At 57.7% G+C, this 68263-nt stretch overlaps 2 protein-coding genes across 3 annotated transcripts; one reads left to right on the forward strand and one right to left on the reverse strand.

The window, feature by feature from the left end:
• Positions 1 to 340: 340 nt before the first annotated feature.
• On the reverse strand, positions 341 to 25750 carry UAP1L1 (UDP-N-acetylglucosamine pyrophosphorylase 1 like 1). Of its 2 annotated transcripts, XM_068164179.1 has the most exons (9): positions 24637 to 25749; positions 14454 to 14658; positions 12890 to 13065; positions 10256 to 10428; positions 8997 to 9190; positions 7785 to 7925; positions 5702 to 5887; positions 4914 to 4980; positions 341 to 2408 (listed from the first exon to the last, which is right to left on the reverse strand). In XM_068164179.1, the coding sequence occupies exons 1-9, from the start codon at positions 24929 to 24931 to the stop codon at positions 2322 to 2324; spliced, it is 1524 nt and encodes a 507-aa protein (XP_068020280.1). In that variant the 5' UTR covers positions 24932 to 25749; the 3' UTR covers positions 341 to 2321. The 2 variants fall into 2 exon arrangements, with proteins under 2 accessions (XP_068020280.1, XP_068020281.1); XM_068164180.1 differs by lacking the exon at positions 4914 to 4980 and having other exon boundaries at positions 24637 to 25750.
• Positions 25751 to 31415: 5665 nt separating this feature from the next.
• SAPCD2 (suppressor APC domain containing 2) lies at positions 31416 to 45375 on the forward strand. Its single transcript, XM_068164124.1, has 6 exons — positions 31416 to 32113; positions 39240 to 39373; positions 42319 to 42465; positions 42597 to 42698; positions 43228 to 43341; positions 43694 to 45375. Exons 1-6 carry the CDS (start codon positions 31708 to 31710, stop codon positions 43820 to 43822), a joined length of 1032 nt encoding a protein of 343 aa, XP_068020225.1. The 5' UTR covers positions 31416 to 31707; the 3' UTR covers positions 43823 to 45375.
• Positions 45376 to 68263: the final 22888 nt, after the last annotated feature.

Genomic DNA, 68263 nt, shown 5'->3' on the forward strand with positions numbered 1-68263 from the left:
TCACAGCAGCTACCAAAGCCTGACTCAGATTGCTTCAATTAAAGCAAACCACCACAGTCACACACCACCCCCCCCCCCAGGAAGCTGAGCTGGAAAGTCCGGGAAGCAGCCAAGGAACAGGGCTGCAGGCAAGCAGCCTTCTGTCTGCTGCTGAGCAAATACATCTCATAGTGTCAAGCCCTACAGGGACCTGCCCTCTGCCGCGTTCTGCAGCCCCTGTTGACCTGAAGCAGGGGGGCTGCAGCCTCTGGCCCTGCCCCCAGTGGCACTGCCTGTGTCCTGCAGCTGTGGGGACCACACCTGTGATGCATGGGGACAGCACAAGGAACAGAGACAAAGACAGAGCTCACAGAAACCTTTATTATGAAAATGCTGAGGCCTCCCTGGGGCCTCCTTTTGCTCCTCCCCTGCTTCACACCAGAACTGCTTTGTTACACAGAGAAGAGGTTTGGGGTTTTCAGTTCCAGTTTAAAATGTGAGGAGCCTCAGAAGAAAGCCCCAGGCGGCCCCAGAGGGCAGCACTCAGCTTGCTGCTGCAGCTCCTCCTTGAGGGCAGCCTCTGGGGAGCACAGCAGCAGCTCAGGGTGCACAGGAGCAGAGCACACAGGGACTGAAGCTTCGAAGGAGAAAGCCCTTCAGGAACGATCTCCTTTGTTATAGCAGAGTGCAGCTGAACAGGAGGGTGGGCCTGGAGCAACACAATGCAGCACAGCTTGCTTGCAGACACAGAAGGTGACTGACAGGAACAGAATGACCCAGAACACTGCACACAACATGAAACTCCAGGACACAAACGATGAAACTTTAGTTTATACTAAAAATGGGAATGGAGGGAAGCTCCTCAGCATAGGCTGGGGAGACTCTGGCTGCATCCTGCCTGGAGGTGCTCGAGGCCAGGCTGGCTGAGGCCTTGAGCAGCTGAGCCTAGTTGAGAGCTGTCCCTGCCTGTGGCAGGAGGTTGCAGTAGATCATCTTCAAGGTCTCTTCAACCTGAGCCATTCTGTGATATACAAACTGAGGTAAGCAGAAGTGTCCTCAGCTGGTCTGGATGTGCAAAGGGGCTGACTCCTTCTGGATGTGCAGACAGACTTCACACCTGAGAACTCTGCACTGACCTTTGGACACTTTCTTTGGGAAACCTTCCTTAGAAGCTGTATTTACCCTCAAAGCCACTTTTGTACTTCCCCAACATTCTGAACACAGCTTCAGGCCAGGAGTTACAGAAAGCCACCTCAGTTAGTTCACAGATTTGTGCTTCACAAAGCATCATCAGAAAGGCCTCAGCAGAAGCAGATCAATGGAATGACAACACTGCAGGTGGGGCATCTTCCTGAACACCTGCCTCAGGGCAACAGCAGAGGAGTGCTCATCCAGCAGAGGCCAACCAGCAGTGCACCTGCAGAGTCCTCATGAAGGGTGACACAACCTTGGTGTGCTCAAGTGCAGGTTCTGCAGGAGGCAAGTGATCACCTGGTACAAGCTTGCCATGGCAGCCTCCAAAGGCTGAACAGGGACCACAGCCACCCTGGGATCCCTCAGCCAGGGCCTGGCCTCATGTGCTACATGGAGTGTGGCAAGGAGCTGACACTCTGCATTGTGGTTACTTACAGATTTAAAAGGCAGGCACCTAAAGAATTACCTTGTAAGTGAAAGAGACCTGGAAAACCACCTGGCCAGAAACTGTGGGAGCAGAGGCTGCTGCCTCCCTGTGCAGCTGGCCATGCTGGCATGAAAGCTTTTTGTCCTTTGGGTCAAGCATTAACTTCTGCCATCACAAACTCTTCCTCTCAGTATGCTCAGGTCCTTTACAATACTCCCTTGGGGGGCACTGTATAGATTGAGCAGGGAGATGGAAAGTGAAGAAGTGTTTGTTACAGCCAGAGAGAGCAGAGGGTTTTTGGGGGGGGAAATCTTTTTTGTTTAAACTAGAAACTCAGCCTGCTGGAGCTCAAATCCAAACCACCCCCAGCCTGACCCCTCCAGCACAAGCAAGGCACCTGCAAGGCACTGAGCAGATTCCACCCTCTGCAGTGCAAAGCTGATTCTTTAGGCCCTGACTTTTACACAGCAAGTAAGAAATACAAAACCTGTTTGGTCCTCTGCAGTATTTGTCTCTGTTCACAGCCAAGAGTCCAAACCAGAGTGAGGTAAAAGGCACAATCTGCACAGGGAGTGCTCAAAGCTGGAGAGCAGGGCTGGGAGTAAACACAGCTGCTGCAGGGCCCTGGCACTGCAGAGCTTCCTCAGGCACTTCAGAGCAGGCACATCAGCAGTGCCAGGCCTCACAGAGAGCTGAGCTGAGGGGCAGCCCTCCTTCCTCTTCACCGGTTTCCTACCACTTCCATTTTGCTTTCATCCAGAACAAAGGGAGAAGGGAAATCTTTGTCCTTCATGTACGGCTCCAGGCCCTGAGAAGGTGTGGAAAGAGCACTGTCAGGGTGGGAATGCATGAGCCTGAGTACCTGCTCTGGCTTCACCTCTACACCATGTGCCCAAACACAGCTGACTGCCTGAAGTTAAAAGGTCATGGCAAGGACAGGCAACAGCAACAGTTCCCTCAGAGACAAAGGTGAAAAGCAGTTCAGTGACAAGCCTGGGGCCCTGCAGGAGAGGCTCCAATAGACAGGAAAACAATGGACCACAAATGGTGGGGGTTGCAAGGGACCTCCAGAGATCATCCAGTCCAACCCCCCTGACAGAGCAGAGTCACCCAGGGCAGCTCACACAGAACACATCCAGGTGGCTTTGATAAGTGTCCAGAGACGGAGACTCCACAACCCCTCCGGGCAGCCTGCCCCAGGGCTCCAGCACCCTCACCTCATGTTGAGGTGGAATCACCTGTGTCCCATCTTGTACCTGTTGCTCCTTGTCCTGTCACTGGGCACCACCAAACCTGACACCCACCCCTCAGGTATTGATAGACATTGATCAGGTCCCATCTCAGCCTTCTCTTCTCCAGACTAAACAGCCCCAGGGCTCAGTCTCTCTTCATAGCAGAGATGCTTCAGCATCCTGGTAGCCTCTGTTGGACTCTCTCCAGCATGTACCTGTTTCTCTTGAACTGGGGAGCCCAAACATGGACACAGTATTGCAGGTGTGGTCTCAGCAGGGCAGAGCAGAGAGGCAGGAGGGCCTCCCCAGATCTGCTGGCCACACTTTTCTTGATGCACCCCAGGATGCCTTTGGCCCTCTTGGCCACAAGGGCACACTGCTGTCCCATGCAGAACTTGCTTTCCACCAGCACACCAAGGTCTTTCTCCATGGGGCTGATTTCCAGCTGGTCACCACCTAGTCTGTGCTGGTGCCTGGTGTTGTGCCTACCCAGATTCAGGACCCTACAGTTCCCCTTTGCCCTGCTCTCAGCCTGTCCAGATCTCCTGGCAGCATAGCCTGTGGGGTGTCAGCCACCCACCCCCAGTTTGGTATCATCAGTGAACTTGCTGAGGGTCCACTGTGCCCTCATCCAGGTCATTGATGAAGATACTGGACAAAACTGGACCCAGTACTGACCCCTGGGACACACCACTGGCCACAGGCTTCCAGCTGGACTCTGGGCTGCTGATCACAGCTCCCCAGAGGAGCAGGCACAGCAAGGGGTGTCCTTAACTCAGAGGGACCCTAGCAAACAGAAAGCAGCTTCAGTGGCCTTGCTTTGACTCTGTTCTCAGTGCATTGGCTGCAGCAAGCTCTCCCCCTCAATGCAGAAACCCAGGTGGGAAGTTTTATGAATGCCCTCCCCCACAGTGCCCACCTGCAGGCCACTGTTCCTCACCCTGTCTGTCCCACACAGGGAAGCTTCTTTTCTCCTTGCTAACTGGAAGCAGCTTTCCCAGGACCAAGAAGGCCTTCATCAGAAACAGGCAGGCACTGGCCTCCTGTACTGCACTGGGGATGCCACACCTCCAATCTTGGGTTCAGTTCTGGGCCCCTCACTCCAAAAAGGACACTGAGAGGCTGGGGCAGGTCCAGGGAAGGGCAACAAAGCTGGGGAAGGGTCTGGAGAACAGGGCTGGGGAGGAGCAGCTGGGGGTGTTGAGCCTGGAGGAGGCCTCAATGAGAGAAGACCTCATTGCTCTCCACAGCTCCCCGAGAGGGCAAGAGGAAACAGCCTCAGGCTGTGCAAGGAGAGGTTTAGGTTGTAGATTAGGAAACTATTCTTTGCTGCAAGGGTGGTCAGGCACTGGCACAGGCTGCCCAGGGAGGTGGTGGAGTCCTCCTCCCCAGAGGCGTTCAAGAAATGAGCAGATGAGGCACTTCAGGACATGGTTCAGTGACTGTGGTGGCCTTGGGTAGAAAGTTGGACTTGATGATCTTAGAGGTCTTTTCCAACCTTAATGAGCCTGTGATTCCATTTTCAGAGGGACAAACCTGAGAAATCTCAGATCTGCTTTCTCTAAAGCCATTGCACAGGTCCCCCCTCTCAGTCAGGACTCTCACCGTGGCTGCCTGGACTCTGTCACTAGAATACTCTGCACTGTTCATTCAGAACACCTCAAAGTACTTCTGACCTCTGCTGAGCTTGTGCAGCCTCCTTGCAGACCTCATTTTACAGATGACTAAACCAGAGTGAACAACCCTCAATGCAGTTACCAATGGGACACAAAGTCCTAGTCCCTTCCCCTCTCATCTCCCAGCAAGCTCAGACTAGAGAAACAGTACAGGGTGGAGAGACTCTGGAAGAGACTGCCCAGGCAGGTTGTGGCTGCCTCCTCCCTGGGGGTGTTCACAGGCAGGTTGGATGAGACCTTGGCCAACCAAGTCTAGTTGAGAGGTGTCCTGGCCCATGGCAGGAGGCTGGAATAGGTGAGCTCTGAAGTCCCTCCCAACCTGAGCCATTCTGGGATTCCATGAAACCCCCTGAGTTTGGAGGGCAATCAGATGCAGAGCTGCCTGCTGCAAACAGGTCTCCTCACCTCTCCAAAGTAAGACACTAATGGAGAAATCTCACAAACAGCTGGAGGATCTTCAGCTCCTGAGAGACTGGAGAAGAGAACACAGGATGAGCTTCTTGCTGTGCTGCAAGAACAGTGCCTCTGCCTTGACAGCTCATGGAGAAGAGAAGGCACAGAAGACATTTGTTTACATGCACATGCAGCAGGCATCATAGGAAAACAAAGTGTGAACAGCCACAGGCAATCAGCTGGCCCCAAAGGTCTCCCATCACATCTCCCTGTCAGAGAGATGCTGCTCAAACAGAATCCACAGCCTGGGAGTTGTTAAAGGAGAAGCTGAGGAAGTAACAGCCCCATGGAGTAAAAGCAGCTTCCCACTCAGCGTCTGCAGGGAGGATCTGAATTGCTAATTGCTCCAATGATTGATCCTGAAGCCCTCCTGAGGGTCTTGCTGGGCTTTAAGCACAGAGGCCACACTCAGAAGAGCTGGTGAGGACTACAGATTACAATTCCTTGGGCTGCCTAAATCCAGAAGGATGGAAAAGGCTGCCCCTTGCCTAACAAGCTGCTATACATGACCCCAAGGGCAGGAATCTCTGCCAGAGAGAAAGCCCACAGCACTGCACTCCCAGTCAGGAAGGCAGCAGGAGCTGGACCAGAAGAGATCAACTGAAGGAAATTCCTGCCCAGTACCCCTGTAAGCAAACCAATGCCTGGTTTGGTAGAGCTCAGCACATGCTGGCAGCTAGCTGGCAGGGCTGGGCAACCACAGGCAGAGAGGCTGTGGGGATGGTCACAGAGGCCCATACCTGAGTTTCTCTGGTATCCTGCAGCCCTTCTCATCCAGAAACCTGGCCCCAGCCTTGAGAGCCCAGCGGTAGTGCTGGGCCAGCAGCGCCTGCCGGGCAGTGGCAGCAGTGTCCTTGTCAGCTGTCTCTGCATTCTTCAGTGGTGAGAATTCCTCTTCTCTCACAACTTCAAATGCCACAAAATTCCTAGGCAGCAAAGGGGAGAAGATAATGACAGCCAACAACCATCAGCCCCTCCTGATGTAGCAACAGCTTCTGCGAGGCAAGGCTCAGGGGAACAGCGACGTGCGGTCTCTTTGGGAACAAAAGGAAGCCTCAAGGCCCTGCAGGGCTGTGCCAAACTGGGAGCAAAGTCAGCAGCTCTGCAGAGATCCCACAGAAACCTCTGCAGGCACTGGGAGGCTCATGGACAAAAGCCTCAGCCAAGAGCAGGGCAGGATAGAGAGAGCAGCAATGCCTGAAGTATGGAGTCTCCAGAGCACCACAGCTCCCAGGAACGGCCACTTCCCCTGGCGGTCTGCAGGGACCTAGGTTCCCCAGGATCAATAAGCAATCTGGGGGTGCTGAAGGATAGGTGCAGCTGTTCACCACAAATGGGAATGCAAGTTAACAAAACCCCACAGCAGCCTCTGTGCCCTTCTGCATTTCCCAGGTGAGGAGCAGCTGCCAGGCTGCTTTCAGAGGACTACTGGAAGCAGGAGGTGTCCCGGTGTGACCGATTGAGGCTGTGCCTGTAAGAAAGGGACAGTGCTGGGACACTCTGGCTGAATGTTCTGAGAACATTCAGATATTCTACACGAATTTCATTGGTAGAAATGCAACTTCAAGTTTTAGTTCTGGTTGAGTCTCAGTCAGTCTCACTCTGTCTGTCTTTCCAGCCTGTCTGCTTCTGTCTTTCTCAGAGCAACAGCTGCAGGACGGAGTTAACCTTGAGCTAACAGATAAGAAACAAATCCTTGCACATGCTTTGAACTAACAGAATTTCCTCCTTAATGATGACCTTTCCTCTCTCTAACCCTTTTTGGGACAAAAGGCAGGTAGGGGGAGAGGGGAGGGCAGGCAGTGGGGGAGGACCCTCCTGGCTGGAGGAGGGAGTTCTGTGCTGTATTACTTTCTTTGCTGTGTATTTCTGTATGTACCATAAATACTGTACAGTGTGTGCATATTCACTGCATTTCATCCTGCTTGTACATATAGCTTCCATTCATCTTTGCTTCTCCAACTGAGTTAGCTGTGGTTTCTTTGTGTGTGGGGGGGGGAAACTTTCTCTCACCACCACACCCTACCTGCAGGGGAGGCCACTCAGAGCATGGCACTGCTCCCACCACACCGTTTTTTGCCTTTGGTACCATGTTTCTGTACTGAGCTTATGGCAGGAAACAGAGATCCATTCAAACTTTGCACTCACTGTCCTAAAGGAACTCTTCTGAGGAAGAAAAATCCCCAAGCAAAGGTAAATGTTTGCCTGAGGTCTGTTTTTGCCCTGTCTAAGCAGAATCTCTACTGCTGAATTTGAGACTATGGAGAACAGTTTTCTAAGGACACTTCTGCTAAAGTCCCACATTCCCTAAAGGCAAAGCACCCTTGCATGCACTGACATAGTGCTCTCAGCTCAGCTTTAGAGCTTGGCAAGTGCACAGACAGTTCCCACAGCAGCAGTAACTTGGCCATGTTCCTTGAGTGCCCAGGGTGTGAGCTGAGCCCAGGTGTGGCACATAAAACACAACTAGAGCTGCAGCTGCCATGGCAGCCACCATCCTGAGGGGCATGATAAGTCATAGGCTGGTATTAAACATGGGCTTTGTGCTCCATTTCTTCGTGTTTCTTCTCCCCTCTTTCTCAGGGCTGGCAGAAGCTGAGCCAGGTAGCACATCCTCTGGGAGCCCAGTGAGAGCAAGTCCAGCTGCTGCTGAGTGCCCAGCAAGCGTCCCTCGCAGAGCCCGAGGCGCTGCTGCTGTGTGGGGTCTTGGTGCAGACCCAGCAGCCTCTCTGCCAAGCCCCCTGGCAAGGCCTGGAAACACCTGCAGTCATTCAACAAACATGGAGAAGGGGTGGGGGGAACAGAATCATATCTGCCACTAACTTAGAGAACTGGAACACATCAAAGACAAACTTCTCCAGCTTTATCCCATTGGGCTTCAGCGGCTTCACCAGGTTGCCCTCCTGGTCAATGTATGGCACCTTCTTGATGGCCACGTGGGGCCTCAGCTGGGGCTCATACTCACTGCAACAGGAGAAGAAACAACTTCAGTTACTTCAGGCCTGCCTAGGATAGAGCAGTACACTCCTGGGAAGCAGGTGGCTTATTACTAGCCTGGGTCATCCCTCAACTGGTCTGGGTGCTGCTCTCCCTGAACTGGCCCAACCCACAGGGCCAGGAAACACTTCAGTGAGAGAGCAGCCTGTCCAGCAGCACTCCCTGCACCAGTGAGGCATGACAGGGGAAGGATGGAGATAGACTGTTTGCAAAGGCCTGTAGTGACAGGACCAGGGGCAAGGGCTTCAAACCAGAGCAGAGCACATTTAGATTGGAAGTGAGAAACAAGTTCTGCACCAGGAGGCTGCTGGAACACTGCAGCAGGTTGCCCAGGGAGGTGGTTGAGGCTCCATCCCTGAAGGTATTCAAGGTGAGGCTGGAAAGGGCTGTGGGCAGCCTGATCCAGTGGAGGATGTCCCTGCTGCCTGCAGGGGTTTGGACAAGATGTCCTTTAGAGGTCCCTTCCAACCCAAACCATTCTATGGCTCTCTAATAAGGCAAGAGGAGAAGCAGGACCAAGTGCCCAGCTGAAACTGCAGAGAGGAAAACACAAACCCCAAATTGTTGTCTGCCAGGATGTCGATGGAGCAGAGCAGATCCCTCACACAAGGCTGGGCCAAGCTCTTCAGGAAGGTCACAGGGCTGCTCACCAAATGCCCAGCATCACATCCCTACCTCCCAACACCAAGGTGCAAAGGCCACCCCAACCTCTGTTGTCCTGAGGACATAGGTGACATTCCCTCTGAAAATCCTCAGTGTGGGGTCGCATCTCTGACCACACTGCAAGCTCAGGAAGGTCATACATTGGTGTATCTTTGTTGCCTGAGCTACAGCAAAGCATGCAACATCTTCATTGGGTAAGGCCAGAGGAGATGCTGGGGCTGCCAGAAAGGGCTAACAGCTGTTTGGAGGAAGGAGCAGATGAAGAGCAGAGCGAGGGGCACCCGTAACTGAAGTTAAAGAGTGAGAAATAGGAACATCCACTCTTGGAAGCATTTCTGGGCTGTGGTGCTGCCTAGCTGGTCTGCTGGAACTTACTGGGCCACCATCTCCAGGAACTCAACTGTGAAGAAGTGGTTGCAGATGTTGCCAGTGCTGTACATCAGAGCCCCATCAGGGCCCCGCTGCTGCGCTGTCTCAGGGCTGATCTCGCTGTACTCCACCACCTGGTAGACCCCATCCACACTGCAGACTACCCCCACAGGCTCTGTGGGGTAGGCCTTCTGCACCACCTGCAGTCACAGGACAGAGGGTTATGACAAGGAGGAAGAAAATCCCAGCACTGTTCCAACTCCCAGGTACAAACAATCCTCCAGGAGCTCAGGAACACGAGCAGGGCAGAGCTGGCTCTGCAGGGCAGCCCAGGAGCAGGTTGTGACCAATACGATCCAGTACTGGAGGGCTTCTGCTCAGGAGACACACCACTTCAGCTGGCCTAGTGTGGGACACCTCTCATCAAGGACTGGGACCCAGCATGAACTGTTTGCAGCTACTGGCCTTCTGCTCCCTGTGTGTGTGAACAGTGCTCCTGATCAAGCAAGAGAAACCTCTCCTCGAGCATCTGCAGCTGTGGGGACAGCAGGGAGCTGGGGCTGCTTAGTTTAAGGAAGAGGAGGCTGAGGGGAGACCTCATCACTCTGTAAAACTACCTGAAAGGAAGTTGTGGAGAGGTTGGTGCTGGTCTCTTCTCACAGATCATTAGTGACAGAACAAGAGGGAATGGCCTTAAGCTGCAGGGCAGGTTTAGGCTGGACACGAGGAGTGGTCAGGCACTGGCACAGGCTGCCCAGAGAGGTGGGGGAGGTGCTTAAAGGTCGTTTAGATGTGGTGCCTGGGGATATGGTTGGTGAACCTTGCAGAGCAGGGTCAGGGGCTGGACCTGATGATCCCAGGGTTCTTCTCCAACATGAATGATCCTGTGAAAAACAGGCTGGTTTTGCTTTCCCCATCTTCCACCCTGAGGCATCAGGAATGGCTGCATCAGGCTTCACAGTGAGGTCATCACACACAGCCCAGTGCAAGAGCGTTTCCAGACAGCCCCAGTGCCTTTCTAGACAGGCCATGAAGAGGAAGCAATTCCACTTGGGCAGTTACAGGCCTTGCTCTAACTGAAGTCCATTGTCTGGGACAAGCAGAGGAGAACACCCACAGCAGGGTTCTGAGCAAGCAGCTCCTCTAAAGCTGGGCAGAGGCCTGAGCACCCTGCTTCATCTGAGCTCACTCTGACCAGCAGCTTCCAAGCATAACCAGACCTTAACTCCCCATGGGAAAACGGCCCAGCCTCAGCACCACCTCACCTTGGCACCACAATCTGCCCCTTTGGAGACACAGAAGCCTATGAAGACTGGGTCTGCCATCTTCACAAGGATATTGTCCACACAGTACACATGGACATACTGGATCCCACGCTGCTTCATGTCCTCCAAGATCTTATTCTCCACCAAGGCACGGTACAGGCCCCCATTGCCATCTACAGTGCAAGAGAAGGACAGGAATGGTTCCTCGGTGGCTTGGGAGGGGGTTTGCAGGTAAGAGAGCAGCAGCTGCAAATGCTAAGCAAACTGCCCTGAGGAGCAGTGGAAGTGCCTCCCAGCCCACAGCAAGTGCTACCAGATTTCTGCCCCAGCTCTGCCACACCATTCACAGACCTGGCCCTCCCCACACCCCAGCTCCATCCCCTGCAGAGTGGGGCTGTGGGGACCAGTCTCATGGAGAAGCCTCCCAAGGCTTTATGAAGCTTTGTAAGATCCTGAGAGGGAAAACACCAAAAGGCAAAGCTCTGTCAGAGGGTGGGGAAAGCCTGCAACGTTTCTTCTCTCCCAGGGCAAAAGCAGACTTAGGAACAAGTCCTGCAGCAGGAGGCTGCTGGAGCACTGCAGCAGTTTGCCCAGGGAGCTGGTTAAGGCCCCATCCCTGGAGACATCCAAGGACAGGCTCGACAGAGCTTTGAGCAACCTGATCTGGCTGCAGATGTCCCTGCTGCCTGCAGGGGGTTGGACTGGATGAGCTTTGGAGCTCCCTTCCAACCCAAACCATTCTAGGATTTAAAGCTCAGCTTGGAGAAAAAGACTGAAACAAATCTTACTCTCTTCATCCTGCTCCCACAGCTCCCCACTGCCTTTTCAAGGCTTGCACTGCAGCTGCCCAAAAGGCCCTGCCTGTCTGCTTCCCACAGATCACTCTCTCACTGCTTCACTGCTCCTCCTCTGACACCCCTGCAAGCTCAGAACCACCACTGCAGCATGGCCCTGACCTGGCTGCCTTCAGAGTCCCTCACCACATCCAGATCAGAAGAGGTAACTTTGCCAGGTGAGACACTGCAAGCACTTTGGAATTCTCTTCTTGGTGCCTCATTTCCAGCTATCAGCCTCAAAGAGGAGCTCAGCTCCCAGCAGCTTCATCCATGGGGGCAGCACTGCAGGGACCTCAGGCACAGCACTGCTGATGCACAGCTGCACCCCTCCTGATCCTGCTGCCTGGGGAGGGCCCAGCTGAGTGGAAGTTAGGAAATGTGACAGCCACCTACAGGAAGGGACAAAAGGAGGATCTGGGAAACTACAGGCTTGTCAGCCTGACCACTGTGCTGGGGAAGTCTATGGAGATGATCATCCTGAGTGCCACCACACAGCATGGGCAGGACAACCAGGGGGTAAGGTATAGACAGCATGGCTTCATGAAGGGCAGGTCCTGCCTGGTTAACCTGATCCCCTCCTACAACAGGCTGACCCACCTCATGGAGGAGGGAAAGGCTGTGGACTTCAGTAAAGCCTTGAGCACCATGTCCCACACCATCCTCCTGCAGAAACTGGCTGCTCCTGGCTTGGACAGGACTCCTCCCTGGGTGACAAACTGGCTGGACAGACGAGCCCAAAGAGTGGTGGGGAACAGAGACCACTCCAGCTGGCAACTGGCTGTGAGTGGTGCTTCCCAGGGCTCAGTGCTGGGCCAGTTCTATTTAACATCTTCATCAATGATCTGGACAAGGGCATTGAGGGACCCTCAGTAAGTCTGCAGATGACATCAAGTTGAGTGGAAGCACTGATCTGCCTGAGGGCAGGGAGGCTCTACAGAGGGACCTGGCCAGGCTGGATTGATAGGTGGAGGCCATTGGGATGAGCTTCAACAAGGCTGAATGCTGGGTCCTGCACTTGGGTCACAACAACCTCAGGAAGGCTCCAGGCTTGGGGCAGCAGGGAAAGCCCTGGGGGTGTTGGTTGACAGCAGCTGAAGATGAGCCAGGGGGTACCCAGGTGGCCAAGAAGGCCACCAGCAGCCTGGCCTGAGTCAGCAATGGTGTGGCCAGCAGGAGTAGAGCTGGGCTCCTCACTCCAGGAAGGACACTGAGAGCTGGAGCAGGTCCAGAGAAGGTCAAGGAAGCTGGGGAAGGGTCTGGAGAACAGGGCTGGGGAGGAGCAGCTGAGGGAGCTGGGGGTGTTCATCCTGGAGAGGGGGAGGCTCAAGGAAGACCTCATCTCTCTCTACAGCTACCTGAAAGGATGTTGGAGCAAGGTGAGGGTTGGTCTCTTCTCACAGGTAACAGGCAACAGGATGAGAGGAATTGGCCTCAAGCTGTGCCAGGGGAGGTTTAGGTTGGACATAAGGGAAAAAGGTCCTCAGTGAATGAACAGACTGCCCAGGGGAGTGGTGGAACCATTGCTACAGGTGCTCAACAATGGGCAGATGTGACACTTAGGGACATGGTTCAGGGATGGACTTGACAGGGTTAAGTTAACGGTTGGAACTGATGGTCTTGGAGATGGGGACACATCTCAAGCATGAACTACAGAGAGGTTGCTACAGCCCTGATTGCAGCACCCAGCTGAACCCTCCCATGCTCCTCAGCAGCAGGAACACTGCCCTCCAGAGACTGCTCCCTGGCTGATGGCCAGGAGCAATCACCACCACCACTGCAAGAGGGGCCAGCAGGGTACCTGGGGCCATGGCAAGTTTCCCCTTCTCCTCCAAGATGGCCTTCCCATCAAAGGAGACAGCAGGCAGCATCCTCTGCTCAAACATGACCACGTTGGCCCTCTCCAGGTGGAAGTAGTCGTGCTCTGCAAAGAACTCTTCCGTGGGCCCCAAGGTGAACTCGCTGGTCATGATGTACCTAGGCAGGAAAGGGAGCAATGAGCAGGGGCAGCACAACAGACAAACCCTCCAGAGGGACCACAAAGGGAAGAACTCCAGGGGCTCTGAGCCAGGGCAAAAGGACACAAATAGGAGCAAAACAAAACATGCTGCACACTGACTGGGTGTTCAAGTGGAAATTCCACTCACAAATCTATACAAAAGGCATTCAGGTGAGAGGGTTCACAACGAGGCTCAGCCCCTCCCCTGGGCCCTTGTGGTGGGCTACACCCATCCTGGGAGGGCTCAGGAGAGGGGGCTTTGTCCTCCCTGGAGGGTGTTTCCTCCCCTGGGAAACTGCCTTGTTCCACTTCCCCCCTCCTGGTCCAGCAGGGGTACAAGAGGGAGGACACTGCAGCCACTGCTCTCTTCCTACTGCTTCCACACTTTGCAGAGGACTGGTTCTGGATCTCAGTTTTTCTTCCTTTTCCTTCTATCATCCATCCTTGTTCCTTACCCTGGTGAACCCTGCCTGTCACTGACACAAATATAGATATATACACTCTTTAAAGGAAAATTCTTTTGCCTCTCTACTCCCAAACTGAACCCAGATTATTTCTTGGTGGATTTGCTCCCCTCCCTTTTTTTTTCTCTCTCCATTGGGGAAGAGGAGGAGGGAAACAGGGGAAGAATTCTCAGCCCTGCCCCCATCTGAGCTTTTAAGCCCCAGTCAAGGCTCAAACCACCATAGCCCACCAGGCCAAAACCTTCCAGCACCTTCTCTCCACCCCCCTCAGCCTTAGCAGGCCCAAGAGCAGGCCAAAGCTGCCCCAGCTCCTAGGGCAGGCCTGCTGCAGGCTTCTGCAGCCCCTGTGGTGCAGCTGGCAATGGCCTGGCAGCCAAGGCCAGCAGAGAGCCTCTGCCCCACAGGCCACGAGGCAGGGAAGACTCTGAGTGCAAACAGCAATACCTGGCTGTGCACTTCCTCAAAGAGAGGAACAGAAGGAAATGGAATAACAGATTGCAACACCCTGGGACAAACTGCCTGCCCCCTTGGGGCTTGAGCTTTTGGGGGACTTTTCTTTGTGGTTATACCAATTACCCTTCCCTTGACCTACCACAGGCCCAAGGAGGTGGAACCTCCAGCAGAGCATCTGAACCATGCACTGGAAGTGCTGTGGATGGAGTCCTCAGGGCCTGTGCCTGCAGAGCCAGCAGGGAGCAGCTGTGACAGCAGCAGGCAGCGCTCAGTGCCCCAGGCCTGCAGACACAGCCCTGCCGCCTACCGCCCCTGAGCAGCCTCCTCCGGCTGCTGGCATCACTACAGACACACCCAGGTGTGTCTGCACAGCACCTTCTAGGAGCCAGCACAGGCAAGAGTGCAATGCAGAGAGGCCTGCAGAGCAGGGCTGAGGCTCTGGCACCTACCAGGGGACGGCACAGCGGCAGCGGTGCCTCTGGCCGGCCAGCTGCTCCACCCTGCGGATCCGCTCCGCCTGGAGCTGGTACAAGGTCTTGCCGCTGGGCAGCCCCACGTCGTACATGCCCTTGGGGTAGCTCACTCCCAGGCGAGTTCCTTGTCCTCCAGCCAGGAGCAGCACTGCCACCTTGTTCTGTGAGATCTGATGCAAACCTGAACAGGAGAGAGAGCCCCAAGGGAGCGTGAGAGCCACAACAGCAAACAGCAAGCCCTGCTCTTCCTTTGAGCCCTTCTGCCAGAGCTCAGGCAACAGCCACAAGCTGCCTGCTCAAGGCCCACTGCTGCCAGCTCAGAGAGATCAGCCACACACAGCATGGGCAAACCCCTCTGGCTTCTTTGAGGAGCAGTTTTCTCACCCCAAGCAGCAGATGCTGTGACAAGAGGAGGCAGCCATGAACTGCAGCTCAGGAGGTTCAAAGCGGGAGTAAGGATAAAAAACTCTTTACTAAGAAGGAGCTGCAGCAGTGGCAAAGATCCAGAGATGGGGGTGCCCTCCCCTTGAAGTTTTCAGCCATAGCTGAGCTGACCTAGGGCTGGGTATGGTCCTGTTCCAAACAGGAGTTGGACTAGAGACCTCCAGAGGTCCCTTACACCTACACCTATTTTCTACACCCCAAAGAAGTGAAATCATCTTCAGTGTCAGCATGGGCACTTCGGAGTGACCACTAATGGTGGGGCCCCTCAGCTCAAGAACCTCAGGGAACTGCTTGAGAGAGTCCAGGCCAGAGGCACAGAGCTGCTGCAGGCAGTGGAACATCTCCCTGTGAGCACAGCCTGAGGCAGTTGGGGCTTGGGGCTGGGAGCAGAGCAGCCTGAGGGCTGCCCTCAGTGCTGGGGATAAAGCTGTGCAGGGCTGGAGCCAGGCTCTGCTCAGGGCTGGCCAAGCACAGCACAAGGGGCACTGGGGGCAGCTGGAGCAGAGCAACTGCCAGGGGAACAGGAGGGGAAACTTTGTCCCTGTGAGGGTGCTGGAGCCTGGAGCAGGCTGCCCAGAGAGGTTGTGGAGTCTGCTCTGGAGACACTCAGAGCCTGCCTGGCTGTGTGCCTGGGTGCCCTGCCCTGGGTGCCCTGCTCTGGCAGGGGCTGGGAGTGGATGATCTCAGAGGCCCCTTCCAGCCCCTGCCCTGCTGTGCCTTTGTGTGCCTCTGCCTTACTCAACCAGTCACACTGCTGCTCCAGCTGCAGCCAGAACCAACAGCACAGCTAAGCCTGCAGAAGATGCAATTCCCACAGCCCAGTTAAATACAGCTCAACTAAAACACATACTGTAAGGAGATGTAAGATACCCAAGAGTGAGTCAGGGACTCCAATTCAAAATACTCTGATTTCTCCTAATAAACCAGGACAGTCCAGAACCTGGGACAGACCCAGACCATGGAATGAACACCCACTTCACCCACCCCCTGCCTTCTCTCAAGCCAGCATGACACTGAGGCTTGACAACCCTGACAAAGACATTCCCTTAGGGAACACTCTGTGCTCCTCCAAGAACGCAGTGAGCTCTGGGAACAGCCAGGTCCCAAGTCCCAGCTCTGCTGCTGCACAGTAGCTACCTGAGCCTTTTGCAGCCTAATGCAGGATATCTACCACAGGTCACCCTGCTCCTTGTGGCCCAAGCCAGCCCATGCTTCACCCCAACCTTCAAGAAGACAAAGCAAAGATACTGAATGAGAAGGAAAGCAGATTGCTTTTGTGCCCATTGGAACACCTGGCAGTTTAAATGAGCCACAACAGGAACACACCAGGTGCTTGGGTTTAATTCTGTTCAGAAGTTCAGATTTCAGCAGTAAACCCAGACACAACTTCCTCATGGCACTGTGGGGACCCTCCTGGCCTCCCCAATGCTCCAGCCCCAGCACAGCAGTGTCATGGTTTCTGCCTCCATGGATCCTTTCTGACAAGGCTGCTAACACCTGCTGAGGCACCCCAGGGAACCTGGGCATGCAGCACTGCCACTGCCCCGCTGCAGAGCAAGCCCTGGAGCTCACAAGGCCACACAAGTGTTAGTTGGAAGCCACCTCTGGAGGTCTACAGTCCACCATTCCATTCCAAATAGCACAAGGAGAGCTCTCTAGAGAGAAACCTGTGCTGAAGGTGCAAGTCTTGGCATTTCCAAGTTTCAGGAGGTCCTTGGCTAGAGGGGGAAGCTTGAATGGGCTTAAACCTAAAATGTAAAGGCAGAGCTGGCAGCACTGGGTGAGCTGGCAGCACTGGGTGAGCTGGCAGCACTGGGTGAGCTGCAGGGCCATGCACAGAGTTCTGTGTACCAAACCACAAGCAATTCACAGCTCCTTTTGGTCTCCACTGCACTTCCCACCACAGAAGTCTTGGAGCAGGGACTGAAGGTACCAAGGCCACCACCATTACACCATCACCTGCTCCAGTCCTTGGCACATGGGTTGCCACCATGGGCTCAGCAGGCTGCTTGCCAGCACATGGCAGCATCACAGGAGAAGGACCAGGCCACTCCTGGCCTCCCAGTGGCAGCTGTCCCCTTAGAGGGACCTGGCACAGAGGCACCAGGCAAGACCTACACTTTGCACACCAGCCTGGCTTGTGGCCACCACACAGCCCTGGGGAACACCTTTCTTGTGAGCCCCTCTCCCTTCCTCTCTCCTCCTCACACAATCAGCAACCTGAAGCCAGCTAAGTACCAGCCTGGCCAGGAGTGCTGAGCCTCCAGCTGGCCCTTGAGTCCACACTGCCACCAAGATCAGCCCCACCACTGCAGCTGCCTGCAGCCATGCCATGGGGCAACAGGCCAGTGGAGGGGTCAGGGCCAGCAAGCCCAGTGAGGACACCCTACTGAGCTAAGACAGTGACACAGAGACACACATAGACAGATGCACAGACATCATCCAGCTGGCTCCAGCTCCTCAAGATGCAAGCAAATACTTTGCCTGTTCACAGCTGCACCAATTGTGCCACCCCAGTGCCCTATGGCACCACTCAGGAGGGTCAGGAGAGCAGCAGCATGAAAAGAAACATAGAACCTTCTTCCAGCATCCAAACCACCAGCAGCGCCCCACAACAGCAGCCCTGAAGCTCTCTGAAGATGTGAACAGCTTCAGACTGAAGTTGAGGGTTAAGGCATGTGGGGAGTGAAATCAAAGTGCCAACATCCCACTTACCAGGCAGAGTGAGGCTCTGAGTCCTGCTGCAGCTGCAGCACAGCCATCAGCCAGCTCTGGTTTGAGCCCTGCTGCAGCTGCAGCACAGCCATCAGCCAGCTCTGGTTTGAGTCCTGCTGCAGCTGCAGCACAGCCATCAGCCAGCTCTGGTTTGAGTCCTGCTGCAGCTGCAGCACAGCCATCAGCCAGCTCTGGTTTGAGTCCTGCTGCAGCTGCAGCACAGCCATCAGCCAGCTCTGGTTTGAGTCCTGCTGCAGCTGCAGCACAGCCATCAGCCAGCTCTGGTTTGAGTCCTGCTGCAGCTGCAGCACAGCCATCAGCCAGCTCTGGTTTGAGTCCTGCTGCAGCTGCAGCACAGCCATCAGCCAGCTCACCGCAGCACCTCCTGTGCCATGCAGCCAAGCACTCAGCGGTGCTCACCCTTGCCCCAGCCTGGCCTCGCTGCAGGGCTGTGGTGAAGGCACATTATGCCCAGATACCAAATCTTGTCCCAGCATGTGGCCAAGTTCCCCCTCCTTCAGGAGGAAGACAAAAGCCAAGGCATTAGCCAGGCCAGCACGCACCCAGCGCATGCAGTGCTCATGCACCAAGTATGGCATAATCCTAGCTTCACTCTCTCGACAGGCTGGAGCCAGTTGTTTATGAGAGTGCCCATGGGTCAAGCCCAGCCTCGAGGAATCTATAAGTATCACCCCAGTAGGTAAGCAAGTGCCCCCTCTTTCACTTTGTCTCTGTGCTTGCTCGAGAGAACAACTCTCGAGCTGCAGCCTTTGCCATCGAGCTGACTGTCGTTAGCTTCTGTCATACCTGCACCATACTGAAAGCCTCTGCACCGTGAGAAGCAGTTGTGAGGATCATCTCCAGAGGGAGGACCTTCGCTGCGCTCGAGGAGCCCAGCGTCGCTACAGCCAGTCGTACCGACCGGGAGAGCCCACCGTGCCACCGGAGGACTGGACCGACCCCCGAGGGTAAGATCTGCCCAGTTGTCGGGGACAAAGGACTTGATCGATACCGAGTCCACGTAGCCTAGCCTAGCCTAGCCTAGCCCCGCCGTAGCGGGAGAGGAGCCTCCACGTGTGCCGCTCTGAGCCCTGTGAACCTCAGGGAAGACTAAGGCATTGTTCGTGCCGATACTGCACCGAACCCAGGACCACTCCGAGTCCCGCTGCTCCTTTAAGCTCAGTAAACAAGAATCCGCCGCCTAACGCCGCCGCATTCTCTCCCCGAGGCTGTTTGCATCAGCCCCGAGAATCGCCGTAGCCAGGCCGACCCCGCAGCCCTGCCTGCTGTCGACCCCGACCAGGACCGATCCCTGTTGTCTGGAGGGAATCGGCCGAGTCCTGAAGGGAACCTGCTTCCGCGCTAAGCCCAGGTTCCCTTATTCCCTCTCCACTGCTGTGGAGAGAGGAGACAGTAACCCAATGCCGCCGTCCAGCTCACCTAGGAGCCAGTCCAGCGACAGCAGCCTGCCGGAGCTCCACCTCACCACAAACAACAGCTACAGAGCGTCTCCCACGTGCTCTCCATTCACTCAGTTCCAAGTACCCGCGTCCAGCAGAGCAACCGCTGACACATAGAGATTATAACATTGCTGGATAGCGCCAGAAGCAGCCCGCGTGGCGCCGAGTCGCCATCTAGTGGCCAGGCGGCGGAACTGCACCCTGCGTTACATACATAGGGAATGGTCTGTAGATAGTTCAAGTAAGTTCTAATCCTAACACTAAGCCACTTGTGGAATGTATTTCAGGAACGTGCACTAGAACGTGCATGTAAGTTAGTGACTCATGGGTTATTAATAATTTTGGTAATTAATAAAAATACTATTTTCATAATTCATACTGCATATTCATAAATGTGAGGGGGGCTGAGGCAGGGAGAGCCTCCCTGCATCAGTGAGCAGGGCAGCATCCTGCCAGGCTCCTTCCACCCAACCTGACTCACAATGTCCCCATGGAAAAAGTAAAATTCAGAGACAGAATAATTTCTGGAGGGATAAAACCAACCAACCAACCAAGCAGATCCACAGTGAGCGTCCTGTGAGACTCTGCCTCCCAAAAGGTTTTGTTTCTAAGGGGCAATGAAAACATATTCAAAATCATAAATAACCCAGACTGGAAACTGCTTGAGCTGAATGGTTTCAGACTGATGGAAAGCAAAGCTGGATGAGATGTGAACTCAGCATTTGCAGGTTGCAGTTGCTGCAGCATGAGGAGTGCTGCTTTGAGGTGCAACTAAGATCTTTTTCACCAGTGGACCCAGTCAGACTCTCACCAGGAGAGGGATCTTCCCCTGCACCACTCCATCCCTGCCACAGCACCACCAGACCTGCACCCACAGACACTTGGTCCTGATGCATCAGACCACATCTGACTGACCTCACGTGAGAGGTCTGTGCACAGCAACAGGCTGTGACTAAGAAGTGTCACTCTCACAGAGCACTGGGGCAAACACTCTGGAGGGAAGGCCTGGAGGCCCCACTTGGTCACACAGCATCCAGCACAGGCAGCTGTGATCCCTGGCCACAACTCCAAGGGTTCCAGGGCTGGCATCACTCCACTGAGACAAAGATGTCCCAGAGGACAGGACAGTTCTTGCAAGTTTTCTGTGCAGTGATGAGAGCTGATTTGGTATCTCACATCCACCTCCCAGTAGGGCCTCTCTCACTGCAGGGACCTAACCTAAGCAGGAGGAGCAAAAGCCCAAAGCACCACCCACAATGTCATCCCCTCCTCCTCTTTCCAAACCAGCAGCCAGGCCATACTCCCAGGAGAGCAGTGAGCACAGAGCATCACTTACAGCACTCCCAGTATTGACAGTGCAGCCCTACAACTACTGCAAAGGTTTCCCAAGTTTCTGCTCTTGGGTCACCAGGAAAACAAACATGGTCAACAAGCAAGCAGCCCTGCTCTGACTTCCCAACTGTAAACCACTAATGTCCACAAGTAAAGATCAGACCTGACTCATCACTGCTGCAAAAAGTGGAAATGTTTGTAAGTCACAGAATGACAGAAAACACCCAGCTGGAAGAGGCCTCCAGGCTCATCCAATCCAATCCCCCACCCAGCACTGCAGGCTCAGCACCAAACCACGGCCCTAAGCACCAATTCCCCAGGTGCTGGGAAACTCCCAGGGATGGGCACTGCAGCACTGCCCTGGGCAGCCTCTGCCAATGGCTGAGATCCCTTCTAGGGCAGAAAGATTTCCTGAGCTCCAGCCTGAGCCTCCCCTGGGGCAGCTTGGAACCACTGCCTCTGCTCCTGGCCCTTGGCACCAAGGAGCAGAGGCTGCCCCCTCCTCACTCCAACCTCCCTGCAGGGAGCTGTAGAGAGCAGTGAGGTCTCCCTCAGCCTCCTCTTCTCCAGCCTGAACACCTCCAGCTCCCTCAGCCCTCCTCTAGCCCAGGGCCTCCAGGCCCTTCTCCAGCCTGGCTGCCCTGCTCTGGACAGGCTCCAGCCCCTCAGTGTCCTTCCTGCAGGGAGGGCCCAGAGCTGAGCACAGCACTCCAGCTGTGGCCTCAAATCCCAGTGCTGAGCACAGGGGGATGGTCACCTCCTGCTCCTGCTGCCCACCCTGTTGCTGACCCAAGCCAGGAGGCCTTTGGCTTTCTTGGCCCCCTGGGCACTGCTGGCTCCTGCTCAGTGACTGCCAACCAACACCCCCAGGGCCCTCTCTGAGCCACAGCTTTCCAACCACACATCCCCAGGTCTGTAGCTCCCCATGGGGTTGTTGTGACCCAGGGGCAGGCCCTGGCCCTTGGCCTTGTTGAACTTCACCCAGTGAGCCTTGGCCCATGGCTCTCCCCTGCCCAGACCCTGCTGTGAAGCTTCACTACCCTCTAGCAGATGGACACAGCCACCCAGCCTGGTGCCGCTTGCAAACTGACTGAGGGAGCCTCAATGCCCTCAGTCAGATCATTGATAAAGACATTAAAGAGGACAGTGCTGAGCCCTGGGGAACACCACTGGTGTCTACTCCACCTTCTTTTCTGCAGCATTTGGAATACAAACAGCTCGAGCAAGCACAGAAAGGGAAGATGCTGGCTGTTAGAAACCACCAAGGTTATGTCTTGCTCTGCACAGAAAGAAAGAACCAAAAATAGATGTTGCAGGAAGAGGAGATTGCACTGCAAGAACAGACTGAATTCTTCTGCTGAACAGGCACATCAGCCTGATTACAACAGCAGTCAGCTGATAATAAGAGAATAAGGACAAAAACCCAAATCCTGAACTCTGCAGAGCAGTCAGAAAACTACAACAGTTCACTGAAGCCTGGGACAGGCAGAGAGCTGCACTGTGGTCCAGGCCCAAGACTCAGATCTTATTCATAACATATTTCAAGGCTGTAAAAGTTCTGACCTTGATTTAGATCATTGATCTATTGATTTATTGGTTTATTTCATTGGTATAATTGATATATTGATCAATACCATCCCTAGGGCTGCCTGAAAAATGTGATCACGACATGCCTGAGTTTAAGATCTGACAGGAAGTTCGAGCAGCTCAGTTCTGCTACCCCAGGCACGACAGCAGCCAAATAGATTTCAGGTTTTTGACTATTCAAAATCTATTGGATGTTCCCAAAGCTAAGCACAAAAAAGGGGGAAGGGGAAAAGAGGAGGTGACAGGTGACACTTCAGCTGTTCAGACTGCACAGAGGGCACTGCAGGAGGCAGCTGCTGGGAACTCAGACAGCCGCAGAGAGAGCACAGACAGCGCAGCTCAGGGGTGACCCTGACCCCACAGCCAGGGCTGCTGGCAGCTGTGCAGCCTCAGGGCTATTGAGCAGCAGGTGGGGACTGCTCCTTCTGCTTTTGTCCAGCCCAACACCACAAGCAGCTCACTGGAGGCTTTCAAAGTCTGCATCCCCTCAGAGACCCATAACCTCTGCAAAGCTTGTGCCAACCATGCCAGCCTCCCAGGGAAACCTTCCTGGGCACAAGCCCATGGCCACGTCTGCACTGCCCAGGTCCAGCAGCACAAAGTCTCACTCCCGATTGCCCTCCTCCCAGGAATAACACCAAGGGCTGACTCCCATCTCCAGCATTAAACAGGATTATAAACTCCAATCAAAGGGAAGCAGGAGAACTGCATGCCTCTCTCCTGGCAGAGATTCAGAAACACTTCCAGGGCTGCCTTAGCTTGGGGCCTCCTGGACGTCAGGGCCAAGTGACCTGTGCCAGTGGTCCCACACACACCAGGCCTTTGACTCCTGCCAGCAGTGAGGCCAGCACCGGGCAGGCTGTCTCCCCTTCCCTGCAGCAGACAGTGGCACAGGGCAGACACCAGCTCCTCCCTAGCCTGTCAGGGCAGAAGACAAAATACCTGGTTTGGTAAAATGGTTAATTTAACTGCACTACCCTGACCTAGACCCACCTGCCTCTAGGATTCATTCACCCTTCCCACTCACCATGACACCTTCAGACAAGACACAGTGACCAACATCTGAGCAGGTCCCCTACCAAACCCCACCAGTTACATCTGGGTGGTCATCGTGGTACCAGCTGGGCGTTGGTGTCCTCCCCTGCTGAGCTTGCAATGTGAGCAGGGCTGGTGGAAATCCTGGCGGGACCAAGTACACATGCCTGGGTCGCCAGTTTCCTCACGCTCCCTCCACCACCCCATGAGCAGTCTGACACAGCAGAAAAGCTGCCCTGTGACCCTGCCACTTCTATTTTTGCTTTTGCTTGGAAATTGTTAGCCCTCTGTCCACAGATCCCACCCGTCTGCTGGCAAGTTTAGGTCAGGGCTGTGCGGCCGCTTGACATAATTTAGGTAACTGTGTAAATGTCTCTCTGACCACAGCTGCTTTTCCATGATGCATGCTTTGAACAGTGCTGCTCTGTTTTGTAAGCAGCACCAGAGTCCCTCTGTAAACAGAGTGTGCAGATAGGCAAGAGCACAGGACACCCAAGACATACACACCTGGCGGGGGGCCTGCACAGCACCCCACACCCAGCCACCACCTCCCGCACCACCCCCATCTTTCACGTGTCTGTGGGGTGACCTGGGAAAGCCACCAGCATCTACCAGGCTCCAAACAACAAGGGTGCTGGGCTTCCCTGAGCTTCTTCCACACTGCCCATCCACTCCCAGATCTCATCTCCCTCCACACTAGAACGAGACTTGCCTTCGCATCCGTAAGTGGCCTGGGGGACCACTCACGTGGCCCAGTGCAGCCGCCCATGTCGGCAGAAGTGCAGACCCTCTGCTCCCACCCTCTCCAGGGACTTCACCTGCAGTCTGCAAGGCTGAGCGGCGTCCCATGGCCTGCTGCCCACACGGTCTCCAGTCTCAGCCATTCTGTTTAACAGCTAAGCCCAGGCGGTGCAGAGAGGTGGGAGATGCCCCATGCCTGGAACCATTCCAGGTCAGCTTGTTTGGGTCTCTGAGCAACCTGCTCTAGTGGCAGATACCGCTGCTGACTGGGACGGGGGGTGGACTCGATGAGCTTTAAAGGTCCCTTCCAACCCAAAGCGTTCTGTGACTGTGAGGCCCCAAAGCGCTTCCGCAGTCCCTGCTGTGCCCCGGACTACCCGCGGGGCCCGGCGGGGCAGCCGCAGCTCCACAGCTCTGCCCACCCAGCCAGCCCCCTGGGCCCCCGCTCGTCTCCCCCGGCCGGCACCCCAACGGCTGCCGCTGAACGACGCCCTAGAGGCGCCACGGCTGGGCACGGCGCCGCCCCAGGGCCGGCCAGGCACAGCGCTGCTCCTGCCAGCGGCCGAGGCTCAGCGGGACGCCGCGGGGACGAGCCAGCCCGCACCCCGCACCGGAGCCAGCCCGGCCCGGCCGGCGACAGGCCGCGCTCCGCCGGGCTCAAGGCAGCCCCGGCGGGTTCGTAGGACAAGCCCCAGCATTTCTGGGGCCGGCCGGGGAGAGGCCGGCAGACCTGGGACAGACGTGCCCGCCCCACGCCCCCCGGCCCAGCTCTCGTCCCGCCGGGAGGAAGGGCGATGGCCGCAGCGGGCACCGACGGCCGGAGCCCGGCCCCGCGCCCCGCTCACCTTCCGCCTCCCAGTGCTCCAGCGCGGCGGGGCCGCTGCGGCGGGCGCTGCCCAGCACCCGCGCGGGGAGCGGCTCCATCCGCCCATCCAGGCGCTCCGGCGGGCCCCCCTGGCAGGCCCGGGCGCCGGCCGCCGCCGCCAGCCGGCAGTGCTCGCCCAGGCCCGGCGGCACCGCGGCCAGCAGCGCCCCGCGCTGCGCCGGGCTCAGCTCAGCCCAGAAGCGCAGCAGGTGGCTCTGCCCGCACCGCGCCAGCCGCGCCCGCACCTCCTCCTCCTCCTCCTCAGGCGACCCCATGGCGCTGCCGCCCCCGGCCTCTGCCCGCCGCGGGGAACGGGCTGGGCAGGGCCCCGGCGCAGCTCCCCCGCCCCTCGCGGGTGTGGCGGGGGCGGAGCTGCAGGGAGGTCCCGTCCGGCGCTGCTCGGTGCCGTCCGGCGCTGCTCGGTCCCGTCCGGCGCTGCTCGGTGCCGTCCGCCCCTGCTCGGTCCCGTCCGGCGCTGTTCGGTGCCGTCCGGCGCTGCTCGGTCCCGTCAGCCCCTGCTCGGTCCCGTCCGCCCCTGCTCGGTCCCGTCAGCCCCTGCTCCGTCCCGTCCGCCCCTGCTCGGTCCCGTCCGCCCCTGCTCGGTCTCGTCCGGCGCTGCTCGGTCCCGTCCGGCGCTACTCGGTCCCGTCCGCCCCTGCTCGGTCCCGTCCGCCCCTGCTCGGTCCCGTCAGCCCCTGCTCCGTCCCGTCCGCCCCTGCTCGGTCCCGTCAGCCCCTGCTCGGTCTCGTCCGGCGCTGCTCGGTCCCGTCCGGCGCTGCTCGGTCTCGTCCGGTCCTGCTCGGTCCCGTCCGGTCCTGCTCGGTCCCGTCCGCCCCTGCTCGGTCCCGTCCGCCCCTGCTCGGTCCCGCTCGGCCGCGCTCGCCGTCCTGGAGCTGCCCGGCCAGCACGGGCTGCCCGAGATCGGCTGCTTCCCGGGGCCTGTGCAGCTCTACCGTCCTCTGCCGCTGCTGCGTCCCAGCTCGGTGCCCGCCCGGTTCCCTGGCCAGAGGCAGGCTGCCTCCGGCCAGCGCAGCGTTTCCCCTATGGTCTAATTCACAGCCCGCAGCCTCGTCTGAGTGCAGCAAGCTGGCACCGGGCTGGGCACCTTCAGTCCCACCCGAGGGTGTTGGTGCTGGGACCTTTGTACCTGGGAAAGCCTCGTCCCCTTGCCGCACCTGCACCTGCAGATGTATCCAGAAGCTCAAAGGCCGAGCCTGGGCTGCTCATCAGGTGTCACTAGGAGCATTTTTATTTACAGAAAGAGCGGCCAGACACTGGCACAGACTGCCCAACGCCAGATGTGTTTACAAGTCCTTTGGTGCAGTGCTTGGGGATATGGTTTAGGAGTGAACCTTGCAGAGCAGGACTGTCGGTTGGACCTGGTGATCCTGAGGGTCTTTTCCAAATGGAATGTTTCTGTGATTCTGTGTGTCAGAAGTCACACAGCAAGACAGGTTCCTCTGCAGCCCACGCTGGGGTCACAGGCTGACAGGAGAGGGGACAGTGCAATGTCCTGCACTCCCACCCTTGTGCCCCCAGTATCATCAGTCCACTGCTGCCACTGGGCAGCCTGGCAGGCACAGCTCTCCATCCCAGCCACCGGTCTGTCTCTGTGGCATCCTGCCTGCAGTCAGAGCCCAGCTGGGCAAAAGAAAACATGAAGACAGACAGACAAACAGATGCACACAGACACAGCCACCTCTCCACAGGTGACTGGAGCCAGGGTAGCTGGGCCCCATCTGCATGTGGCAATCAGGTCAAGAAGAATTCCTAATAACTGTCAAAGTTTCTGGTTTGTGCTGTGTCTCCTGACACGTCATACAGCTCCTGCTTAGGTGGAGGCTTGGGAGTTCACAGCCTTGTTCTGCCCCCATTTACACAAAAGCTGCTGCTGTGGTTGCGTTCTTGGCCTGCCTGCAGGTCCTTCCACACGAGGTGCCTGCATGACCATCTACCCTTACCCATCAGGAAAAGTTGTGTCAGATTCAACTTGAAAATCCAGCCCTGCCTTTTCCTGCAGAGCTTGTACAGCCCTCCCCTCACCCAGCACTGGCTGTGGCTCTCCAAGAACCACAGCAAACCGTGCTGCTGCTGCAGATGTTCCCACCACCCACATCCAGCCACCCGCCACGACAGGCTTGTCCTGCTGCTCAGAGTGCCCTGGGCAGGTCCCACAATCCATTGCACCCCTGTGGGTAGAATTTCTCTTCAGTAAAGCAATGCAAACAGCGGCAGGTTGGATCAGATATACTGGGCAGGGCAGCCTGAGACAGCAGGAAGAGGAGGAATATTTGAGCCAAAGGAGGCACAAAGGGGCAAGTGGAACAGGAAATTCCACATTCAAAAAGCTGCTGAAAGCAGACAGACAGCAAACACTGATCTATGAGGGTGAGATATGCTACCAGGAGAGAATTAGAGCTTCTTGTCTTTAGGGCCTTGCTTCAGGCCTCAAGTATCCACCAAAATGTTGCCTAAAGAAATGCAGTTTTAGGGTGGTTGCAGTGGTTTCTGGCTGTGGGGTGACCGTTACACCGTTACAGCATCTCTTACCCTTCAACTCCAGACAATTTCCTATGTTTAGACTTATGCTGAGATCTCTTTAGCTGGAGAGGTAGGGAGGGGTGAGACCAGACACAGTGACTGACATTTCTCACCAACACAAATCCTTGCTCTGCAGCCCCAGGCACATCACAGAGCAAGCAAACAAAACCACCACGGTGCTGACAGCTGCTAAAATCTTCCACTGGAGCCCTTCTCCAAGCCCTTGTGATTACCAGGCAGCTGCCACACTTCCTGCTCACAGCCCTGTGAGGGAAAAAACAGTCTGGAGGAAAGAAAAGCAACCTTGTGAGACATGCCTGATCCCCTCCAAAGCAATCAGAGCATGTCCTCAGGAGGCCCCACGGATGACATGATGGCATTTCAGAGCCAGAAAGCTCGTCCAGATAGTCCTCCCCCAGGAGAAAATCTGCTGTGTGTCCTTGACCACACTCCCCACACCACATTCAACCTCTGCCCAGAGGTTTCCTGGGGACAGATGCATTTCTGAGTTGACACTTTGGTAGCCCACTGGAAGCAATTCCCTGCAGCTCCTCATCTTTGGGGCTATGAGAAAGAATTAACCCCAATTGCACTTAATGAACGAGACAGTGATGGAGAGTGCCAGAACCTGCCATCTGGATGTTTTCACTCAATAACCTTAAAGGTCTTTTCCAGCCTAAACAATTCTATGATTCTGATTTTAACCAAGCTCAGACCAACAATTCCTGGGCATGGCCTGGTAACCTGAGCTAGCTGGAGACCAAGTCACTTGGATGTGGCTCTGTTTAGCTGACAGTTCAATATGTAGAGGTGGGCTGTGCCGTGCCACACGGCATCATGCACACTCTGAGCACAAAGACATGCAGTTAGTGTCCCACCAGACCTTGCTTTTTCCCCAGAGAGTGCAGGAGCAGAGGCTCATGGCATCTATGGTCATCAGCAGACACCCTCAGGGCTGCAGTCATCATGTGTCCCCTGCAGAGCTGGGGGACATCCTGCATGCTGCTAGAGTCAGCATGGGGCTACATCTACTGCCACAGTCAACCAGCATCATGGGCAGTGCCCCAGTCTCCACCACCTATTTTCCCAGCAGCCTGCTGGGCTTTGATGAAGCTGCTGCAGCTGCTGGTTGGTGAGACATGCTGCCAGCCTTTTAGAGGGAGGCATCAGGTGCTCATGCCCTCCCCAAAGAGGGCCAGGGTGGGTTGAGTGCCAACCGCAGCAGAACTGTGAGCATTGCTTCTAGTGCCTGTGGGCCAGCAGGGAGGGAGGGCCGGGACAGGTCTGAATGGCAGCTGGGTAGTAGTTTGGAGGAAGGAGAACTGAATAGCTGCATTGTCTATATGGAAACCCCAGAGACTGTTGGTCAGAGGAGCCTGGGGTGGTGCCTGTTCAGTTGGGGGGGGGGGAGGGAGAAGTGCCTTTTCCAAGAATTTTCAAAATCTCCCTAACCTCATTCATGTGACCAGGCCAAGAGTCCTGCATCACAGCAGCCTCCTGAGGGCACTTGGGCATGGAAAACTCAGCAAGACCACAGCTATAGTGGGCAGTTGTGTCCCAGCTCTCTGTTGCCAGAGCAGAAAGTTCCACGAGGCGGAGCAAGAGGATTTCAGTTGAACCACCAGCCCTAACGTGCCAGGAATTGTTTCTGGTATCTCCAGATCCTTTCCTGGTGGGATAGACCTGCCAGGCAGGGAAACTGGGCAAGAGACATTAAGGTAATTTTTAATTTCCCCTAATGCTTCTGGCTGCTCCAGAGATGTGGGAGGAACCTAGAGAAAAACTAATGCTCCTGCAGATTTAGCCTTTGCTAAGCAAAACAACCCACGTGCTGCTGCTGCCACAGCTGAGCAGTTCACTGCCTTGCTTCTGGAGCAGAAAGGGGAGGGATTCTGCACCCGTTCCTCCTCCCTGTATTCTGCACAAGTGTGAACCTGTTCTGTCAGACGTGGCTGAGCCAAGCAGAGATCTCAACACAGGTAAGACAAGTCTGAGAAATTTACCCAAAGCAAAGGCTTGAAGGAAAGCAGACTGGGAACAGGTTGGCCAGAGCACAGAGAAGATCAGCCAGAGTAGGCCCTTGACAGAGACCCTGTGGGGTTCTCCAAAAGCTGCTATGATTTACCTGGCAGTCTGGCTCTGGCAGGGCTGAGAATCTCCATGGAGGAGTGCCAAGAGCAAGCTTAGAAGCCAGGAGTAGGACCAAGGTACTTAAGATACCTGAGATGGAGTCCAGCCCAGACACAGAAGCTGATGGCAAGATGAACACAGCAAGGGCCACGCTGATGGGAGAGTTTGAGGGCCACGCTGATGGGAGAGTTTGAGGGCCACGCATCTTCCACACTCCACCTTTGAAGCCAGCTCAGAGTTAAAGGAAATTGGACCTGGGGCAAGTCACAGGGAGATGTCCATGGTGTAGGGAGGTGCCTGGGGCACAAATAACCTCACAACCTGGACAGTGGCTAATTGTCCTTACTGCCCATCAGTCTTCTCCAGCAAACTTCCTCTCTGATGCTTCTCTCAGCACCATGAGCATCAAACCAGGATGGGGGCTTTGGAGTTGCTGGCACCTGGCTGCCCAGGGTCCTTCAAGTGAGTCATGGTTCCTCTGACATGGAGTCTGCTTTTGTTACCACACACCCTCTGGCAGAGGAGGCTGCAGAGAAGGCTGCACCTTTCACTGATGTGCTGCTGGCTCTCACAGGCACAGCAAATGTTGGTTATAGAGAATCCCTTCCCTTAGCAACGCCAGTTTGCACCAGGTTTATAAGAGGTGTGAGCCAAATCCTGTTTCTCTCACATTTGCCAACACCTGAGTATTTTTTCATCCCTTCTCCCTCTTGGTGATTCCTTTGGGCCCCAAGCCCAGCTATTGCTGGCTGATGGCTACTATTGCTGCACCAGCCACAGCACTGGGATGCCTGGACTCTGATCCTGCTAGAAGTCTCCCATGGCACCAGGCAGGCCAAGCACACAGGACTCTCCATGCTGATGCAAGAGACTTCCCACTTCTGCTGGGGAGGTGCTGCCAAGCTGAGAGCTGAACTGATGCTTGGACCTGAGAGTGACCTTCTGGTACCTGAAGGGGGAATGGAGAGAGACTGTTTGCAAAGGTCTGCAGTGCCAGGCCCAGGGGCAATGGCTTCAAATTAGAGCAGAGCAGATTGAAATTGCAAGATTGGATGTGAGGAACAAGCTCTGCACCAGGAGGCTGCTGCAACACTGCAACAGGTTGCCCAGGGAGGTGGTTGAAGCCCCATTCCTGGAGATATTCAAGGTGAAGCTGGACAGGGCTCTGGGCAACCTGATCTGGTGGAGAATGTCCCTGCTGACTGCAGGGGGTTGGACTGGATGACCTTTGGAGATTCATTCCAACTGAAACCATTCTGTGATTCTATGATGCTTCTTGGCTGTGTTTGCCAAGGTGGCAGTGGGAACAAACAGCAAGTTTGGATTTTTTCCCTTCCTGTTCACTAATCATGTTTGCTCTAAAGACTCCAGACAGAGGTAAGGTTTTCAGGTATCTCTGTTTAAAAAGAGATATGTTCCTTTCTGCAAGGTTATGGTGTCTTTGAGGTGCAAAAATCCAACTCTCCAGAGCTATTTACTGTCACAGGCAGCAGAGGCACCCATGGCTTTTGAGTGCAGGCAGCAGTGCCCTAAGTTCTGCAAATAAATAAGGAGCTGTAGGAGCAGCAGGTACAGGTCTGCACAGTGAGAAAGGAGGATTTGTTTAAGGCATGGACCTGTTGGAGCAGGTCCAGAGGAGGTCACAGCAATGCTGAGAAGGCTGGAAGCTCTCTGCTCTGAGGCCAGGCTGGGAGAGTCGGGGGTGTTCAGCCCGGAGAAGAGAAGGCTTCAGGGAGACCTTCTGGTGGTCTTTCAGTGCTTAAAGGACCCCATAAGGATAGGGACAGACTTTAGCAGAGCCTGTTCTAACAGGACAAGGGCTGATGGTTTAATCTAAATGAGGGAGGTTCAGACTGCAGAGAAAAGAAAAATGTTTGACACAGGGTGGTGAGAGCCTGGCCCAGGCTCCCCAGAGAGGTGGGAGGTGCCCCGTGGCTGGAACCATTGCGGCTGAGGTTGTTCAGGGCTCTGAGCAACCTGCTCAGGGAGAGGAATTGGACTGGATGAGCTTTAAAGGTCCCTTCCAACGCAAACCGCTCGGTACCTCGGTGACTGTAACTGTGTCTGTGCCTGACGTACGGACACCAGCCCGCGCGGGTGCTCCCGGGAGGGTCCGCGAACCGTCGCCGAGGGTCTCGAGCAGCGGTAGGATGCAGGGGATGAGACACCCCCACTAAGCCCTACCCCGGCCGGGGAGGTGGTACCCGGGGGTCCCGGCCCAGCGTGGGGCGGGCGCCGCGTGGAACTCAAACCGCCGTCCTGCCCCTCAGCCAATAGCCAGCGCGACCGCCCGCCACCAACCAATGACAGCACGGGGCTTCCCGACAGCAACCAATAGGAGCGCGGGGGCCGCTAACGCTCGGGAGCGGCGGCGGCGGCGATGGCCCCGGAGCGCGGCGGTCGGTCGCTCCCAGCCGGTACCGAGGGTCTCCCTCGGGCATTCCTGCAGAGCCTGCGGACTCTCTTCGATATCCTCGATGATCGGCGGCGGGGCTACGTGCACTTGCGGGAGATCGAATCCCGATGGCGGGGTACGGAAGCCCGGGAGCTGCCCCCCGGGGTGATGGAGGGGTTGCGGCGGGCGGCACCGGCCAGCGGGTACCTCACCTTCGAGCGGTTCGTCCTGGGGCTGCGGGCTGCCCTGCCCAGTGCCGAGTCCCCGGTGGAGAGCGGCAGCGGCGGGCGGCGGAACGGGGAGAAGCCGCCGAGCCCGCGCGGCGCTGAGGAGCGGCGCGGGAAGAGCAGCGGGCAGCGGGCAGCGGGGCACGGCCAGCCCCACGGCCGAGGTGAGTCAGCGCGGCCGGGCCCGGAGCGGCGGCGGGGGAGCAGCGTGCCCGGCGGGCAGCGGCAGGACGGCTCGCTTCCGTCGGCGGGCAGCGCAGACCCCTTCCCTTCTCCGGCCTGTAGCGGACCTGCCCTGAGACCTCGCCGGAGTCACCGCGTTTGTCGCCTTTGGCTCTGCCGGGCTTTGTCCCAGCCGCGGGCGAAGCGGGACGCAGGCGCGGCTGCCCCGGGGCTGCGCGGCCCTTCGCAGCCCCTTCGCCTGGGGATGAGTCTGTTTATAGCGGTGACAAGCAGCATTAAGGGTTTTACCGCGACGTGGCCCCGGCTGTCCCCTGCCGCAGTCTGTCGGTGACCTCCCCGGGGGGGCTGCTGCCGCCCGGCGTCTCGGGGAGTCGCTGGGCTCGGGAGCCCCGAGAGCCGAACAGCATCGCAGGGCGAAGGCTGTGAGCACAGAGCAGCCGTGTGTGCGGGTAGGATCAGGAGGACTTGGTTCTCGACTTCGTGCACATTTTGGATCAAACACAACAGCAAAGTAGGATCCCTGTCTTATGTTCGATGGTTCCATAGCGCCCTTTACAATAGTTAAATGGGAAAGTGGCATCGGGGCCATGTGCTTTGCAGCCCGCGAGTGCTGTTCTTGCGGCCGGCTCTGCCTTCAGAGCTCACTGGCAGGTCCCTCTGAACCCAGCCATTCCTTCGGGACCTGGGGTTGCTGTGCTGGGTCTGCCAGGGCCCCCAAGCCTGGGTGGTACTCTGAGCTTCACGACAGGGAGACTGTTTCACACAGAATCACAGAATGGTAGGGGCTGGAAGTGACCTCTGGAGATCATCGAGTCTAATCCCCCTTCCAAGGCAGGTTCACCCAGAGGAGGTCACGCAGGAACATGTGCAGGTGGGTTCTCATTGTCTCCAGAGATGGAGACACCACCACCTCTCTGGGCAGCCTGCTCTAGGGCTCCATCACCTTTAAATTAAATAAGTTTCTCCTCATATTTAGATGGAACTTCTGTGTTCCAGTTTGTGCCCATTACCCTTTGTCCTGTCACTGGGCACCGCTGACAAAAAACTGGTCCCATCCTCTTGACACCCACCCTTGAAGTACTGATCAGCATTGGTGAGATTCCCCTCTCAGTCTGCTCTTTTCCAGACTAAAAAGCCCCAATGCTCTCAGTCTGTCCTCATGGGATGTTCTTCATTCTGGTCCTCTCAGCAGCATCTTGCTTCATGTCACTGATTTTGCTGGCAGTCAGTAGGAGCTGTAACAAGGAAACCAGAGCTCTGGGCTCAGCTGGTGTAGCTGTACCTTGGTGTGTGAAGTGTTTTGAGGTCTGTGGTCACAAAGGTCTGTGTTTATTGCAATACTTGAGCAGTGTGACTTCCTTCCTCTACCTTGGGAAGGTTGGGCTGATTCGCCTTCCCTTCCCAGTCCCTTCTGCAGGGTGGAGAAGAAACTTTAAACATGGCTGAGATTCCCTGCTTTCCATTTTGCTTCCAGACTAATCACTGGAGCTTCATCTTGGAGCCTGTTACTTACCAAGCTGGCTCCTCTGTCATCAGGAGTAAATCTGGAAAAACCTGAAAAAAATCCTGTTTGGTGAATAAACAGCAGCTTGAAAGCTCTGCCCTGGAAGGGATTGAGCAGCAGCTGACTGCAGCAGCTTTCTGGCTGCTGAAGATCTTTCCATTCACAGCTGGTGTTACACCAATGTCCTGAGCCTGCGGGCAGGGTTAGAGCCTCAGCCCTTGCTGCCAGCTTTCTGCAGTGCAGGGCAGTGTTCTGGCAGCAGGCCTGGGTTTCAGGTTGGTTCACAGCAGCTTCACAAACACTAACTCAGAAGTCCTCTATCTCTTTTAGCTGCAGGGCATGCACAGCTGCCCAATGCTTGCTTCCACTGTGGAGGGCTACCCAGGGTGCAGCTGAACAGGCAGATGTTCTCCTCAGGTGGCTGAGAGGGAGCTGAGCGCAGCTGTGGAAGGATGTGACTCTTTCTTGCTGCAGAGAAGTGTGCTGGGTGCTGAGAGGTGCCCATGGGGCCAGGAAGCCCTGTCTGTTAAGATTCTGTGATTTAGGCTTGGGGCTGCTCTGAGCCTTCAGCTGCAGGAGGCAGCTTCTGTAAAGATCCACCTAAGTATGATGAGATGGTGTCTCTGCTCCTCAGCTGCCAAGAGCCTGAGAAGACCCTCCCTGACTGTTTTGGGGAAAGGAAGTGCTCACAGTATGCCACCCTAGGGCTGCTCTCTGGTCCAGAGGACATCTACATGCATCAGAGGTGATTTGGATGTGAATAATGGCAGAGGCTGGGGCCAAGTGATCCTCCTGGCAGGTCCAGGGCTGCAGTGAGATAGCAGGATGGCATTTCTGTCCCCTCTTCTCCACTACCCTCCATTACCATATGGACAGAAGTGCTTCTGAAGAAGCCCTTGCTCATCATCAGATTCCAGCTTCTCATCAGCCTGGTGGTGCTGAGGCAGCCTGTGAGCTACTGCTGGGTGCCAGCCATGCTCTCTGGGGAGCCCACAGCATCTGCTGGGTGTACAGATGGTGAGGCTAAGACTGGAGAAGTCACCCTTGGAAGTCACCCTAATGGCTTCCTTACTACTGATGCCTAGGTAGCCTGTCACAGCAACATCCAAGCACCTTGCTGGTGTGGATCTTTACCCTTGTGGTTCCCCTATGAGCTGAAACCTCAGGAAGTTAAAACACAGGGCAGGAAGTGCCTTACCCTGGACGTCTGTGGTGGCCTTGGGCACTGCCTCCTCCCCAGCGCAGTGCTTGTCTTTGCTGCTGGGGTGGCCTGGCTCCAGCAGCTGCCTGGAGAACTGGTGGCCCTGGCAGGAAGGAGGGATGGTTTGTAGCTGTTACTGCCTGGGCCATTGCCAAGGACAGGTGTGTGCTCCAGCCTGGACACTTGTTCCAGCTGGCAGACCCTTGCAGGACCTGCAAGGACAAAAGGATTCTGGGAGGCATCCCGTACCCCATGGCAGGGCCTCTTCTACCTCTGGTGAGCTCTTTGCCTCGGAGGAACTGATCCCAGCTCATTAGTTGGGGTCTTGTTTTAGCCCCTACACTGTTAGCTCCAGTGCACAGAGCTCAGCTGTTTGACCAGGGAGCACCTTCTTGTCACAGTTTCAGCTCAGCTTGGTGCCCCCAAGCAGCAGCAGCAGAAACCCTTTTAATTCAACATCTTGCTTGTACCCTGCAGCTCTTCCCAGAGGTGCTCCTGGCTTTGATTCAGGATTCTGCCTATTGAAGCTGCACTTGGGTTTGGGGCTACTCCTCAGCTGCTCAAGCAGGTCTGTTAGGAGAATGTGTGTGGTTGCACTGGTCTTGCTAGGTTCCTCCCAGGTAGATGTGGGTGTGTGAAACCAAAGGCAGCTGGCAAACCAGGTGAAAATGGTATCACTGATGTGCTGGAGACCTGCCTACACCAGGCACTTGCTGGTAGGAGAAAAGCAGCGTGCCATGCTGAACCAGGAGTGTTTTTCCCATTCCATGGTGGCTTCTTGCCACGGGCTGAGCAGAGGACAGGCTGCAGGGCTGGGCTGCAGAGAATCTCATGAAGTTCGATAAAGCAAAGGGCAAGGTCCTGAACCTAGGTCGGGGCAAGCTGGGAGTGCTGGGGGCAGAGCTAGGGGCTTCATGGGATGCATGGATGATAGGGCAGGTGTGGATAGTATAAAAATATTAATACTTTTACTGCAAAAAACTGCCCCAAAGGTATTCAGTCAGCTGGATGTGCAGGTAGAATGTTGATTTGCAGTGGGAATGTGCAGGATTTAGGCACATTGAACAATTTAATGCAAGCCAGGAGGAAATAGCAGAAGGAGAATCCCCAGGAGTGCAAATGGCTCTGGACCACATGGGGGGGGACTCGGCTAGAACTGAAGAGGCAATGAATGAATTACAGCTGGTTCCACCCCAGCAGGGAGTGCTGCTGCTGCTGCTGCTGCTGCTGCTGCTGCTGCTGCTGCTGCTGCTGCTGCTGCTGCTGCTGTGTGTGGCTGGTGAGGCTCTGGGGTGCCAGGCTGCCGCAGGAAGGTGCCGCAGGCTCCGGGCTGGCCTCGGCGGGACGCCAGCTGTGTGATGCTGTCACCGAGGGCTCTTGGCTTTCCTGGGTAAACTGAGGCACAGCAAAAGTCTAGTTGCAAGGTGAAGCAAGGCTTGGCTCCAGCTCCAAGGCTCGTGGCTTCTCTAGCTTGCAGGGAGTAGGCTCCTGGCTTTTATCCCAGGCTCTGGACCAGGCACTCAAAGAGAGACAACTCGAGGCAGCTTCAAGCCAGACAGGTTGAAGCAAGGCAGGGCAAAGGCAGCTAGACATCAGCCTGTATATAAATCTTGCCTGAGATTCAACTGGGCTAGTAGGGCAACTGAAGCCAGCACTACCTGATGAGAAGGGGCTCTGCCAGGCTGTGGCCATAAAAGGCAGCAGCATCGGCCTGGCCAGGGAGCAGTGGCCAGCACCCTGCCCTTACCCCAGCAGCAGGGCTGTTCACCAGACACGCATGGTCCTCTCCCTTTGTTCCTTTTCCTGCCTTACCCTGACTTCTGCAGGAAGGAGGGGGGGTGAGGGGGACCCTGTCTAGAGACATCAGGGCCTGTCTGGTTTTGTGCTGGGGCTCGTTTGGCCCTACCATGACAGGGAGGAGCTGGACAGCAGCCAGCACTGGGCACTGGCAGCACAGAAGGCCAAGGGCAGCCTGGGCTGCATCTAAAGCAGCTTGGCCAGAGATGGAGAGAGAGGATCCTACCCCTCTGCTCTGCCCTGGGGAGACCTCCCCTGCAGTGCTGTGTCCAGCTCTGGAGCCCTCAACACAAGAGAGACATGGACCTGATGGAGAGGGTCCAGAGGGGGCCATGAAGATGATCAGAGGGCTGGAGCAGCTCTGCTATGGGGACAGGCTGGGAGAGTTGGGGCTGTGCAGCCTGGAGAAGGCTCCAGGAAGGCTGGGGAGGGACTGTTCAGAAGGGCCTGTGGGGATAGGATGAGGGGTTTGAAAGTGGAGCAGGGCAGATTTAGGGTGGACATCAGGAAGAAGTTCTGGAACAGGTTGCCCAGGGATGTGGTTGAGACCCCATCCCTGGAGACATTCAAGGTCAAACTCGTCCCTGGGCAGCTTGGTCTAGCTGAAGGTGTCCCTGCTGACTGAAGAGGGGGTGGACAGGAGGCCCTTGGAGGGTCCCTTCCAACCTGATACAATCTGTGACTCTGGGCAAGGTGCTGTTTCAGCATTGTCTGCTGTCCCCTGAGCCTGAGTCCAGCTCCTGTTGCAGAAGCAGCTCAGATGTGGCAGCACTGCAGACCCAGGGTGGTGCAACTCTACCAGAGCTTGTTGCCCTCCAGGTGGAGGGTTGCTCCAGTGGCCACAGCTGCCTGCTTGCCCCATATCCCTGTTCCATCATGTCCATGTGCTCAGCTGAGGCTTGTGGAGCACTAGACAGGGATTTGCCAGCCCAGGCAGTGCCCTGTCCTGACGCTTGCAGCCCTTCATCACCATGCAGCAGGGACCAAGCCAGACCTGTTCCAGGCAGCTCTGGCACCCAGGAGCTGGTGTGTGCCCAGCTCGTGGGAGAAGGATGTGGGATGGGTGGGAGTGCCTGGCAGATACATGGGGAGCAGTCCTGAGGAGCAGATGTTTCCCCAGCTGCCTTTGCTCATCTGCCTGACTGCTGCTCTCCTTTGAGAGCCAGGCTGGGAAAGAAACTCTGGAGGGCAGCTGAGAGCAGAGTGGGGGCAGCATGAGGCAGGGTCTGCTGGGCACTTGGCAGGGGCCCAGGGTGAGCAGGGAGGTGCAGCAGGCTTGCTGCCTCGGCATGTCTGAGGAGAGTGCTGGCTGTGCCCTGGCTGTGCCCTGGCTGTGCAGGGGGATGGCAGGGTGGTGCTGGCTGTGCCCTGGCTGTGCCCTGGCTGTGCCCTGGCTGTGCCCTGGCTGTGCAGGGGGATGGCAGGGTGGTGCTGGCTGTGCCCTGGCTGTGCCCTGGCTGTGCCCTGGCTGTGCAGGGGGGGTGGCAGGGTGGTGCTGGCTGTGCCCTGGCTGTGCCCTGGCTGTGCCCTGGCTGTGCAGGGGGGGTGGCAGGGTGGTGCTGGCTGTGCCCTGGCTGTGCAGGGGGGTGGCAGGGTGGTGCTGGCTGTGCAGGGGGGTGGCAGGGCGGTGCTGGCTGTGCCCTGGCTGTGCAGGGGGGTGGCAGGGTGGTGCTGGCTGTGCCCTGGCTGTGCAGGGGGATGGCAGGGTGGTGCTGGCTGTGCCCTGGCTGTGCAGGGGGATGGCAGGGTGGTGCTGGCTGTGCAGGGGGGTGGCAGGGTGGTGCTGGCTGTGCCCTGGCTGTGCAGGGGGATGGCAGGGTGGTGCTGGCTATGCAGGGGGATGGCAGGGTGGTGCTGGCTGTGCAGGGGGATGGCAGGGTGGTGCTGGCTGTGCCCTGGCTGTGCAGGGGGGTGGCAGGGTGGTGCTTGCCCCGCAGGGGGAGCTGAGCTGGCCTGGCCCTGATGGGGGACTGCATCCCTGCCTGAGTCCCCAGCCCGGGCGGTGTGGGGCTTGCCTCAGCAGGTGCCCAGGCAGTGCCTGCTGGGGCCCACAGGCAGGAGGGGTCAGGTCCAGCCTAAAACTTGTCAGTATGAAATTGTTGTGCAAAAATGGCTTCTGCAGGGTTTGCAGCAGCTTAGTGTTTGTACAAGGCGGGAGTTGGGAGCCTTGTTCAAGCTCTGGTTGAAACAAGAGGGAGCTGGGGGGGACACACCTGCATGGCCAAGCAGGAGCTGCCTTCAGGAGGAGTGGAGCTCCTGGCAGAGCCTGTGCCTCCTGCACAGGAGCCAGGGGTCCCATGAGGACAGGACATGGGTGCTGTGTCACCAGTGGTTTCCTTGCCTGTGCTGGGACTGGAACAGCATTGCCTGGAAGCTGCCTGCTTTTTGCAGGTGACTCCCGAGGTCTGCTGCCAGCCTGGCATGAGCAAGGGGCTGCTGCAGCCTGCCTTGCCCGTACCAAGGTGTGAGCAGGGCTTGGGCCGGTGCCCCGCTCAGCCCCCCCGCCACGCCTGCTTGCAAGACCACCCTGCAGATGCTCCCACAGGAGGCCCTGGGGGGTGTTTGGTGCAGGCAGCTGGCAGCCTTATGCTTTCCTCTGGTACAGGGGGCGATGCTAAGGCTGCTGGGCAGTGCCAAGGAGAAGGCAGCCCCCCGGGAGCTGGGGAGACGCGGAGGCAGCAGCGGGGCCGCGCGGAGCACCGCAGACACACCATCGCCAGCGGCGTGGACTTCAGCCTGGTAAGGCAAGGGCCCTGCCCTGGGCTCTGGCACAGAGGCCCTGGGGGAGGGGTTGCAGGGGTTCCTCACCACTGGCAGCACCTCTGGGCTGTGCTCCTTGCTGCCCATGCTGCAGGAGAGCTGTGGGCACCGGGCAGCCCCTGGTGTTTTGGATACAAAGCTCAGCTGCTGTACATGGAGGTCCTGCTCTTACTTCCAAGCCTTTCTATCCCAGATGGCATTGGACAGGGAGGAGGAGGAGGCACATAGAATCATAGAGTCATAGAATTGTTAGGGTTGGGACATGTTCTCCTGCCTTCCCCTGGAGCTGGGTCAGCCCCTGGAGACAGGGTTTGGCTGCACCTGTGCCTCGCCCTGGGCAGAAGCCTGGGCCAGGAAGGGCAAAGGCTGCAGGTGCAGGAGGAGCTCTGGGCCTTTCAAGCACCTCAGCCAAAGTTCAGCTGTGCTGTGTGCTGCCAGCCCACCTGCCCTGCCAGGTGCTCTCTGGAGGTTAAGGCTCACACATTCTGATCCTCCTGGTTGCCAGAAGCTTTCTGCCCCTGCGCTGAGTTTAGCTGAGCAGCGCAGGGTGGAGGGATCTGCTCCCCCCCCCTCCAGCCCCCTTTGGAGAGGCTTGGATCAGATTGCCAGGGTGAAGGGATCTGTGCTGCTCCACAGAGGGCTGGAGGAGCTGCCTGGGCACGTTGCCCACAGGCACAAGCTATTGTCTTCTGCCAAGAGAGCCGGGAGCCAGCCTGCAGGGTGAGTGCTGGGTGGGACAGGCTCTGGCTGGTGTCGCTGCCGCTGAGGCTGCGGCATCACCTCTGCACTTCCCCTCCTCACACCCTGGTGTCACCCAGCTCCCTGTGTCCAGCAGGGCAGCACTGATCACAGCCTGGTGGTGAGTGAAGTGCTCTGTTGGCTGTCCTGGAGAGGGGAGGGTTGTGTGCACATGGTTTTCTGGGCCGGGATGGCTGTAAAAGGGGTGGGGTACTCTTGGGCTGAGGGGGTCCCCTCTGCCTTTCCTCCTCCCTCCCCAAGCACCCAAGTGCTGCACTGCCTTTTGCTTCTTCCTTCAAGAAGGAGCCTGTGTCCCTGTGCATCAGGTGAGATCCTACCCTGGCTGGAGCCTTTGGCTACAAATCCTATTTCTGAAGACAGAGACGGCAGGTCTAAGTCCAGCAAGGACCTAATCCCTCTGTCACCTGGCCCCTGGGGAAGAGGGAATGTGCTCAGCTGTGTCTAGGCTGATGTGCCTTAAGCCAGGGAGGTGTGGGAGCACTGCTGGCTCCCCTGCACCCTGGGGTGCACTGGGACCTGACCAGTGGTGTGCCCAGGCCTCTCTGCAGCAGCACAGCTGTTGTCTGCTCAGCTGCTGTGCTCCCCCTGCCCACCATCGATCGCCCTCATTTCCCATGGCCTCGGGGCAGCTGGGATGAGCCTGCCGCCAGAGGCTGAGCGCTCTCATTGGTAGGTGGTCCAGGGGACAGCGCTGTCCCCTCCCCTTCCACCCTGGTTAGCAGCAGCCAAGCCAAGAGCTCTGTCTTTCTGCTGCCCCAGAACTGCCTCTGCCCCACAAGCCTCCTGTCCTCAGGCAGATGCCATCTGCCCTGGCACCCAGCAGAGCTGCTGCCGCCCCACTGCTCTGTGGGGTGTTGCCTCTTGGCCCCCTCGCCCCTCTGGCCAGCGAGTCTGATGGGAGCCAGGCGGCCACGGGCTGCAGCCCGGCCTGGCTGGGGATCCTGGCCAGCTACAGCACCTCCTTCATGCCCCTCAGCAACAGCCTGCGTGGCACCAAGGCTCTGCACTTCTTCCTGTGGGTATGTCCCTTTGGGTCCTTCTGCCCATCCTGGGGCAGCTCTTGGGGCTCTCGTGTTTGAAGCAGGGGCAGGGGGAGCAGGAGCAGAGCTGGTGGGAAGGGTGCCTGGGGGGCTTCAGGGCTGACTGGGGACTGGAAAGCGCTGGCTGAAGAAGGTCTTGGCATGGTCATGGTTAGCCCTGGGGGCAGATGTCTGTTCAGGGTCGCTTTGGACCTGAATCATCCCTTACCAGATGATCTCCAAAGCAGCAGGAGAGGTTCTTGAGCATCGATCAGCTATTGGGTGATCAAAGTCCTGGTGGTGCCTGGGGGGAGCCCAGTCTGCCAGTGGCAGTGAAGGCCTGGCTGCATTGTGGCAGAGGAGGCAAAGGCAGCAAATGAGGCAGCTCCCTGTGCTATTGGCATGGAGACAGGAGCCTGGGGAACCATCTGGCAGGGCTTGGGAGGAGGGGAGCAGGAGCCCTGGGCTCACTGGGTGAGGGCTGATGAAAGGGTTGCTGCACTGGTCGCTCTTCCCCAGGGCTCTCCCCTCTTCTCTCTCCACCTCTGTGCTTGCTGATGGCAGTGCAGTGCCCAGAGGCAGCAGGAGAAGGTGGCAGTGTAGCAGGGAATCCTGTGTCCCCCTGAGGCACAGGCCCCTGCTCCAGGCCCACTGTTGGTGAAGGGGCTGAGCTGCCTGCCCTGCAGCAGCCTCGCTTGGGCCACAGCCCAGTGCAGGCTCCTGCCCTGCTTATCCCAGGGGTCTGCTCTGGGGCAGGAGCTCTGGACACCCCTGGAGCAGCTCTTCAGGCACACAGAGGACACCCATGCCCCTCTCCAGGTGATGCCAGATGCTCATCTCCAAGGTGCCTCGAGGTAAAGCAGAGTGCTGGGGCAACAGGGCTGCAGACCTGCTGCTGCAGGGGTGAGCAGGAGGGTGGAGGTGGCCTGGCTGTCCTTCACCTGCTTCAGTTCTCCCTAACTGGAGAACTCTTCCTCCAAAGCAGCATCAGGCAGCAGACAGCACCCTACTCCTCTGAGGCTTTTCATGGGGAGGGGGCTGAGACCCTTGTCTGTGTCACCCTCCATACCCTGTGGAGGAACCAGCTCCTGGGACTGGAAAAGGCATTGGTGGGGAGGGAGTGACTCCTGCTGCTTTGTCCTGCAGCTGAAGCACATGAAGGAGCTGGAACAGGAGAAGGATTTGCTGCTGCAGGGCCTGGAGCTGGTGGAGCGTGCCCGGCAGTGGTACCAGCAGCACATCCAGGCCATGCAGGAGCGCCAGAGGCTGCTGGGCAAGAACAAGGCCAGCACGGTGAGTCTGGGCCTTGGCCCCTGGGAGGCTCTGGGACTGTGTGTGGGTTTGGAGGACCAGAGTGGGTCTGGACTGAACCTGGAGCTGTCCTCATGGTAACCTCCAGTCTCTTCTTCCTCTCTGTCCCCCAGGAGTTCCTCCCTGAGGGTGGGCAGAGCCACCTGGGCCGCCTGATCCCCAAGCTGCAGGAGGTGAACCGCTGCCTAGGTGACCTCCTTTCCACCACTGGCAAGGTGAGAGCAGCAGATTAGCAACTTGTGGTTGTTACTTGAGCTTGAGACCTATCCTGTACCCCCACTTAGGCTGCTGGCTGGGCTGACATCAGCTTGCAGAGGTTCCCTGGGCTGTGGGTAGGTGCCTTGGCTCTGTGGGCAAGACAGCGGCTGGAGTGCAGCCAAGAAGATGACATAGCTGGTCCTGACCTGGGCTGGAGCATGCTCCTTGCATTTGAGGCTCAAAAGGAGATCCCCAAAAAGATGTAGCCATTGTCAAGTGGAAAAGGAAACCATCCTGCTGAGTCAGCCATCCCCAGAGCTGACTGTGCTGCCAGGCTCCTGGCAGGAGCTGGGTGCACTGGCATGAACGATTCCTGCGTCTGCCTGCCCTGCTGAAGACCCTGCAATGGCCTGGGCTGGAATCTTAATCCTTTGTTGGGCTTCTCTGTTCCCTGCATGTCACAGAAACAGCTTCTGCCTGTTGGGAAGGCTGGGGAGGGCCACCAGGAAGGAGGCTCAATGTCTCAACCTTTTGTCTTCTCTGCAGCCAGCAAACCCCTCCTCAGCTCTGAGCAGGCAAGGCCCCATGGTGTCCCCAGCCTCAGCAGGCCCCCAGCAAGCCATCAGCATGCTGAAGGAGCAAAACAGGCTCCTCACCAAAGTGAGTGGGGGTGTGGGGGAGGAGATGTCCTTTGTGGGGGCTGGGAGAAGGAGGGCTGGGATGGGGCCAGGGAAGGAATGTGAGGCAGTGGGAAGTGTTCCTTCATCTTAGCCAACCTTGGTCATGCCACAGAAGGGTGTGTGAGCTGCAGCTGTGCCCAGCTGTTTGCTGGGTGAGGGTGCATGGGCAGGGATGGGGCATCCCTGCTGGAGGACAGAGCCTGTGACAAATGCAGGCTGGGGTTGCAAAGAGGACTGCTGGGAAAGGAGCACCCGTGGTGCCCTTGCCAGGGCTGAGCTCACTGCTGGGGTTCCCATCCCAGCACCCACAGTTCCCTGCCCTGTGCCTGCAGGAGGTGACTGACAAGAGCGAGCGCATCACGCAGCTGGAGCAGGAGAAGTCTGCCCTCATCAAGCAGCTCTTTGAAGCTCGTGCCCACAACAACCATGAAAGCAGCCAGCTGGACTCCACCTTCATCTAGCACCCACCCCCTGCTCCCTGTCCTTCAGCTTCCCAGGGGGTCTGTGGGGCTCACCCAAGCCTTCTGCATCCGTCACTCCAGGTGTTGTATCCTGAGGTCTGGAGCTGCTGGTGACATCTCAGCAGGAGGAAGAGACCCCAACTCTGCCTGGGGAGCATCCCCATGCTGCTCTCTGCAGGTCTTTCCAGCTATGCTGCTATCAAGCTGCTCTTTTTCCCTCTCTCAGCAGACTGCAGGGATTGTGCCCCAGTCCTGTGGTCCCCAGTGCTGCCTGCACTGGGGAGCTGCTGGTCCCTTGGCCTGAGCCAGGCTAAGTTCTGGCTGCTCTCAGAGAAAGATGCTGCATCTTGAGCACTTCAGCTGGCATCTCTAGGCAAACCTGGCTGTTGAGGGGTGGCTTGGACCCTGCTTGTCCCACTGCTGAAGATGGAAATTCTGCTGGGACGTGCCTGGCCCCTCTCTACTGCCTAAGTCCTGCTTGCCAGTGAGACTCCAGTGGGGCTGGAGCTTCTCCTGGGGCAGTCCCTCTGTCTGGTTTGCAGTAGTGATGCCACAGATGCTGTTTACATGTCTGCAGGCTGCCACAGCTCATGAGCCACGGGCCCAGAGGAGGTGGCCCTCACCCCTGACCGGTGCTCTCAGGCTGTCTGGAGATTGCAGGCACTGCTGCATCCCCTTTCTTGGTTTGGCCTGGGCAATGTTTAGCTCTGGCTGCTAGGCTGATGGCTTTTTCAGTGTGATGAGGGCAGAGGTGGCATCCCCTAGCAGGAGGACATCAACCCAAGCCTGATTCAGCAGAAGGGCTTTAGGGCAAGGGTTTGTATTTAACTGAATGCAGGTGACAAAGCAGAGGCTGCTGGGCTCTTTCCTTTGCACAGCTCCAAGTGGAGAAATGACAGCTTTGCCTGTCCTGGTGGTGGGCACTGACTCCCTGGGGTGACATCCTGAGTGTTCATTGCACTTTCCAGGTCTCCTGGGGTGGTGGTGATGGTGGTCTGAGCGTGGATTCTGTCAGGCTGGTGCACCTCCTTCCCTTCCAGCTCAGTGATGATGCTTGAGCTGAGCTGTGTCTTCCCCAGGGACTTGGTGTTGATTGCTGTTTTCATAGGAGATCCTGGTGAGTCCCCATGGGGCACAGGCTTGGCCCTCCACAGCTCCAAACCCAGCCCTTCTCTCCAGTGCTGTTTCATGCTCTGACTTTCCTGGTACGATGCAGTGGCACAGTTCACTGAGCTCAGCAGGAGGTGTGCCCCTGCTCTGGGCTGGGCACCACACAGACCATTTCCTTTCTCACTCCTGTTTTTGTCTGTCCAGTGCTGGCTGTCCATCCAGCTCTCCTCTTTGAGGTTGATCTTGACCTGAAGCTCACTGTAAGGCACAAATCCCTGTGCCAGAGAGGAGGTCAGCAGAGTGCCAGAGCGAGGGAGGAGAGGCAAGCCCATGACTAGTAGTGCCCCTGTCTGCAGGAGTAAAGTTAGTTCAGTTCAAAGTGACCCTCTGTATGAGCAGGGTCCCCTGTTTGTAGGGATAATAAAGTGGGGTGAACTATTTAATTTGTCTGTCTGTCTGCCTTAAGCAGCCTGGAAGCTGCTGCCTGTCCTGTCCCACAGGGCCTGGGGTGGGCTGAGGTTGTACAACCACAGCCAGGGGCTGTCTGCTCCTGGCTGTGTTCCTGTGCCCTTTCCCATTCCTTTGGGGCTTCCCAGTGCTCTGGGACTGGGGAACCTCCACCCTCTCCTTGCTGCTGTGGGATGGGGTCTTGAAGCCACCTGCACCCCCTCCAGCACTTCTAGTTTCATCTGGCTGCTCCTCCAGAGGCCATGTCCAGTTCTGCTCTGTTTAGGAAGGAGGTTGACTTGCTGGAAGGTGTCCAGAGAAGGGCAACAAAGCAGATGAGCTGCCCAAGCCACTCTCCATTTTTCATCAGTCCTGGCTCACTGGAGGGGTCCCAGAGGACTGGAAGCTGGCAGTGTGATGCCCATCCACAGGCAGGGCCAGAAGGAAGAGCCAGGGAATTCCAGGCCTGTCAGCCTGACCTCAGTGCCAGGCAAGATCATGGAACAGGTCATCCTGAGTGCAATCACACAGCACTCACAGGGTGGCCAAGGGCTCAGGCCCAGCCAGCATGGGTTCAGGAAGGGCAGGTCCTGCCTCTCCAAACTGATCTCCTTCCATGCCCAGGTGACTGCCTGCTGGATGTGGGGCAGGCTGTGGATGTGGTCTGCCTGGACCTCAGCAAGGCCTTGGACACCATCCCCCACAGCAAACTCCTGGCCAAGCTGTCAGCCCCTGGCTTGGATGGGAGCACACTGCACTGGGTTAGGAACTGGCTGGAGGCTGAGCCCAGAGAGTGGTGGTGAATGGTGCCACAGCCAGCTGGCAGCCAGGCACCAGTGGTGTGCCCCAGGGACCAGTGCTGGGCCCCAGCCTGTTCAATATCTTCATTGATGGTCTGGAGGAGGGGATGGAGGCCATCATCAGTAAGTTTGCAGCTGACAGCAAGCTGGGGGCAGGAGTTGAGCTGTGACAGGGCAGAAGGGATCTGCAGAGGGACCTGGACAGGCTGGACAGATGGGCAGAGGCCAAGGGCAGGAGATTGAACACATCCAAGTGCCAGGGGCTGCACTTTGGCCACAGCAACCCCAGGCAGTGCTACAGGCTGGGGGCAGAGTGGCTGAGAGCAGCCAGGCAGAGAGGGACCTGGGGGTGCTGATTGACAGCTGCTGAACATGAGCCAGCAGTGTGCCCAGGGGGCCAAGAGGGCCAAGGGCATCCTGGCCTGCATCAGGAACAGTGTGGCCAGCAGGAGCAGGGAGGTCATTCTGTCCCTGTGCTCAGCACTGCTGAGGCCACACCTTGAGTCCTGTGTCCAGTTCTGGGCTCCTCAGGTTAGGAAGGAGGTTGATATATATTCTTAGTGATTAGTGATGTAGGCTGTGACAGCTGAGCTATCAGTGAAGTTTAATGATGGTGTGATCACAGTATCACACTATCACAGTATCACTTAGGTTGGAAAGGACCTCGAGGATCATCGAGTCCAACCTGACACCACAGACCCCATGACTAGACCATGGCACCAAGTGCCACATCCAATCTCCCCTTGAACGCCTCCAGGGTCGATGACTCAACCACCTCCCTGGGCAACCAGTTCCAATGACGAATGACTCGCTCGGTGAAGAACTTCCTCCTCACCTCGAGTCTGAACCTCCCCTGGCGCAGCTTGAGACTGTGTCCCCTTGTTCTGATGCTGGTTGCCTGGGAGAAGAGGCCAACTCCCTCCTGGCTACAACCTCCCTGCAGGTAGTTGTAGAGGGCAATAAGGTCACCCCTGAGCCTCCTCTTCTCCAGGCTAAACAATCCCAGCTCCCTCAGCCTCTCCTCATAGGACTTGCTGGAAGGTGTCCAGAGAAGGGCAGCAAAGCTGGGGAGGGGTCTGGAGCACAGCCCTGTGAGGAGAGGCTGAGGGAGCTGGGGTTGCTTAGCCTGGAGAAGAGGAGGCTCAGGGGAGACCTTCTTGCTCTCTCCAACTCCCTGCAGGGAGGTTGTAGCCAGCTGGGGGTTGGTCTCCCAAGCACCCAGCACCAGAACAAGAGGACACAGTCTCAAGATGTGCCAGGGGAGGTTTAGGTTGGATGTTAGGAAGAAGTTCTACACAGAGGGAGGGATTGCCCCTTGGGATGTGCTGCCCAGGGAGGTGGTGGAGTCCCCATCCCTGGAGGTGTTCAGGAGGAGACTTGATGGGGTGCTTGGTGCCATGGGGTAGTTGATTAGGTGGTGTTGGGTGATAGGTTGGACACACTGATCTTGAAGGTCTCTTCCAACCTGGTTTATTCTGTTCTATTCTGGGGGCCTCAGGTGCTGCTGGTGCAGCTCACAACTTTCATTGCAAGCCCCTCATTTGAAGCTGGCCATGGGCAGCAGTGGCTGTGGTGCTCTGCAGTGACACCTTCTGCATGGGCTGCCAGCAGGAACCTCACTGTGACGTGGTGCTCTGCCCTGTGCCAAGGCTGGCACCACCTCCCTAGGGCAAGCCTAGGGCTCTGCACTGGCTGGAGGTATTTCCTTTGCACTTCAGCACGATGGGGTTGTGGGGTGAGCTGGGACCCCCTGCAGAGCCTTCTGGGGTGGGTGCCCCTGCCTCCCCTGCTGGGTGGGACCTGAGCCAAGGCCTCTGCAGCTGGGGGGGGCATCTTTGCTGCGTGGCCTCTTTGAAGTGGCCTTTGGGGTAGCCACAAGTCCCAGACAGGGCAAGGAAGGGCACAGCACTTGCCCTTATTTCCCATCTCATGCCTTTGCGTGTGAGGGCTCTCCAAGCAAAGAGAGGGTCATTGTCCCTGCTCAATGCCACTCTGTGCAGGGCCAGGCAGCTCTGCCCCTGCCCCAGGGGAGCATCCTGGCTGAGCTCCAGCAGTGCTGGCCCCAGGCCCCATGCCTCTGCTTGGGGTGCCAGGAGAGCTCTACAAGCGTGAGGAGGTCCCCGAGGAGCTGCAGGGCTGTTCCTGGCCTGGCCACGCTGCTTTTGGGTCCCTGATGGGCCTGGCCCATGCCTTTGTGCCTGGGTATGTCCACTTCAGCACCCTGGACTGTAGGGGCTGGCACCACTGCAGCGGGGCTCTGGCAGCCGCAAGGGCTGTAAGCAGGGTGCTGGGTGGTGTGGCTGAGCACCTGCCCTGCTCTTCAAGCTCTGTTTCTGCTAGAGCTGGGTTTGCACAGGGCTGTGAGCACACCTGCAGGCTCTGATCCTGCCTGAAAACCACTCCATGAAGCTGTAGAGCACACTGGAAGCAGCTGGAGCAGGCCTCTGCAGTTTCAAGGCAGCTCCTGCCAGCCAAACTCTCCTCAGTCCCTCTGTGCCCGAGGTTTCAAGCCAAGACAGCACCACGTACTGCATGACCCTCTGTCCCTGGGCACTTGCCACAGGTGCCAAGGTGAGACCACAGCAGGGGTCCCTGCTGCCAGAGCCTGCTGATGGGGGCTGTTCCTGGGAGCTGGATGTGCTTGACCCTTGCCCAGGCTCAACTCGGAGCTGTGCCCAGCCCCCAGCCTGCCCCGGGGGCTGCAGGGCCTCATCCTGTCTCTCGCTCATGCGGCTTGGGCAGCATCCAGCCCAGGTCTATTTGTAGTTTCTCTCTTCTGCTCAGCTCCATGCCCTTCTCACGCTCTTGGAGGCTGGGCTGTGTGCCCAGCTGCCCCTCTCAGAGAAGGGCTGCTCTCCCAGCAGAGCAATTATCCCAGCTGCCAGCAGCCCGGCAGCAGCTTGGGCCCCCAGCCTGTACATTCTGTGCTTTCTTGCTTCTCTTTCCCACTGCCTGGTCAGAAACTGCCCTGCCTGTCATAGATCCTTGGTTCCCTGGGAGCTCCAGCACGCTGTCAGCCCGTGCATGCTGCACCCACTGGCCTGCTCTTGCCAGTGCAAATCCACCAAGGGTGTGGTGACCTGGAAGAAGCCCTGGGTCCTGGGGCTGCTCCTGGCTGGGAGAGGGAGCTGGGCCTTGCAGTGCTGTCTTAGCTGAGGGGCTGCATCCATCTCAGACCTGCAAGCTACAACCATTACACCATACAACCACTCTTGCTCATCCCCTTGATTCCTTGTGGCTGTTCCTCTACCCTGGAGCATGCCTGTGCCTTGTTGCCAGAGCCCTGCCTGTATCCCAGGCTCTAATTCACCTGCATTTTTCTCCTCCTGGCAGGAATCAGACTGCTGCTGCCTTAGCAGCATTACCTGGTGCATGCCCAGTGCTCTGTGCTCCTCCTCTCTCCCTCTGACCATGGGAGAGTTTCATTTCCTGATGCCCCTTGAGGCACAGTGGAGCAGAGATCCACTCCCAGTGCCCCCCACCCCAGCTTCTTTGCAGTGGGACACTGGGCCCGTGGCTGTGCCCCCAGCAGCTCCATTGTGTGGGGATCAAGCACAGCCTCTGGGCTCTGGTCCAGCATCCCACAGCTTCGATGTGTCTGTGGCGGTGACCCCAGCCTGGTGTGGGAGCTCCCTGCTGCCTGTGCAGCCAGCAGAGCTGCTTCCAAGGTACAGCTGATTGAAGCCAGATGCTCCCTCCTGGGGGGATGCAGTGTGAGGGGAGGGGTGGGGCTCCCACAATCCCTGCTTCACTCTGCAGCTGTGTCCCCAGGGACCATGACTTTCCTCCCCACATCACACAGAGGCAGCTGCTCGTGGCAGGTGTCCACCCTGTTTGCTCACTCTCAAAGCAGCCCCTGGGGACTAGAGCAGGGGCTGGGGTCCCGGCCAGCACCCTGAGGGGGGCCACGCTTGGTGTCTGGGTGCCCTTAGACCCAAAGTGTGCCTTTGTGGGACACATGGGGTGGGTCATACATGGTGGAGGTGGCCCCCACCTCCTGCCCTGCTATCAGGGCAACTCTGAAGGGGCAGAATGGGCTGTGGGGCAGAGAGCCTGCACTGGAGGCAGGGCTGCAGCCACATCCCAGGGAGCTACCAAAGCTCAGCCGTGGGCTGACACTGCTTTGCCTCACTTTCCCCTGCTGTAGCTAAGGGCTAGGCACAGGCACCACAGGTCCCCATGGCAGGGGGCCTGGGCTGCTCCATGGCTCTGCAAGTCCAGCAGCTGAGCATTTCTCCCTCACTCATTCCCACATCTCACTGCAGTCTGGTCCCATGGAAATGGGGCAGGGAGAACAGGTGGCTCCCACTTGCCCTGGGGCCAGATCCAGGGGTCAGTGCTGGGAACAGGGAGTCCTGCTGCCCTGGAGCATCTCCTGGCTGTGTGATCCCCATTTTCCCCCTGCTGTGGTCCTGGCAGGGTGGCAGCATCATGGGCAACATGGGCAGGTCTGCAGTGGAGTGGAACAAGGGGAACCTGGCCACATTGTGCTGAGAACGTGAGCAGCTGCATGGGGCAGCGGAGGGTGCCCCTGGTCACTGCTCCTGCCCAGGGGGCCCTGCACAGGCTCCTTCTGTTCCTTCAGTTCTACAAAGTGGCTCTAGGACCACAGTGGCTTTTCACAGAATCACAAAACCAACCAAGTTGGAAAAGACCTCAGAGATCATCCAGTCCATCCTCTTACCTAATATCCAACACCTCCTGACAGCTAACCCATGGCACCAAGTGCCACATCCAATCCCCTCTTGAACACCTCCAGGGATGGGGACTCCACCACCTCCCTAGGCAGCACATTCCAATGGCTAACAACTCTCTCAGTGAAGAACTTTCTCCTCACCTCCAGCTTCAACTTCCCCTGGCACAGCTTGAGACTGTGTCCTCCTGTTCTGGTGCTGGCTGCCTGGGAGAAGAGACCAACCCCCACCTGGCTACAACCTCCCTGCAGGGAGTTGCAGAGAGCAAGAAGGTCTCCCCTGAGCCTCCTCCTCTCCAGGCTAAGCAACCCCAGCTCCCTCAGCCTCTCCTCACAGGGCTGTGCTCCAGACCCCTCCCCAGCTTTCTTGCCCTTCTCTGGACACCTTCAAGTCTCTCAATGTCCTTCTTGAACTGAGGAGCCCAGAACTGGACACAGGACTCAAGGTGTGGCCTCAGCAGTGCTGAGCACAGGGCACAAGGACTTCCCTGCTCCTGCTGGCCACACTCTTCCTGATGCAGGCCAGGATGCCATTGGCCCTCTTGGCCCCCTGGGCACACTGCTGGCTCATCTTCAGGCAGCTGTCAATCAGCACCCCCAGGTCCCTCTCTGCCTGGCTGCTCTCAGCCACTCTGCCCCCAGCCTGTAGCACTGCCTGGGGTTGTTGTGGCCAAAGTGCAGTCCCTGGCACTTGGATGTGTTCAATCTCCTGCCCTTGGCCTCTGCCCATCTGTCCAGCCTGGCAAGGTCCCTCTGCAGAGCCCTTCTGCCCTGTCACAGCTCAACTCCTGCCCCCAGCTTGCTGTCATCTGCAAACTTACTGATGATGGCCTCCATCCCCTCCTCCAGATCATCAATGAAGATATTGTACAGGCTGGGGCCCAGCACTGGTCCCTGGGGCACACCACTGGTGCCTGGCTGCCAGCTGGCTGTGGCACCATTCACCACCACTCTCTGGGCTCAGCCTCCAGCCACTTCCTAACCCAGCTCAGAGAGCTGCTGTCCCAGCCAGGGGCTGACAGCTTGGCCAGGAGTTTGCTGTGGGGGATGGTGGCAAAGGCCTTGCTGAGGTCCAGGCAGACCACATCCACAGCCTGCCCCACATCCAGCAGGCAGTCACCTGGGCATGGAAGGAGCTCAGGTTGGTGAGGCAGGACCTGCCCTTCCTGAACCCATGCTGGCTGGGCCTGAGCCCTTGGCCACCCTGCAGGTGTGCTGTGATTGCCCCCAGGATGATCTGCTCCATAATCTTGCCTGGCACTGAGGTCAGGCTGACAGGCCTGGAATTCCCTGGCTCTTCCTTCTGGCCCTTCTTGTGGATGGGCATCACACTGCCAGCTTCCAGTCCTGCCTGTGGATGGGCATCACACTGCCAGCTTCCAGCCATCTGGGACCTCTCTGGTGAGCCAGGACTGCTGGTAAGTGATGGAGAGCAGCGTTGCACTCATCTGCCAGCTCCCCCAGCACCCTAGGATGGATCCCATCCACTCCCATTGACACTTGTGGGGATCCAAGTGGCTTAGCAAGTCTCTGACTTCTTCCTCCTGGGTTTCAGGGGAACTGCACTGCTCCCTGACCCCAGCTGGCAGCTCATGAGCCACTTGTCCTGAAGCCCTGCTGCCTTACTGTTGAAGATGGAGGCAAAGAAGGTATTTAGTACCTCAGCCTTGTCCTCATCTTTAGTTGCAGTGTTCCCCTCCAGGTCCAGTAAAGCCTGGAGGTTCTTCTTGCCCTCTTTGCAGCATGAATACATTTATTAACATGCTTTTTATTGTCTCTCGCAGCAGTGTTCAGCTTGAGTTCTAACAGGGCTTTTGCCTCTCTCATCTTTCTCCTACATGATCTAACAACATCCTTAAGCATATCTCTCGTTGCCTCCCCCCTTTCCACAGGTGATACACCCTCTTTCTTCCCTTAATTCCTTCAAGAGCTGCTTGCCCATCCAGGCCCAGAGCTCCCTCAGCTCACCTCTCTGTTCCTGTGCCCTCAAGAGCTCCTGCTTGAAGTAGGTCCAACCATCCTGGACCCCTTGGTTCTCAAGGGCTGCTGCCCAGGGGACTCTCTGGGTTAGTTGCTTAAACAAGCTGAAGTCTGCCCTCCAGAAGTCCAAAGTGAGGGTTCTGTTCTTGCTCCTCCTTGTTTCCCTGCATATTGGAAACTCCACTATCTCATGGTTGCTGCACCCTAGACAGCCTCCCACCACCACATCTCCCAGCAGCCCTTCTCGACTTGAGAGCAGAAGGTCAAGCCACCCTTGATGAAGATGAGCAGCTCCTTCGTGGTGCTGCTCAGGTCCTGTTGGCTAAATAAAAAACCCAGCCCCGGCTTCTGTGGTTCTGATTAGCCCCAAATGAAAATATTTTGCATTGGCTTGGGTTCAGTTTGAGCTTCTTAGCCACACTTTGCTGTCTTCTGCTGCTGCATTTAGGGCCAGTTGAAATGGAAAAGGCTTTTCTCAGCAGCACACAGAGAAATGGCTCCATCCTCCTGGCATGAGCTCTGCCATGCAGAGAGTCCTTCTTTGGGAGGCTTCCAGAATCTTCATTAGAACTTAAAGTCTTCCAGACTTCCATTAATCCTTAGGCTGCAACAGTCTGCAGCGGAGCCCTGGTCCCACAGGCAGGCTGGCCATCCCCAGCATCGCTGCTGAGAGCCAGGCTGGGCTCCGGGTTCAGGAGGTGAGGGGTGCCACCAGCCATGTGCCCCAGCCCGCCGTCAGAGAGCTCAGCTGGGGGAGGCAGGAAGAGCAGAGCCAAGCCCTGCAAGGAGCATTTCCTACTGGTGGCTTAGGAGGAGGAAAAATGCCTTTGGGAGAGACAGCCCAGTGCTGCTGCTGCAGCCCGGCAGCGGGGCTGGTGGCCACCTGGCTGATCAGTGCCTGTGGCCACTGCTCTGTGCTGGTCCACGGGGCTCGGCGTGGGGGCGTGGGCTGCTGGCCCCGGGAAGGACACCCCTGTGGCCAGAGCGGCTGGAGGCACTCAGCTGACTCCCGCGGGGGTCTCGGTGGGGTCTGCAGGGGCAGGCTCATGCCTGCAGCTCATCGCAGCTCTCACTTTGCTTTGTGCAAAATCCTGATGGGACTTTTTCTGGCCCAGCCCTTTCCCCCATTTCCCTCTGGGCAGTTGCACCGCCCCCCACCCCCACCCCCCCGAAAGTCCTTTCTCTCCCTGGCTCTTTTCAAACCATGACATTAGGGGGGAACCCCCCCAAGCAAAACAAGGCAGCTTCTGTAAAGGATGCTTTTGGGAGCAGGCATTTACTCCTCTCCAGGGCTCTCAGGTCCATCACTCTGTTCCCCCCTGCCAGCCTTAGCAGCAGTCAGGGCTTATGAAACCAGAGGAGCTGGGAAAGCTCAGTGCTGCAAAACTGTTCTTGGTTAATAAGCAAAGCAAAGCTGGGGCTGCTAGGGCTGGGAGCAGCAGAAGCTCAAAGCCCCCTGTCTGTGCCGCCCCGGGGCTGGCTCTGCTCCTCCGGCTCTCTGAGGGATTGTCTTCGCTTTCCCAGGGCCGGGAGCTGCTTCCCGTCCCCCTGCCTCCCGCTGCTGTGGGCGGCTCTGCCCCGCTCCCGGCTCGCTCTGCTGTGGGTCTGCAGCACAGGGGCTGCTCTCCCCGGTCCTCTGGCAGATCCCCAACCCCCTCAGCCTCCCCTGCCCCTCGCAGGCAGGGCTGGCTCCTGCCTCCCGCTGCTGCCGCCCCAGGGGCCGTGCTGGCACCGCTTGCAGGGCGCTGCCTGCAGGGCCAGGACAGCTTTGGCCATGCCTTCAGCCGCCAGCTGCGGGCCAGGAGGTGGCATTTCTGTCCCCACCCTGTGCTGGTGGCCAGCACAGCCCACGGCCACGCTGACAAAGAGCCCAAAACGACAGGTGGGCAGGGGGCTGCTGGGGGGGAGATGCTGGCATGGACAGCAGTATGCCCGTGGCACTGCTCTGGGCAGATGCTCAGGGATTCAGGCATCACTGGAGAAACCCCCAGCTGTGGGCACACAGATGGGCACAGCAGCAGAGCTGCAGGTATGCACCTCCCACTGTGCCAGGCTGTCCTAGGGCCACACCCCTGGCCATGCCCACTCCACAACCATGCCCACACCAAGACCACGCTCACACTGTGACTGTGCTCTCACCATGCCAGCCTCTCCTGCCCACACACTTTCCTGCCACTTTCATCCCTTGGTTCCCATCAAGGCAAAGAGAAAGGAGCCCCTGCCTGGGCACCAAACTCTACCAGGACTCAGTGTTCTCCTCTACAGCCACCCCATGCACCCCTGCCTGTGTGTGACAGCAGCCTGAGCATTGTCGGGGCTGCTGGATGGATCCACAGCCTGAGGCTGGTCCCACGGTTTGTCCTGCCCCAGCCTGGGTGTAAAATTAGCCTGGGCTTTATTTTTAGATGCAATGGAAATGCATTGCCAGAAGGACAATCCGAGAGGTCCGGGCCAGCCCGCAGCAAGCAGCACAGCGCTGGCCCCTGGAGAACCCTGCAGGCAGGATGCAGGGTGGGAGTTGGCTGTGGGGTGCAGCCACTGTAGCAGCAAGGCCCACGAGGGGCTGATTCTGGCCCCCAGGATGCACTCAAGTGCATCAGGAGCAGTGGAGGCACAAGGGACAGCAGGGATGGATGAGTCCTGCCTGCAGGCATCATGGTGGCCTCCCTGAGAAACTTTGGTGGGAAAAGTCCTTCCTGTCTGAGCAGGAGAAGACCCTTGATCCATTCACAGAAGGTACAGTGAGGGGCCTGGAGAGGCCAGAAGGGATGGAGCTCTTGCAGTGCTTGAGGTGAAGGGAGGAGCCAGATGTAGTCCAGCCTGAGTCAGCTCTCCGTGCAGTTACAGCAGCTGCTGGCTGAGGGCCGGTGCTGGTGCTGCAGGCTTGCCTGTGCCCAAAGGAAGGCTTTTTGACAAGTCCAAAGGGGATAGAGCTGCTGAAGGCTGTGAATACAGAGAGCTCAGGAAATCACCTCTGCCTCAGGAAGTCCTCTGAGCTGAAAATAGCTGGAGACATGGAGTGGACTCAAGGGAGCATCACATAACCCTTGCTGTCATCTGGACACTGCTGGGTGTCAGGAGGGGGTGGTGGGGACACAACAGCAATGCCACTGCTGACTGCTCCCAGGTTGGTTTGCTCAGAGAGGTGTGTGCCAGACATGGCTGCAGCTGGCACAGCTCTGGCTGGCCACTGGAATGGCTCTTCTTGTAAAATCAGTGAAACTGGTACCTGTAAGGATCTCACCCCAGAGCTTAAAACCACTGCCAAGGGGCTGAGCCAGTGCCTGGTTCCCTGGTGAGTTATGCTCCATGAGCTGCCCAGTGACCCCCAGGACACCCCAATGACCCCAGACACTGCCAACTTGGACCCTCACACAGAACCTGCTGCTGAAGCCACTGGACCCAGTGTCGTCCATCTCCCCTCTGAGCTGCCCCCCTGCTTCACAGGCACAGCAGCCCTGGCAGGGTGATGGGAGGAGGCTGAGCTGCAGCCACCACCTAGGGCAGGACTCAGACCTCTGTCCTGGACATCTGCACCTTTGGCAGGCACTGGCCAGGGGGTGGCAGATGTTTGGCAGCTGTGCTTGGCTCTACTTCAGGGAAGTCCTGCTGCAGTCAGTCACTCATGCAGCCACAGAGCTGCCAGTGCCAGTGCCAGGGCTTGCTTGCAAAGAGGAGCAGGTGGGGGGTCAGAAAGGGAAGCTGAGTCAATCAGCAAAGCACCTGCAAGCCTTGTGTGTGACAAGGTGTGGGCAGGACATGGTGGCAACTGTTTGGCTCTCAAATCACCCCTCAGAGGCTGAGAAGGCTTCTGCAGTGAGAAGATGGAGATGTAGGACCCTCCATGGGTGGACATCTGCTACAGCTAGAAGGGTTTGCAGGGGGCTGCAGAGGACCAGCCTACCTCACTGTGGCCTTCCACCTGTGCTCCAGCACCTGCAGCACCTCCTGCCTCTCCTTCATCACCTTGGTGCCTGCAGGGCTCTTTCTCCTACACCCTCTCCTCTCTCCAGCTCTGTACCCCACTGCTGCCAGTGGCTCAGGTTTGGGCAGTGATGTGTCCCTCTTAGAGCTGCTTAAAGCTGGCTGGGTCCAACATGGAGGCAGCTCCTGGTGTCTTCCCACAGCAGTCAATCAGGCAGACCCCTGCTACCAAAGCCTTGCTCTGTGAACCCAGTGCAGGCCCAAGGACTCGATGTCCCCCTGGCAGGAGGGGGACCAGGCTGAAGCAGACAGGAGATGCTCTGGGTGTGGGATGTGGTTGCCTGTTGACTCTAGCCTTTGCCCATCCCCTGGATGATCTCTGCCCCAGCAGCAGCTTCCCACACAGCTGAGCTGGGTTTGGCTCTCCTGAGGACTCAGCAGCCTGGCAGCTCCCCAGCACGCGGCCCGGGGTGGGTTTGGGAGCTGGACCTTGCTGGCTGCTCCTTGGAAGGAGATGAGCAGCTGCTGGCTGCCAGGCATGGCTCTGCTGAGCCACCTGTGCCTCTGCTCTTGGCCAAACTGCACACCCCAGCACAGTGCTGCTCCTTCTGCTCTGAGGGTATAACTCCAGCCCAGGGACTTCAATGAAGAGCAAATGTTTCTGTTCCAGAAGAGAAAGATTTTGCCCACAGCAGGGCAGTGTCTTCCTGCAGCTGTCAGCAGCAGCACAGCAGGTGATGATTGCTCTTCCACCCCCAGAGCAGCAGCATGCAGCTGAGGCTGGAGGAAGAATCATAGAATCAACGAGGTTGGAAAAGACCTCAGAGATCATCAAGTCCAACCTGTCACCCAACACCTCCTGACAACTAACCCATGGCTCCAAGTGCCACATCCAATCCCCTCTGGAACACCTCCAGGGATGGGGACTCCACCACCTCCCTGGGCAGCACATTCCCATGGCCAATGACTCTTTCTGGGAAGAACTTTCTCCTCACCTCCAGCCTAAACCTCCCCTGGCACAGCTTGAGACTGTGTCCTCTTGTTCTGGTGCTGGCTGCCTGGGAGAAGAGACCAACCCCCACCTGGCTCCAACCTCCCTGCAGGGAGTTGGAGAGAGCAAGAAGGTCTCCCCTGAGCCTCCTCCTCTCCAGGCTAAGCAACCCCAGCTCCCTCAGCCTCTCCTCACAGGGCTGTGCTCCAGACCCCTCCCCAGCTTTCTTGCCCTTCTCTGGACACCTTCAAGTCTCTCAATGTCCTTCTTGAGCTGAGGGGCCCAGAACTGGACACAGGACTCAAGGTGTGGCCTAACCAGTGCTGAGCACAGGGGCAGAATGACCTCCCTGCTCCTGCTGGCCACACTGTTCCTGATGCAGGCCAGGATGCCCTTGGCCCTCTTGGCCCCCTGGGCACACTGCTGGCTCATGTTCAGGCAGCTGTCAATCAGCACCCCCAGGTCCCTCTCTGCCTGGCTGCTCTCAGCCACTCTGCCCCCAGCCTGTAGCACTGCCTGGGGTTGCTGTGGCCAAAGTGCAGCCCCTGGCACTTGGATGTGTTCAATCTCCTGCCCTTGGCCTCTGCCCATCTGTCCAGCCTGGCAAGGTCCCTCTGCAGAGCCCTTCTGCCCTGTCACAGCTCAACTCCTGCCCCCAGCTTGCTGTCAGCTGCACATTTACTGATGATGGACTCCATCCCCTCCTCCAGATCATCAATAAAGATATTGAACAGGCTGGGGCCCAGCACTGGTCCCTGGGGCACAGCACTGGTGCCTGGCTGCCAGCTGGCTGTGGCACCATTCACCACCACTCTCTGGGCTCAGCCTCCAGCCAGTTCCTAACCCAGCTCAGGGAGCTGCTGTCCCAGCCAGGGGCTGACAGCTTGGCCAGGAGCTTGCTGTGGGGGATGGTGGCAAAGGCCTTGCTGAGGTCCAGGCAGACCACATCCACAGCCTGCCCCACATCCAGCAGGCAGTCACCTGGGCATGGAAGGAGATCAGGTTGGAGAGGCAGGACCTGCCCTTCCTGAACCCATGCTGGCTGGGCCTGATCCCTTGGCCACCCTGCAGGTGTGCTGTGATTGCCTCCAGGATGATCTGCTCCATAATCTTGCCTGGCACTGAGGTCAGGCTGACAGGACTGGAGTTTGCACTCAGTGCTTCCATCCAAGTCACCTGCTGGCGCCTGCCAGCATGAGCACCCCCAAGGTGGATCCAGAATCCTTCCCATGCCCTTCACAGGCACAGCCCCTTCCCTGCAGGCACTGAGGCAAAGCCTCATCAGCTTCCCACAAAGGTGCCTCTCTTCCTTTTGTGCCAGCTACAAAGCACAAACTGCTCCAAAGGGCAGGGTGGTGACTCAGAGTGCAGCAGCAGCACTCCTGAAAGCCTTGAAGATCATCCCGGGACAGAGGCATTCTCCACCTCCTTTCAGCTCTTGGTGACTCCATCCACTCCACAGCCTGCTTCAGGGTCACACTTCCCTCTGCCACCCCAGGCATGGCTCCCAGCTCTCTTCTGCCCTGCACCACTGAACACATCGTGGGACCATGGTTCTTCAGAACTTTGCAAAGGTTGGTGCAGGAGGGAGGCTGAGCCCCTGGCACCAGCCAGGCCGAGCCCCTGGCACCAGCCAGCTCAGGAGCCAAGGGAGATGCCGCACCAGGCACCGCGCCACAGCCGGGGGGGGGACGTGGCTCAGCCCCTGACCTGCTTCTTGCTGAGGCTCTTGTCGTTCTCCAGAGGTTTGCACTAAGGCAGCTGACCTCCCTGGCTGGAGGAGAAGCCCCACAGAGGTTTCTGCTTTGGGGCAGGAGCAGATAACCTGCAGCACTGAGGGCTGCTTGGGGGTGTCCTGCAGCGGTGTCCCTGGGCACGCTCCGGAGCATCCAGCTGCCACTGGATCACTCTGGCTTGCAGCCTCTGGAGGAGGAGGAAGTGAATAAGGCTCTCCAGGGCTTTCTGAGAGCACACAGTTTGCTCAGATTGCAGCTGGTGACATCCCATGACAGACTCAGAAGCTTCAGTTCTCCATGAAAGACAAAGACAAAGTCCAGTTCTGATGTTAAAACTAAAGTGAAACCATATGCAGGAGCAGCTCAGCAGCTCAGAAACGTACCTGGGAGAGGGGCCAGCTCCCGAGGCTGCCTGCCCCACATTCCTGAGTCATTGAGGGAGAGATCAGGGAGCTGGGGGTGCTCTGAGACTTCAGCAGGAGGGGTGCCATGAAAGGCCCCAGAACAGGCAATGGTGCTGCGGAGGGGCAGCCAGGACAGGGATGCTGAGGGTGCCTCGGGGAACACAAGCTCCTAGCAGGGTCTGCCCAGCCTGGCAGCCACCAGCAGCTGGGAGAGAGCTGCCTGCGGGCTTGGGTTGGGATCACGACATAGTGGCTGTCACTGACACTTGGTGGGATGATTGCCATGACTGGGATGTAGGGATAGATGGCTATAAGCTCTTTAGGAAGGATAGGCAGGGAAGGAGAGGAGGAGGTGTTGCCCTCTGTGTCAATAACCAGCTGGAATCAGTGGAGCTCCACCTGGGGAGGGATGATGAGCTGGTTGAGAGCGTATGGGTTACAATTAAAGGCAGGACAGGGGAAGGAGATATTCCTGTGGGGGTCTCCTACAGGCCACCTGACCAGCAGATCCAAGCAGATGAGGCCCTCCACAGGCAAATAGAAGCAGCTTCCAGGTCACAAGCCCTGGTCCTCATGGGTGATTTCAACCACCCTGACATCTGCTGGAGGGACAACACAGCAAGGCACCAGCAATCCAGGATGTTCCTGGACTGCACAGAAGACAACTTCCTCCTCCAAGTGGTAGAGGAGCCAACAAGAAATGGTGCTATGCTGGACCTTGTTCTCACCAACAGGGAAGGGCTGGTAAGCAATGTGAGGCTCAGAGACAGCCTTGGCTGCAGTGACCATGAAGCAGTTGAATTTAACATCCTCAGGGCAATCAGGAGGAAGGATTCCAAGCTCACGACCCTAGACTCTAGGCGTGCAGATTTTGATCACTTCAGGGATCTGATTGCCAAAGTGTCCTGGGACCAAGCCCTGGAGGGAAGAGGGACCCAGGACAGCTGGTCAGGATTCAAGGACCACCTCCTCTGTGTCCAGGAGCTCTGTATACCAACAAAGAGAAAAGCAGGTAAGAATGCTAGGAGGCCTGCCTGGATGGGCAAGGAGCTGCTGGACACACTAGCACTTAAAAGGAAACTCTACAGGCAGTGGAGAGAAGGACAGCTGGAACAGGGGGGAGATAAGGAAGATGCCTGAGCAGCAAGAGTCCTGGTTAGGAAAGGCAAAGCAGAGTTTGAATTGAATCTAGCCAGGGAGGTTAAAGGGAACACTAAGAACTTCTACAGGCATATGAATGGGAAGAAGAAGCCTAGGGAAGGTGTGGGCCCCCTCAGAGAGGAAACTGGTGACATGGCCACAAGTGATGAGGAAAAGGCTGAGGTACTTAATAACTTCTTTACCTCAGTCTTCACTGCAAGGGCCTCCAGCCACACTCCTGATGTCATGGAAGACAATGCCAGGGATGGGGAGAAAGAACTGCCCATGGGAAGTGAGGATCAGGTTGGTGATCACCTGAAGAACCTGAAAGTGTTCAAGTCCATGGGACCCGACGGGATACACCCAGGGGTGCTGAGAGAACTGGCAGAGGAGGTTGCTAAACCCCTCTCTAGTCTATTCCAAAAGTCCTGGCAGCCTGGGGCAGTCCCCACAGACTGGAAAAGGGGAAACATCACCCCATCTGCAAAAAGGGTAAGAAGGAGGAACCAGGGAACTGCAGGCCAGGCAGCCTCACCTCTGTGCCCAGAAAGACATGGAGCAGATCCTCCTGGAGGCACTGCTGGCTCAGAAGAAGAGTGAAGAGGTGATTTGGAATAGTCAGCATGGCTTTGCCAAGGGCAAATCCTGCCTGACCAACCTGGTTGCCTTCTATGAGCAGGTGACAACATCAATAGCTGAGGGGAGAGCAGCTGATGTCGTTTGCCTGGAGCTGAGCAAAGCCTTCGACACTGTCCCGCACCACATCCTGGTCTCCAGGCTGGTGACACATGGGTGTGATGGTTCCTTATCCACTAGATGGCTTGATGGCTGCACCCAAAGAGTGGCTGTCCATGGCTCCAGGGCCCAGGGGAGGCCAGGGACAAGCAGAGTCCCTCAGGGATCAGTCCTGGGACCTGTCTTGTTCAACATCTCTGTGGGTGCCATGGACAGTGGCACTGAGTGCACCCTCAGCAGGGTTGCTGCTGACACCAAGCTGTGTGGTGCAGCAGACAGCTGGAGGGAAGGGATCCATCCAGAGGGACCTGGGCAGGCTGGAGAGGTGGGCACAAGCCAACCTCAGGAGGTTCAACAAGACCAAGGGCAGGGTCCTGCAGCTGGCTGGAGGCAATCCCAGGCACAAATCCAGGCTGGGCAGGGACTGGCTGGAAAGCAGCCCTGAGGAGAGAGACTTGGGGGTGCTGGGGGAGGAGAAGCTCAGCAGGAGCTCTCAGTGTGCACTTGCAGCCCAGAAAGCCAACCAGAGCCTGGGCTGCAGCAGGAGAAGTGTGGCCAGCAGGGCAAGGGAGGTGATTCTCCCCCTCTGCTCAGCTCTGGGGAGACCCCACCTGGAGTCCTGCCTCCAGTTCTGGAGCCCCTATGGCAAGAGGGATCTGGAGGTGCTGGAAGGTGTCCAGAGCAGGGCCAGGAGGATGAGCAGAGGGCTGGAGCTGCTCTGCTGTGAGCACAGACTGAAGGAGTTGGGGCTGTTCAGTCTGGAGAAGAGAAGGCTCCCAGGTGACCTCATTGTGGCCTTCCAGGATCTGCAGGGGGCTCCAGGAAGGCTGGGGAGGGACTGCTCAGGATCTCAGGCAGTGATAGGACTGGGGGGAATGGAATGAAGCTGGAGGTGGGGAGATTGAGGCTGGAGGGGAGGAGGAAGTTCTTCCCCATGAGAGTGGTGAAGCTCTGGAATGGGTTGTGCAGGGAGGTGGTTGGGGCCCTGTCCCTGGAGGTGTTTAAGGCCAGGCTGGCTGAGGCTGTGGCCAGGCTGATCTAGTGTGGGGTGTCCCTGCCCATGGCAGGGGGGTTGGGACTGGATGATCCTTGTGGTCCCTTCCAGCCCTGACTGATACTGTGATACTATGATACTATGATCCTGTGGGCTTGGGTTTGGACCCTGCAGGGCCTGGGCAGGGGGCACAGGCAGGACTGCTGTCTGGAGCAGCCACCCAGGGCTGGAGAGGAAAGGGCCCTTGGCTGAGCCCTGGCCAAAGGCCACAGCCTGTTCTGCAGAGGGTCACTTTGCTGCCAGCCCTGCAGGCTGCTCCTTGCAGCCAGCCAGCCACACCCCAGGCTGCTCTGGGTAGCTTGACAGCTCTCCCTGCCACAGCAGTGGCAAAGGAAGTGTGGCATCACCTGTCCTGCCCGTGCCACCCTCTGCCCTGTGTGTGCCATCCCCTGCCTGTGCCATCATCTCTCCTTGTACCATCACCCTGGCATTGCTCTGCTGGACACAGGGGGTCCTGCTGCCAGGAGTGGTGACAGCATGAGGCAGGAACAGCAGCCCATGAAGACCCCAATGCCTACCTTCAGAGGGGGTCTGTGCTGTTCCCCTTACCAGGGCTCAGAGCCCTGTGACCATGTGCAAGGCTACTTGCTGAGATCCCCAGGAGCTGAGCCTGATGCTGCTGGGCAGGGTTTTCTGCTGAGTCAGCAGTGCAGGAAGCCCTTGTCCTGGAACAAAAGATGCTCTCCTGGTCTCAGGACTGGCATGAGTGGCTTTGAGCCACCTTCTGCCCTCTAGTAGTCAGCTGTCAGGGGCTGCATGCAGGAAGCCCAGCAGGCAGCTGCCCACACATCAGTTTGGTGAGGAGAGGATGGGAAAATGGAGTGAGGCAGGGAAGAGAAAATGTACCACACTCAGCTGGGGCTGGAGCAAGCTCTGGTGCAGAGAGCAAGAGGCAACTCCAGCAGCAGGGTGAGAAACAGCAGTGCCAGCACTGAGCGCTGGGCCAGGGACTGCCCTGGGCTGGGGGCACCTGCAAGTGTGGGGCTCTGAGCTGCTGTGATGGGGCTGCTCTCATGGCTCCTGCTGAGAAAGGGTGGGAAAAGGGACTTGCAGAGCCAGGAGCCTGGATGTGTCTTCCTGCTGTGAAGATTTCCCCATGACATAGGGAGGGAACAGGATGCTGTAGAAAAGCTCTGCTGACATCCCCCACCTTATTGGAGGCCACCAAGGAGCCCCAGCCTGCATTGGGAATCCAGCTTGGATTGAAGTCCTGTTAAAGAGGAGAGATCCCTCCTTGCCTTGAGGTGGAGTTTGCAGGGTGAGCTCTTGGATCAAGCAAGCAGTTTGATGTCAGAGGTGAAGGTGTAGTTGCCCTGGGACAGGACAGCTTCTCCAGCTGCAGCACTGCAGAGCAGCAGCCAGGAACGGGGTAATGCTTCTGCAAACTCCCAGAGCTGACCTCCATCAGAGGGAAGCAAAATGATCTTGCTCAGTGCAAAATGGGACTGAGCTGAACTGACACCTTCCAGCATCCCTTCCCAGAGCTCAGGAGAGGCCACACTGGAGCAGAATGCTTCACGCTCCCCTGCCTTGTCCTGCTGCTCTCAGGGAGATGTTTGCAGCAGCCCCATGGCCATGCTCACTTCTGGCCCTCAGCAAGCTGAGCAGCAGCCCTGGCAGGGATCCCTGCACAGCTCCCCCACAGGCCCCTGCTTGTCCAGAGCTTTATTAAAGGACAATTTCCTGCTCTGTTCCCACGCCACCACTATCCCCTCCCTCACACTGGGGATGGGCACCAGCCCTGTGGGCAAGGCTTCCCACGTGTGTGGGTGTGTGCTGCTCCCTTCTCCCATGCTGTGTGCTGCTCCCTTCCTTCTGCCATGCTGTGTGCTGCTCCCTTCTGCCATGCTGTGTGCTGCTCCCTTCCTTCTGCCATGCTGTGTGCTGCTCCCTTCCTTCTGCCATGCTGTGTGCTGCTCCCTTCTGCCATGCTGTGTGCTGCTCCCTTCTCCCATGCTGTGTGCTGCTCCCTTCTGCCATGCTGTGTGCTGCTCCCTTCCTTCTGCCATGCTGTGTGCTGCTCCCTTCTGCCATGCTGTGTGCTGCTCCCTTCCTTCTGCCATGCTGTGTGCTGCTCCCTTCTGCCATGCTGTGTGCTGCTCCCTTCTCCCATGCTGTGTGCTGCTCCCTTCTGCCATGCTGTGTGCTGCTCCCTTCCGCCATGCTGTGTGCTGCTCCCTTCCTTCTGCCATGCTGTGTGCTGCTCCCTTCCTTCTGCCATGCTGTGTGCTGCTCCCTTCCTTCTGCCATGCTGTGTGCTGCTCCCTTCCTTCTGCCATGCTGTGTGCTGCTCCCTTCTGCCATGCTGTGTGCTGCTCCCTTCTCCCATGCTGTGTGCTGCTCCCTTCTGCCATGCTGTGTGCTGCTCCCTTCTGCCATGCTGTGTGCTGCTCCCTTCCGCCATGCTGTGTGCTGCTCCCTTCCTTCTGCCATGCTGTGTGCTGCTCCCTTCTGCCATGCTGTGTGCTGCTCCCTTCTGCCATGCTGTGTGCTGCTCCCTTCTGCCATGCTGTGTGCTGCTCCCTTCCTTCTGCCATGCTGTGTGCTGCTCCCTTCTGCCATGCTGTGTGCTGCTCCCTTCTGCCATGCTGTGTGCTGCTCCCTTCTGCCATGCTGTGTGCTGCTCCCTTCCTTCTGCCATGCTGTGTGCTGCTCCCTTCCTTCTGCCATGCTGTGTGCTGCTCCCTTCTGCCATGCTGTGTGCTGCTCCCTTCCTTCTGCCATGCTGTGTGCTGCTCCCTTCTGCCATGCTGTGTGCTGCTCCCTTCTGCCATGCTGTGTGCTGCTCCCTTCTGCCATGCTGTGTGCTGCTCCCTTCTGCCATGCTGTGTGCTGCTCCCTTCTGCCATGCTGTGTGCTGCTCCCTTCTGCCATGCTGTGTGCTGCTCCCTTCTGCCATGCTGTGTGCTGCTCCCTTCTCCCATGTTGTGTGCTGCTCCCTTCTGCCATGCTGTGTGCTGCTCCATTCTCCCATGCTGTGTGCTGCTCCCTTCTGCCATGCTGTGTGCTGCTCCCTTCCTTCTGCCATGCTGTGTGCTGCTCCCTTCTGCCATGCTGTGTGCTGCTCCCTTCTGCCATGCTGTGTGCTGCTCCCTTCTGCCATGCTGTGTGCTGCTCCATTCTCCCATGCTGTGTGCTGCTCCCTTCTGCCATGCTGTGTGCTGCTCCCTTCTGCCATGCTGTGTGCTGCTCCCTTCTGCCATGCTGTGTGCCTTCCCCCTGCCCACACGCTCTGTGCCACAGCTCTGGGGACAGGAGAGCCCCCGGCGGCCTGGAGCCAGCGGGAGGAGACCGCAGGCCTAGAGCTCTGGGTGGCAGCACATCTCTGCCCTGCTGCCATGGCATGAGGGAAGGCTGCTCTGCCAGCAGGCCCTGCACCAGGATCCACAGCTTTATACCATTATGCTGGGGAAACATTTTGCCAGGCACCATGCCACAGCCACGGAGCTGAAGGCACAGGATGTGTGCCAGCCCGGGGGGTCACCTCACTGCAACATCTGCCCTGGGAGGTGCGAGGGCTGGGCACTTCCCTGCCCCCTGCCTCGGGGCTGGACACTTCCCTGCCCCCTGCCTCAGGGATGGACACTTCCCTGCCCCCTGCCTCAGGGCTGGGCACTTCCCTGCTCCCTGCCTCAGGGATGGACACTTCCCTGCCCTCTGCCTCGGGGCTGGACACTTCCCTGCCCCCTGCCTCAGGGCTGGACACTTCCCTGCCCCCTCCCTCGGGGCTGGACACTTCCCTGCCCCCTGCCTCGGGGATGGACACTTCCCTGCCCCCTGCCTCAGGGCTGGGCACTTCCCTGCCCCCTGCCTCAGGGATGGACACTTCCCTGCCCTCTGCCTCAGGGATGGACACTTCCCTGCCCTCTGCCTCGGGGCTGGACATTTCCCTGCCCCCTGCCTCGGGGCTGGACACTTCCCTGCCCCCTGCCTCAGGGCTGGGCACTTCCCTGCCCCCTGCCTCGGGGCTGGACATTTCCCTGCCCCCTGCCTCGGGGCTGGACACTTCCCTGCCCCCTGCCTCGGGGCTGGACATTTCCCTGCCCCCTGCCTCGGGGCTGGACACTTCCCTGCCCCCTGCCTCGGGGCTGGACATTTCCCTGCCCCCTGCCTCGGGGCTGGACACTTCCCTGCCCCCTGCCTCGGGGCTGGACATTTCCCTGCCCCCTGCCTCGGGGCTGGACATTTCCCTGCCCCCTGCCTCAGGGCTGGACACTTCCCTGCCCCCTGCCTCAGGGCTGGATGCTTGCTTACTCCCTGGCTCATTACAAGAGGGCTCCTGGCAAGGCAGCCAGGAGAAACCAGTGAGGCTTTTCTGGAGAAGCTGCCTATTTCCTGGCTGCTTCAGTGCCTGGGCAACAGGAAGCAGATCCCTACCCATGGGAGTCCCTCTCAGGCTGGCATCATGCTGCCCTGGGAAACAGGACAGAGAAAAGGTTTTAGAACACAAGGCAAGAATGGAGATTTGTGCTTGGGTTTGATCTTCCTTCCAGGCAAGCATCCTTGCCAGGATGGGGATTATAGCCTTGGATACACTGGGGTCCTTCCAGTCCTTCAGTGCCTATAGGAGGAAAAGCTCTGGGCTGGAAGCCAAGGCTGGAGTACATCAGCAGGGTCCAGATGCAGAACCACTGCCTGGGCAGGAGCTGCCCTCAGTCACACTTTGGTGTCTTGCACTCTGTTATTTTTCTCCTCTAGCAATGCAAACACTGGGTGGATTTGCAGCCCTGCTGCCCACAGACCCTAACCCCCCAGAACTGCCTGCCATGCCTGTGCTGCAGACTCCCCTGGTGCTGGGACTGGTGTGGGCACCCCCAGCTGCTCCTGGCAGGTGCCCGCTGCCCGGCCAGCCTGGCCCAGCTCTTGCTGTGCTGGTGACACTGTGCAGATGGAGATGAGGGTGGGAGCACCTTGAGCAAGAGCATCACTCTGGATCCAGCTTGGCATGTCTCTGTGGGGCTTAGGGCTGCTGGGGAGGTTTTCAGTACCCTGTGCAACTCTGGGACTCCCTCCTGCAAGGCAGTGAGGCACTGGGCACTCAGCACAGCAGGTGGTGAAGCACGGACACCCAAGTCTTTTGCTGGTGCAGGACTCAGCCTGCTGGGAAGTCCCCAGGGAAGGGACAGCCCTGGGCTTGTGGGGTGGCTGGCCTGCACTGGCCTGCAGTCTCCAAAGAGCACAGCCAAGTGCCCAGGGCTAGGCCAGTGCAAGAGCTGCAGGACTCACTCAGGCTGCATGCAGCCCTGGGACTGGGAACAGGTTACAGCTCCTCTGCCTGCCTGTAGGTCCAGTGCTGCTCCCAGGCAGGACTCAGACCGGGAGAGAGGCTAGGGCAGGGACTGAGTGCAGGGCTGGAGCATTCCCCCTCCCATGGACAACAGCATGTGGTCCTGGGAGCAGCCTCAGCTCTGCTCATGGATGAGGAGT

The sequence above is a fragment of the Melanerpes formicivorus genome, unplaced genomic scaffold (assembly GCF_026170545.1).
Source record: "Melanerpes formicivorus ecotype bairdi unplaced genomic scaffold, bMelFor1.0.p_v2 SCAF_77, whole genome shotgun sequence".
Taxonomy (NCBI): domain Eukaryota; kingdom Metazoa; phylum Chordata; class Aves; order Piciformes; family Picidae; genus Melanerpes; species Melanerpes formicivorus.

Excerpts from the sequence above, each read along its gene's own strand:
- SAPCD2 (XM_068164124.1), top strand. The coding sequence starts at position 31,708 with ATGGCCCCGGAGCGCGGCGGTCGGTCGCTCCCAGCCGGTACCGAGGGT. Across the intron at positions 32,114-39,239 it reads CGGCCAGCCCCACGGCCGAG|GGGGCGATGCTAAGGCTGCT; the intron begins GTGAGTCAGCGC and ends CCTCTGGTACAG. Across the intron at positions 42,699-43,227 it reads TCCTTTCCACCACTGGCAAG|CCAGCAAACCCCTCCTCAGC; the intron begins GTGAGAGCAGCA and ends TCTTCTCTGCAG.
- UAP1L1 (XM_068164179.1), bottom strand. The coding sequence starts at position 24,931 with ATGGGGTCGCCTGAGGAGGAGGAGGAGGAGGTGCGGGCGCGGCTGGCG. Across the intron at positions 9,191-10,255 it reads GGGCAGATTGTGGTGCCAAG|GTGGTGCAGAAGGCCTACCC; the intron begins GTGAGGTGGTGC and ends CTGTGACTGCAG. Across the intron at positions 5,888-7,784 it reads GATGTGTTCCAGTTCTCTAA|GAATTTTGTGGCATTTGAAG; the intron begins GTTAGTGGCAGA and ends TTTGCTGCCTAG.